The sequence below is a fragment of the Acanthopagrus latus genome, chromosome 8, assembly GCF_904848185.1.
Source record: "Acanthopagrus latus isolate v.2019 chromosome 8, fAcaLat1.1, whole genome shotgun sequence".
Classification (NCBI taxonomy): Eukaryota; Metazoa; Chordata; class Actinopteri; order Spariformes; family Sparidae; genus Acanthopagrus; species Acanthopagrus latus.
The window spans coordinates 17,612,633-17,671,908 of record NC_051046.1 but is presented as its reverse complement, the minus strand read 5'-3'; the positions used below and the strand labels follow the sequence as shown (position 1 = coordinate 17,671,908).

The following is a 59,276-nucleotide window of genomic DNA, read 5'->3' as shown; positions in this document are numbered from 1 at the left end:
TTTGTTTTTTACTTTTTTTCTGACTGGTAGATGCATGCTTGTTTTCAAGACGGCACCGGTCGTTAGTGCTGCCTCATCCTGTCTGTCATCACTTGTCAATGTGCAGAGCAATGTCAGCAATGTGCACTGTGTCATAGAAATTTCTTTTAAAAAAAAAGAGAAAAAAAATCAATAAAAGTTGCACTGTTTACACTTGGAGATTTCATTAAAACAGCAGATTACAGTGTCTTTATTTTTCCGCTCGATTGTTTTCTGAGCCTCACTGTTTTTATAATAGTAAAAAACAAATCAACTTTAAATTAGTTAAGAAAACTATAGTAACTGTTGCTGCTGAAAACAGTGTGGTATAACTCCAGTAATAAGTAAGAACATTTACTAATTGTACATTTTCCTCTTTTATCAGAAGCAAAGGCAAAACATGCTGCTGTTACATTTGGTTTTATTTTATGTGATGCAGCCTGACAAAGCTTGAATGACTAAGTCTGTTCTTTTAGATCCTTTTTATCCACAAAGAAATATATTTTCATACCAGATTTAAAAACGTAATACTTACTGATCTGTTTTTGAAACTTACTGTATCTCTCATAGGACTACACCGCGGTTGCAGCCTTTATTTGTTTAACCACATGAAGAACTAACTGAAGATCCTGTTAGCTGTAAGACAGTTGATTTTTGAGACTCATTCCCAACTTGTGAAAAACTGACGGTTTCAGATGGCAGCAAACCCAACCTACAATCCCACAGCGTCAGTATTTGACAAGTTGGGAAACCAAAGCTTCAATATCACAATCTTACCAACAGGAGCTTTAAAGTCAACATACACCCAACTAGAGCCCAACTGAAAATTGGCTAGGGCGATATATCAGTACAGCTCCTACTCATCATCAGGTGTACTGGTAAGGCATGAAAAAAGGACTGAAAACACTATAATTGAAGGTAATTTTTAAACACTGTCTCTAATACAAAGATTGTCCACTAGAGGGAATCGACAATGTTATTTTGTAACTGTGATAAGTGAAAATTGGCTCCATACGTTAGCATTATCCAGGTTATCCAGGTCTCCGGAAGCCCAGAGATCCCAAACTGGTTTGAAAAGAAATAATTTATATTTAGGCTTATTCACCCACATAAGACAGCATGGCTGAAAATCAAGAGGCTACAGTGAAGGTTTTGGCTTAAAGATAATATCTTTTAAAATCAATCTGGGAAACATCAGACGAGTGGTATGGAGCCATTTTGTAATTTTCTGTTGGTCTTTAAATTGTCTTTTTCCAAGACCTGCTTGACCCAATCTGTATGGAGATAGACTGATAGCTGGAGTTGCCAGTTCACCTCCCCACTGCTGAGGTGCCCTAAAGCAATAAGGCACGTTAATAAAGTTCTTCTTCAATCTTACCAAAGCCAGCTTTAAGTTGACTACAATTTTAAATGTATAATGTGGCACTTTGATTAAACTTAGTAAATACTTTGTGTACAAACACCATATGTATTTCCAGTAAGTACCCTTTTTGTTCAGAATTCCTCAAACTCTTTCAAAATCATCTGCTGTTTTCTGGAGTAATATTAACGGATTCTTCAGGCTGAAAAACTTTTACAATTTACCTTTAATGTGATGCAGAAGACTACCAGTTGTAGTAGGAGACATCTGTACGTTGGGAGCTTTGTGATACAAGCAACAGCAAAAAGAAGGATTTCACTTTTTCCACATAATAAAAGTTGACTGTATTAGGAGGCAATTGCACGTTTTGCAAAAGGCAATCTGAGGAAAGAATATGAACAGAGCTTCAGTTTACATGAGATTGTTTGGCCGCAATAAGAACTGTGGGGAACTGACATCAATTCTGTACATTTTTTGCAATGCACAAAATAAGACAATTAACTTGGTTGTGGGGGAAAAAAACAATGTATTCATGCTGTAGTACCTAGCACCATGTTAGCCTTTCTAGGCAGGATTGTTTTTGTTTTTGTCAGTTAAACAACAACAAAAGCAGACTGGATTCATTTCTTCTCGGCTGAAGAAATGTCCCCTCAGTACTCTGCAGACTCAGTCTCTGACAATGAACCTCAAGAAGATGTTCAAAGTTCATTGTCTAGGTTACAATCTCCACTTCTCTCCCGCCCCCTCTTGTCTGTCTTGTGAGGTGAAACGCTGCTGACGCAAGTGCAGAACCAGCCATGTGTAGTGATGGAGAAGCAGTTCAGGCGTCTCTCAACTCCCCAAAGTCTGGAGACATTTAGTCGACTCAACCAGACAAATCATCAGCCATTATGTTGCTCTGATGAGCTGTTTTTCTCTTCTTGTTTTTTTTTTTTTTCACCTCTGCTGAAGACATACTGGTGACATGATGAAGGCTGCTGTTCATGAACCTCGGGCACATTCAGTAGGCTTGTGTTCAGGGTGCAGGTTGTTTCAGAGAAAAGTCCGAGCAACATATCTGAGATGGCCTCCGTGTCGGAAAAAGATTATGTCCATGTCGGTGTCGAACAGTGCGGTGACGAAGAAGGACCTTCCTTGGCTGGTCTGCGAGACAAGACAGAAACAACTTTTACTGGACTGGTTATCAAAGTGCTTTTGGATTTAAGATATTTTACAGACAGTGAAGGTATCACTCATCATCAGATAATCGCCCAGAAGATCATCTGATGAGGATGATGCAAAATGTTTTTTTTAGTTCTGTACAGCTTCACAGCTTCATGTAAAGGCTGTGTTTATTCTGCCTCTTTTTAATATAGAATTGTTGTTTTGGATGGATTCCTGGGTACAAAACAATGAATAAAACAAGAAACCAAACCCTCTGACTGTTAGTCACAGCTGCCTGTTTCGTACCTTGACAGCTAGCTGCTGCCTCGGGCTCAGGCTGTCGGGCAGCGTGATGGTGAACCTCTCCTTCCCGCTGAGCTCCAGTGAGTCTGCATTCTGGTCGGGCAGGAACTGCAGCGGCATGATGCCCATCCCCACCAGCTGGTTCTTGTGCAGCTTCTCAAAGCTCTCGGCTATGACTGCCCGTACTCCCTGCAGAGAGCCGGGAGAATGGTTAAAAAAGCTGGGCAGGGTAAAATCATTGTGGAAACTTTTTGAGGAACAAATATTTTTCCATATCGGTCAGTGGAAAGTGGTGTGTGCGTAGTGAAATTTACCAGCAGGTATGGTCCTTTAGCGACCCAGTCCCTGGAGTTCCCAGAGCCGTAGTCTTTCCCGGCCAGGATGATGAGGGGAATACCATCTCTCTGATAGCGCTCAGCTGCCTCGAAGACATCCAGCTAATCAGACGGACAATAGGAGGACGTGTTACTAATCACGCATGCTTCAGCTCAAAAGTAACAACTTCACTTCCACTCACCGTCTGGCCTGAAGGAATGTGCAAAGTCTTAGGGCCCGGTTTGCCGATGAATCGGTTTTGGAGCTTGATGCTGGCGAACGTGCCTCTGGTCATCACTGCATCGTTCCCTCTGCGTGCGCCGTACGAGTTAAACTCCCGTGGTGTCAGGCTGGGGAAAAAATATTCAAAGTGAGAGGTAAATGAATTCGACTTAACCAAATTTACTACAGTTAAACAAACCATGACTTTGTTCAGTGACAACACTTGCATCCTTTGTTGACCTACTGAGACCACAGACTGTACAAACTGTATATCTGTGGTCATCTCTCTATATTCATGTCAGTGAAAACTGCAAAAATATTTTGTCATTATTTTGATTTTCAAGAAACATTTTAATGAATTCTGTTTTTGTCATAGAAGAAATTAATTTCACAAATAAATTTCCTAGTTTTCATTCAGGTTATAAGCAACTGCGTGATCACACAACAGACTGCTACAGCTATCATCAATAATCAAAGAGATCGATAGATGGATTGAAGAACTGGACAAATATGCAGGGTCAATAATGGGGATGATATCAACAAAATCTCATCAGTTGTCATCTCTCATTCTTTAGTCTGAACTTCTCGTAGTCCATCATGACTCTCACCTTCATATTATTGGTGTATATTGTGAAAATGTGCTGAGATTGGCTCGTTTAGTGAAATAAAACTTCTTAGGACAGCTAACAGATGGACCTTGTGGTGAGACTGTTTCATCAGTACCACTGAATCAGTATTTCTGGTCTTCATGGTGTCTGACGAGAAACTGACCGTTTGCTCTGCAGGTACTTGGCAGCGGCGCTGACCCTCGCAATGCTGCCTGCCGGTGAGATGTGGTCCGTGGTCACTTTGTCTCCGAGGAACAGCAAGACGTGAGCGTTCTCTATCGACTGTGGAGCTGTGACCTCTTTACTCTGAGATGAAAGACAAGCAGAGACAGAGGAGGCCCTTACTGTCTAATCTGCTGCTGTGCTTACTTCATTACGTGAAATGAGGCAACATGAGCAAAACAATAATTACCCCGGAGGTTGGAAGACTTACCAACTTGCTGAAGAAAGACGGCGAGCGGATATAAGTGGACTTGTGATCCCAGGGGAAGACCACAGAATCTGGACAGTCAACGTTGTTCCAAAATGTGTTCCCTTTCTAGAGAGAGAGCGCAGAGGGAACGAAAAACATTTCTATCATCAAAGCTTCACTTCAGTAAAAGTAACATATATTAGACATAAATAAAGGAAGGAAGAAATTACAGAATGATTATATCCTCACCTCCATCCTTCCCCTGAGATCCTTAAAAATGGAGGAGATGACTGTATCCTCTTCAGTCTGTTGGACCTCCTCCCTGGACGGCCAGATGTCACAGAGATACACCTCCTTCCCCTCTGAGGTCACACCTGCACCAGCGACAAAAAGAAAAGAAAAAAAGAGTCAAATAAAACTAAATGTTTGCGTTAAAGCTTTTTTGTTAAATGGATCACTTGTCACTACGAGACAACACATTGTTCTGAAGCTGCTCACACTGCGCCTTTGTCACCTGTTCCATGGCTGATACATGCCTGCACAAGACACCAAACCACTAATGCTTCAATGTCATCAACCAAATCCACTAATGAGCGTCAGGTTTTAGAGGAGCGGCTCCCCGATGTATGCCTTCCTTACCCAGAGGCTCTTTCTCAAAGTCGATTCCCACAGTGCCCGCGAGAGCATAAGCCACCACCAGGGGAGGGGAGGCCAGGTAGTTGGCACGCACGCAGTCGCACAGGCGGCCTTCAAAGTGCCTGTTGCCAGACAAAACACCGCAGGCCACAAGATCCCCCTAAAACACAGAAGATAATCCAGATTTGATTGTTGTGGGATGCACTTTTTTTAATGACCTACAAAAACAACTTGATGTAGCTTTATGGAGCTCTTACTTGTTTGATAGCATCCACGACAGCCTCTGGTAACGGAGCCGTGTTCCCCACACATGTGGCACAGCCATAACCAATCACCTCAAACCTGTGATGTGAAGGGAAACCATTAAGAATTCATTTGGTATTTACCAATTAGTGCTCATTTCATTTACTTTATACTTATACCACTTTAACACCAAAATTAGCGTATATATGCAGATTTTTAACATTGCTGGGAGACAAGCTTTTTAAATCTTGTTTGTCACAAACCCGCCACATACATCAGACATCTCACTTCTTTATCTCTGTTGAGAGTTGCACATTTGCAGTACCAACCAGACAGCTGATATGCATGAAAGCCACAAACAAGTAGTGGTCGACTGCAATGGCTTTTTCAGGGCTGATACCGATTACTAGAAAAGTAATACAGGTTCTGCTACTTTCTATTTCCTCTCCACTTCATTGACACATTCAGTAGCTAGTTACTTTAAAGATTGTGTTTATTCAGTGTCTGTGAGGTGTAACCCATCAGATAGTGTTTAGGCATGACATTGTGAAAGAGGATGCTGCATCAAAGGTAAAGTACAACATTTTTTAATTTGTTTATTTAATCGCCAATCTGTCAGAAAAATCATCAGTACTCATAATCTGTAAATACTGAATATCTGCCTGATAATCTACCATAATTGGTCTACCCTCTACTGAGATCGGGTACTTTTTAAATATCTTTTACTTCAAGTTTCTCTTTTAATATCGGTGCTGACAGAGCGATGTAAAGGCTGCTTGAACAGCGACAGATTTAAAGTCTTAATAAGCCGGCGGCCTTAACTTCAATGTGCTTAATATCATCATGCCTGAAAAGGAGAGTAAATTAGCGCCTTCATTGTGTTGTGTTTTCATCACAGCCAAACGGAGCTGGGGCCAATAAATACCCGTGACTACCGCAGGCGAGTACATGCTAATTGTACACATTCATATTGAAGACAAAAGCCAGATGTCAGCAGGTGTTAGTGGGGTTTTTGTCCAGCATTAAAGGAGTATTACTGTGTTTACTATGGTTGTTGCACACCAAAATACCAAGACAAGAGTCCTTGTATGTTTAAAATCTCCCTGGCAATGAACCTGCTTTGGATTCTGACACCACTTGCGAACAAATCCTCACAATGATGATACAGGACAGTTAACACATGGTTGACCCTTGTTGTTAGATCCTATATTTTTGACACTTAGTATAAACATATATTCATTTGCCAGTATATAAATCTAGTGAAAAATAATGCAGTCTGGTTCTTTTGGAGGTTGTAGGTCGTTGTGTTGCAGTGTTGACAGGTCTTTATTTTTCATTTGGTCTCTTCCCTTCATATAATTAAGGACAGGATAAAAAACAGAAACTTCTATTATTGCAGGACTGTTTATCAATCACTCCTTCAAAACCAAACATGAGTTATGTCAGCGCTATGGTTAACTTCAGTCAAGGGGAGGTGGGTTCATTCTGGGTCACTGCCTTGGAGTTAAAGGGTTATTTGTGTGTGTGTCGTCACTGCGTACACATGCTTACCCAAGCTGGCTAAAGTAAGGCAGGACTCCACTGGTATTGAGGTAGTGAGTGACCATGCCACTTCCAGGAGCCAGGCTGGTCCGAATATAAGGTTTGACAACAAGGCCCGCCTCCACAGCCTTCTTGGCCAGCAGACCTGTCAATCATAAAAAACAGCTGCATTTCACAAATGTGTCTTTGTTGAGTAACCACAAAGACAAAATGTCACAAAGCAGAGTAAGGAACAGTAAAGACGCGAGAATGCAGCTAGAAATAGATTCTTGCTTGAAGGAAACACTTCACTACTTTCTACTGACTCATACACAGATGACATTTGGGATTATTTTCAGAGGAAATCTGATCACGGCTCCATCTGTTGACTCAGTGGTCTACCTGCAGTCAGCATGACAGACGGGTTGCAGTTGTTGGTGCAGCTGATGACGGCTGCAATGACCACCGAGCCGTGGACCAGCTGATACTCCTGACCGCAGTGCAGGAAAGGAACCCGGATGTCCTGCTTCTCCTTCAAGATGTGGAAGCCTTTGAATCCAACCTGCAGGGAAACCAAGGACAATGAAAGAAATGTTAGATAACACCCAAAACCATGTCAACAATGTGTCACCAGCATCAACCTTGAACCTGAGTCCAAATATCTGACTGAGTCATGCTTGTTAGTCTGAGGACTAGCAGAGTATTTGTTTTATGTTACCTTCTCATTGAGACAACTCTGGAAGTCTTCTTTCATGCTGCTGACTGCCACTCTGTCCTGAGGCCTTTTCGGTCCGCTCACATACGGTACCATAGAACTCAGGTTGATCTCAATCACCTGCCGATTATGGAACAGTTTTAATTTCACTTTACAATAAAAATCTGTTCCAATACTGCTGCATCAAGTATATAGCTGTCGTAAGGGTCTTAGAACCATCATTACACAAAAAAGAGACTTTATCCACCAGTTGTTCTCTACTTACTCATGAGAAGAGTAAGGACAAGAAGAAGAAGATACTTTTGTCTGTACTCTGGTTTAATTTCATCTCTATTTCAGCACATTTCCTCAAAGCTTACAGATATGGACCAACAGAGCAGAACTTCTGCTAGTCGTTGGAAACAGAAGGAAGAAAGTGAAGAAAATATGGAACTTTATGAGGAGAAGTTGTGCAAGTTGTTCCGAAGTTTTTAACAAATATGTGATGTTACTTCACTCAGTTGTTACTACATAAAAACTGGGAGACTGGGAGGGAGAGAGATTGGAGGATGGCAAAGGAAAAGCAGAGGTTCGTGTGAGACCGATTTGACTCTCAGTGGTGCCCTCTTATGGTTGTATGGCTTAACATCCATGCCAATGCGAAGGACGCAAGCACATTTGTGGGCAGTGACGGTTATATCGTTATATCGGTTTCATCCATTTTCATACATAAGTGCTCCAAGCATTTACAGCAAGGTTTGACACATTACCTCAGAATACTGGGGGTCCTCTGAGCGGTCTTCATAGCTTCTGAAAAGTTTTACAGCCTTCATGTAAGACTCCAGCAATTCAAGTTTTTCCTGGGTAAAATCTAGGAGGTAAAATATGACACTTCAGCCAAAATGATGGTGACTTCTTACAGATTCAACTGGAACAAGACAATCTGTTGATAAATATTTCTCTTAATGGCATAACATTACATACATGCTGCCAAATTTATAGCACCATTTAATAACTTTTAATAGTTAAACTGTCCCAAATGCCCACATTTTTAATACCATGGTCGACTAGCCTAAGTTTATAAACCTATTGTTCAATAAAGCATATGAAAAAACAACAGTAATTACCCTGTAAATTCAGACTGAATATGGAATAAAACCAAGAATAACTTAACAGACTGGTTAAACCCGTGTTCCAGTTTGCAGCTGTAAGGTAATAAATGCATAATAAACAGTTTCACTCTCGGCTGACTCACTTGTCTTTTTAAAGTGCTTGAGTGTGACTTGGTCGACGGGGAAGAAGCTGACGGTGGCGTTGTACTCGGGGCACATGTTGGCGATGGTGGTTCGGTCAGGAGCTGACAGCTGAGAGACACCAGGTCCAAAGAACTCCACAAATTTCCCAGCAATCCCAGCTTGTCTTAAGTGCTGGAAAATCCCCACACATAATACGTTAGCTCAGATATAACGGCAAAAGTGAAATGTCAGTTTTTGTACCACGTGATGGATGACATTAAATTCTTGGTAAGTTTGCTTGTTTCCTTGTCTAGTGCCTTTTTTGATGACTCAATTCTTCACAGCTGTGAAATGATTCGTGAGTGCATTTTGAGTTTTTCTATTTTTCTACTGTGTCTCACTGGAACATGTGTGAAGAAATTAAGTCATAATGAGACATGAAGCACAGCAGAGCAGTGTTACCTTTGTGATGCCGAGGACGACGTCTATGGAGGTGGTCAGGGGATTGATAGAGCCCACCAGTTTGCAACCCACCACCTGAGGAAGGGTCAGAGACACTGGCTGGCCCAGCATCACGGCTTCTGACTCGATTCCTCCAACTCCTGGTGGAGAAAAGCACCATGGGGGGAAAAAAAGGAAACTTGAAGACATTTTCAAAGAACAGAGAAAAGTACTTTCCTCACCCCTCATGGGGAAAAACATTGTTGTATATTACAGTTCATGTGCAACTTGACCAAAATGTTAACAAGTTGTAAGAACAGTTTAAAAATGGTTTACCCCAGCCGAGGATGCCCAGGCCATTGATCATGGTGGTGTGTGAATCTGTTCCCACCACACTGTCAGGGTAGATGAAGCCATCGCTGACCTGGATCACGCGGGACAAATACTCCAGATTCACCTGGTGGACCGCACCGACGTCCGGAGGAACCACGTTCACATTCTTAAATGCTTTCGAACACCACTGTTTGGTCGACATACAGGAAAGAGTGATGGTTAGAAAATCGTTACACTATGTCTCTCACTCAAGGTACAAACTCTATTTTCGTTTGGTCCTCTACATATTACTCTCATCAGCCAAAATGTAGCCTTTTACATAAACAATACATTTTTAGGAATTACTGCATTAAATACTCCTTTTTAATATCCACCTTTTTCAAACAACATAAGGAAAATGTTGGGAACACACTTACAAATGAGTAATACCATTCTTCTGTGTCTCTTGTAAAAAATTAAGCCAGCAGCCAACTAACTTTGTTTAGGACTAATTCTTCATCATAACCACTTGGCAGTCAGCAAGGAGAGACTCCAGGAGGTAACATGAAATATCCTGCACAGCCCCTGTAAAATGATTATTTGGGTTTTTTCTACACATGTTTTTTTCCATGGATTAAACATTCAAGAGACAATGTGTTAATAAGGGAGTGATCTACAGAAGTGCTTGTAGGCGGATTTTGTTAACTTTGGATGGAGCCAGGCTAATTGCTTCCAGTCTTTATCTTAAGCTAAGTTAAGCAGGCTGCTGGTGATAGTTATTTTCATTATCGTACAAATATCAGAGTGGTGTCGACATGGCAGAAGTTTGTTTATTTATCATTCCACAACATTGGATTGTATACTGAATGCTAGTTATAGTCCCTTTATGCCGTAAACAAAACAAAGTTATATAATTAACTTAATAACTAATAAGTCAAAAAACAAAAACTTTTATTTTAGGGGAGTGTGGAGGATGAATTAAGGAGTCTCACAGCCTGAGGACAGAAGCTGCTCTGTAGTGTGGTGGTATGGCAGTAGATACCTCTGTATCATTAGCAGCAGGGTGAGCAGACTATGGCTGGTGTCGGTGCTATATTTTAGTATCTTTTGGGTCTGAGCAGAAACCTCACCTCACCGATATCACTGATGCAAGTTAGATAGCTACCAATGTTGTTCTTGGTGGTTTTAATCACCCACTGCAGAGCCTTTCTCTTCTGGGTTGTGCATGAACTATGACAGTTGTGATGTTTCCAGTCAGGATGCTTTCTACTGCTTCTCAGTCAAAGTTATCAGAAACTTAATTATAGTCTAATTATAAATATTTCCCAAAATTTCACATTTTTCCTTTAAGACATTTCTCCCTTCTGGTTGTCTGTTATGACATAATGCAAACAGATTTACTCTTTGCAGTACCTTAAAGAACTGAAGCCTCTCTTTGTTTCTGATAAGTTCCATTTCCTGATTCTTCAAAGCTGTTTCGGGTCTGTGGAAAAAAGAGCAAATTAACAGTAAAACATGCTGAATGGGAACTAAATCAGTGACAATGTACAATTGATTTCCATGTGAGTCATATCTCCATCAGACTTTTCGATATAAAATGTAACTGTGACAAACACAAGTGTAATTTTTATCATTTCATCACAAGTTAATTATTTTATCAGAGTCTTGTGATATAAGCAATGTTGTATGTTACAAACAGCAGCGTTGTAGATGAACAGCCATATATAAAGACTCACTCAGACACAGGCTTCAGGTGGAAAGGGCAGAGGAGAGGTGTATTCTCGATCTGCTGGACAGACGCTGGAGGCTGAGTAGTGGAGGCTGGAGGGTCACTGCAGGTGGCTTTACTACAGGAGCCCCGCTGACCTCCACAATGTGAGCCTCCTCTGGACGGAGGCCTGGAGGGTGTGGATCGGGATGGACCCTGGCTCTGGTTTGGGCCGTCACCTCCACCTGGGTTTGGAGCATTCTGTATGGCACTGTGGAGACAGAAAGAAATGTTGTATTACAAAACATAACATAAATTAGAATAACAGTGTTGTTAACGTAAATACAAACCATCAAAAAGCAAATAACTTCTACTGATTACATTTTTTATGAAAGCACAAAAATATCCAATGATGAGAAGTCAGGTATGTGTCAGTCTTTACTCACTTCAGCTTACTGTCAATGTATAAATAGAAAATATAAACACAAACACACCATTTGCTATAATCAATCTGTAATGAGTGATCTACGATGAGGTCAGTGGGGCATTTAGGGTTGACCAGGCCAGGGTCCATGCCATGTTTGACCACGGCATCCCTCATGGCTGCCAGGTCCACCATGGCAGGAATACCACTGTCAAAGGAAACAGGAGAAGCAAACTAAGAAAACACAACCTTCCTTCCCTTAAAGTCATAACCTCATGTATCATCAAGGAACACAATAAGAGATCGTGATGACACAAGATCTACTATGCAAACTCCTTGTGAATCAGCTGTCTTCCATGCAAGACTCACGTAAAGTCCTGGAGAAGGACTCGTGCTGGAGAGAACGGCACCTCGGCTTTATTCTGCTGCTGCTGCCAATCCAGGATGTTCTGGATGTCTTCCTCTTTTGTGTAGAAGCCATCACAGTTACGTATCGCTGCTTCCAGTAAGACACGGATGGACAGAGGCAGCTGGTCTACACAAAGCAAACAAAAAAAGGTGGGTTTATTACACACAGTAAACAATGTGCGATTAAATCTTACTGTGAAGTGGATGTGGACTAGCAAAAGCAATTTGGGATCCTAAAGGTTAAGTCACAAATTACCTTTATCTACAGGTGTATTTAGCAATGTTCCTTAAGATCTTTCACATGCAATCATGTTCACACTGCTATCCTGGAAATGACCACCTTATTTGTAGCCTGTATAGCACAATGTGCTGATAGATATCCAAGTGCAATGGCCATGAAAGACCTCAAAAGAGGAACATGTGCCTTTAAAATCACTGTGCCCTTTCTTTAAGTCTGAGGGGCTGAACTCACCGTATCTTGGATCGTTTAGTTTCTGTGGATTAAAGAACTTGAACCTGCCATCTTCTAGTGTGTCGATAAGATGGCTATATGAGTGCTCTGCTAAGAGAGAAAAAACATTTATCAAAGATTTTATCACAGATCATGATTACAAAAACACAATTTTCAGTACCATGATAAATGGTGAATATCCTCACATGAATGAATTGAGAAAGCCGTCTAACTCTTTACCACCATTTTTATTTATGCTGGCACACCTTATGATTTATGATGACTTATTACTTAACATTCTTTGAATGTTTTTCACGATTTAGAATATATACATAAGTAAATTAGAGCAAAATGTAAAGTATTATTTTCTGAGTTGTTTTCTAAGTATGTTTGAGGGCCTCAAATGTGATCACCTCAAATCTCTGCCTTCATTTTGTTGTTTTTTTGCCTCAGCATGTCTGCTTGCAGGTAAGCTGGGTTCACTCTATGAGTTGCCCTTACTTTACCTGCTTAACCTTAAAACAAGGCACATCTCTGAGAAACTGGTATACGCTTCCTCTTCCTGTGCACATACTGCTTCTAATACAATTGGCTTATCACATATCAAGCTGTATCATAGTGGTTATGAGTAGCTAAGCATTTAGTCTAAACTCTCAAGAATATCCCAATTTTGAATTACAGATGAAAAAGAAATGAAAGTTATCTTCCTGATTTTATTGATTCCTTTAAGGTCTTTTAAGTGCAGCTTGACCAACAAAGCAAACAGAGATGTCTTTATCCCTGCCAAAGGTTTTGTACTGTATGACTGTCCTGGCTCTGGTTCTGATAATAACACAAGGCCATATCAGATTAGTACTCAATAATGGTACAGACTCAAAAAGTGATTAGTTTGGTTCACAAGACGAATGTTGGTCAAGTCATGTTGTAGCTGTATAATGTTGGTGAAATTCTCCTTTAAGACTTGGAGAAAAAAAATTAAGCTAAGCAAGAGCTGAGCCCCTATGGACAGAGTAATCTTCTGAATCTTGGCACAGCACTACACACTGGTCTGAAAACAAGACATCATGCTGTAAGACTGGCTCTCAGGTTTCTACTAGCTTTGAAAGAAACATTTTTTCTGATTATTATGAATCTGAAACCAAGATTTCCCATGCCCTAAATCCTATATCCTATAAAATGAATAAATACAAAAAGGAATAATGTCTTCAAGAACAATTATATAATCCTGCAGAGCTGGAGGGAAACGATGCAAGTTCACACAACACAACAAGTTTAGTCAGATTCCAACTATTTGACAGTAAACCAACGTGAATGACACACTGGAGGTTTCGTATCTTTTTTGTCTGCAGCATTTCCTGAGTATTCCACTAGTGTGGGGCACTGCTGCAGGAGCATTATCACTGCTGCTGAAGAAGACGACGACAAATAAACACAACACTGTAATTTAGCTCTAATTTACCTAAGCAAGTAAAAGCCAGTTCTGACACAAAGCTTTAATCAAATGATGAGAATGGTGTTTGTGCTGTTGACACCACACCAAAATATTTGAAGCAAAATGAGTGTTAGTGATAAATTAAAAAACAGATTATTTTTAAATTCAGACTTCCTGGGGTCCAAAAGCCAGTGCATCATATTTAGAATGCACTGTGTGAAAAATCAATTGTGTTAATCAAAAACTTATCATAACATTTTGTCCAAATATTCGTTCTGAAACACATTAATTTTCCAGTCTAGTTGAAGTTACACAGGTCCAAGAAAAAGGCACTGCACATCACATTTACATGAGGAATTTGATTGTTTTTTGTCAGATTATTCACGTGCAGCTTGCTGATCACTCCCATGTTTTGCTGCTTTTACCATAAAAACAACTTTAGCTCAAATTGCCCTGCCTCACAGTCACTGAGTTGATTTTGTCAGCCAGTGTGCTGCTCATCTGGTTTAAAAAACTCGATGCAAATACTAAAAGGCACAACCTGATGCAAAGCAGGCAAAATGGAAAACACACAATAACATTATAATACTAGAAACACAACAAAGATACTGATCACCACAAGTGAGATCCTTTGGAGATAAATCCATATGGGAACCTGTTTTTCTGATATGGCAGGCTTGCGGCAATGAACAGCTGGACTAAAATATTACGCAGCGTTGTGTGTCTGCTTTGGCTTTTAAACCCACTTCCTACAGATCCGTCAGGTGCTTAAATAAATGTCAGTCCTCGTCTTGTTGTACAATGTCCCTAAGATTAATATGAATGCAATTACACACTGTTATAACAAGCTTACACGCGAATATTGTACATGTAACGTGGTGATGACAGTGCTGCCTGTGGACATCCTCACGCACTAAATCATCTCGATGTGTCCTCACGACGGGCTTTGAAGACAGCTACAAAGCTAGCTAAGGTTCAAGTTGCTAACAGTGGTCCTTATCGTGAAGCACACTCGCTAAGTACTTATCGTCTTACTGCTGAACGTCTTGAGGAGATAAGAAAGACAATTTACAGTCATTTTGAGCTCAACCACAACGAAGGGTTTGACATTTTCAGCATAGCGAAGACACGTTTAGCTCGCGGTGTTAGCCTATTTAACTGCTCTTGCTTTAGTTGTACAGCAAAGAGTGCCAAGCTAGCTACTGTTAGCTTTCATGTCTCACAGCAGTTTGACGCCGGTGCACTTTATGTAATGTTAACTAAAAGCTACCGTCAGCCATTTTCAGGGGAAGGATGTCTTTCTTAATCGATTCCTGTCATTAAAGGTAAACAACTGAGCGGACGTGGGCTTGCTAGGTAAGGTTAACAGAAGACATCTCTTTACCTTTGGCTGGGGAAGTGAGCGCCATGATGACTTCTGAAATCAACACGACCCTGTTCTCACGGCTGACACTGGCAACACCGAGCCGACCAATCAGAGCGCAGACCTGCACGGCCACGCCCACTCACCAGTCACTGACAAAATAATAATAAAAACATTTTAAAACAGCAAAACACCGAGCCGAAGTCCTTTTAAAGTCATGAACAGCATGTGTTATCATATAAGAAGCCCATACATTGCTTTATTCATGCCGCTACCTACTAATACAACAAAGAGTCCTGATTGATCCAAAGTAGCTCGAGATCTGGAGGAGGTGAGATGACATGGCTCCCTCACTTGTCATAAAAGTTGTCATGTTACTATCAGGTGACCTGAGAGGACCTTAGGTTATTTTGTCTTTTTTTTTTTTTTGTCTTAATCAGTGCTATAATGAAACTAAGTTTAACTGAATTTTGAGGTACATTCACTTTACTTAAGTATATCAATTTTCTGATACTTTGTACTTCCACTTCAGTACATCCTGGAGGCAGATATCACACTTTTTACTCACTAAATTAAAGGTCTAATATGTAAGAATGAGCCAGCTGCCAAAATTCTACTCTAGAGCGCTAGTAGTAGATATCTAGATATAGATATCTCTGCAACAAAATACATACACATCATAATTCACATTCTGTTCATAGTTTATTTTTGAACTTTCGACTTAAAGATTCAACACATATTCAGATAATCAGAAAAATGCTAAACATCGGATCTGGTAATTGGCCAGGCTGATAACATGACTTTAACTTTTACCAAAGTAAGATTTTAACATGGTATCTTTACATTTACTCAAGTATGGCCCTGGGGTACTTTAAATAACACTGGCCATAATAATACAATTATAATAATAACTTCGTTTTTTGTTTGTTTGTTTGTTTTTTTTACAGCAAAAGGTCTTGATTGGCTTCATGTGAATATTAAATGTGAATCCACTTATTATTCAAACAATGATGTTGACATTGTACAAAGCTAGCAAGTAAAAGATAAAGAAAAAGCAGTTTAACAAAACACCACATACATATATACACAACTGATCGTTATTTATTAATTGTTTAGATTGAAAGAATCCTTTATGTTGGTTCTACAAAGACATGAAGAGACATCTGGATTTATATGACAGAAAAATATTTTTACGACATTCATATGAATCAAAAATAAAAACTCTACAAGGTCATACAGTAAATAACTTGTAAATAACCTGATCATTCCGTTAAACATCTGCCATGGTTTGTAAACACAGGGACATGGAGTCAGTGAACATGACCCTACATGTCTACTGCGACTTTAAAAGCTCTGACGTCACAGCACAGATGTGACGCTGTACTCATGTTGCCTTTATGAAACCTCCGACTTCCAAAAACTTTGAACAGCTTCCAACAAACCATGGAACCATGGAATCTGTGTCGCATTCAAGTGCCTATGGTCAGAGATAAAAACTGTACTGTTTCCTGTGAAAAATGTAGTTCATGTAGCTTACAGAGCAAGACTTACAATCTGCAGTATACTGTATGCATCATGTGAAATATTAATTAAATTATTGTTTGGAATTCAGATGCTGGTGCTTGCTGTTTTACATTAACTTCCAAATGTAACAATTTCAAACTACATAATACAAGATAAGATAAGATCTACCTTTTTTGATCTCCCGAAAGAGAAATTTAGTGTGGCACAGCAGCAAAGGGAAACAATCAGTATTCACACAATACACACAGTAGCAGTGTGAGGTGGAGTCAAATAAAGTAGAACTGAAGAAAGATATACTCAATTAAAAAGATAAAGTATATTAGAATAGAAATGCTGTATACACTTGATGGACACTAGATCAGTGTACATGCACCTGTGCAATGTTCAAAAAACATCAATCAACCAATCACTTAGACTTAATTGGTATAGCACTTTACATATAAGGTGGGAAATTATGAGATGTTTTGTTTTTGTGAATATCAAGCCAAAACGTATGAATTACTCAATATGAAAACACACATTTTCTGTCAATTTTTTGAACACAGAAACAAATAAATATTTACATTCACAATGCCAGAGTTAACAGTTTCATGTTACAAGTATATCATACAGATAAAATATCTAGTTTTCTTAACATCAGCTATGGAGGTGTTATATTGTTAAGATCACTAATAAAGTGCAGTTGGATTCTGACATTTCCTTCAAATGAATATGGATTTTTTCCCCCAAAAAATAACAAATTGTTCTACATTATGCAGCATGTTATTTCCAATGTTATCTTGACTAAAATACAACATTACAGCACTCACATTCATCTTAAATTTCATCTCATCTCTCAAATATCATCTCATAAAATTAGCACATAAAATCTGATCATCAATATCAAAAGTTGCCCAATTTGACGCTCTGGTTCCACATACATTTGGTACTCCTACGTTTGCATCGGGCCCAGAACGCACCGTCCTCGTCACATTTAGGTTAGTTAATAAAACTGCGAGTTAAGTACACACAACCGTCACAGCGGTCGCCTGGAAGACAAAAGTATCTTCAGAGTACATTATTTGTCCAGGAAAAGTTTGTCTTATTTGTTGTGTTTGGAACACGCTGCAGTGAATCGCAGCTAATGACCTTTCACCCCTTGACAATGTTTGCTTGCAGCAGTAATGGACGGGAGTCATGACCCACCTTGTGGCAGAACAGGCCGTGTGAGTCCAACCGAGCAGCTCAGTGTTGTAAGAGTGACCGCGGAGGTGGGAGGAGAACCACATGAGCCCCTGGCAGGTGAGTTTGGTCGGTGTGTTCAATCTTGCGTTCAATCTTCCTAACACAGCTAACGTGTGTTGATATGTTGCTAGCTAGCCAACACGCACAGCGCGAGTACACGATGTGACATTGCACGTGCTTCCTCAACCGCTGCGGGACATCAATAAAAAATGGTCGATTAACCGATCGGACGGTCACATGGTGGTGTTGGGGAGCTGCGCCCGGTTGTTAGTGTGCGCAATTAAAGATGCAGATAAGAAACAAGTGAGATGGTTGTGTAGTGTCAGAGTGGCCTTCACTGCTGTCGAAACCAGTTGTACAGTTGCCGTCCTGCCCTGTAATGCAACATACAGTCAAACGTGTCCGCTTTGTCCTTTCTGTTCCTGTTGCATAAGGCAACGTTAGATGCCAGTGGTTGTATATACTGGAATGCAGCATGCTACTTCTAGCCTCTGCATGCTTCTCTGTGAGTGTTTATCCGGTTGTGACTGGTCCCAAATGTTGTTAGAACGGCTGTGCTTGAACATGAATTTGAACATACTTTTTAATTATTCCTCAGTCTCAGTGAAGCAGTGGATCATTGGATCATTTCTGCAGAGATTTATTGAAAGCTTCAATGAGTGAAACATTGAGACAAAGCTGCTTCCCTTCTTTGGTTTGCTCTGAGATTGACAAGTTCCTGATTTAAAATAGGCCCTCTCATGCAATTGTAATTGCATAAGAGACGTAGCTGCCATTTGTCTTATTTTTTTTTTCTCCCCCATTTAAACTTAAAAGGGGCACTATGGAAGTGTACCAGGCTCTGAAGCCAACTCTCATAGTGGCCAAACCATGTAATTACATTGTCAGGCCCAAACATACTTTACCCCATAAGCTTAACATTGTAAAAGAAGCCTCACCAAAACGGTGGATTGAATTTTTTGAGCGTAACAACCCCCTCGAAAAGACAGACTGTCAGAATTTGAGCCATCTGGTACAATTGGATTTAGAGTCTAGAGAGCCACACTGTTAAATAATTTTATGCCCATTCAAGTTAGTTAAACTAGAAGTTACTTGGCTTAGTCTGGATTGCAAAAAAGAGAAATGATTGACATTAGAATTATAGGTACAGTTATCCATCATGTCTGTGTATGTGAGAGGTGTATGTGCGTTGCCAAGGAGGATGTGTTCATTGTTTTGGTTGGTTAATTTGTGTGTCAGCAGGATTACACAAAAAAAAACTTGTGGTGCTTAACTGGATCCAGGAATGTTTTTCACATTTGATCAGAGAGATTCACTGATGCTGATTGTTCTTGTTTGCAGGTGTGAATGCAGTCGGAGGGCTGACGGCTGCAGATATGTGGCTTTAGGGGAGCAGTGCTGCCTTAGCCGGCACCATGCAGCAGAAAGGAGCCATCCAAATTATTGAATGGGAGGACCTGGACAAGAGGAAGTTCTACTCCCTGGGTGTGTTCATGACCCTGACCACCAGGGCCACCGTCTACCCGGCCAGCCTCATCCGCACTCGACTCCAGGTGCAGAAGGGGAAGGCCCTCTATTCCGGCACTTTTGACGCTTTCTGCAAGATCCTGCGAGCTGAGGGCGTGCAAGGCCTCTACCGTGGCTTCATGGTCAATACGTTCACCCTGGTCTCAGGACAGGCTTACATCACCACCTACGAGCTGGTGCGCAAGTACGTGTCCCAGTACTCGCCCAGTAACACGGTGAAGTCGGTGGTGGCAGGAGGGGCAGCATCCCTGGTGGCTCAGACCATCACCGTGCCCATCGACATTGTGTCCCAGCAACTGATGATGCAGGGACAGGGTGAACACCTGACCCGCTTTAAGGTCAAACCCAAAATGATGCTCGCAACTTCTAAACGCAGACTGACTTTCGGGCAAACCCGGGACATTACGGTGCAGATATTAACAGCTGATGGCTTCAGGGGATTTTACAGGGGTTACGTGGCATCGCTACTCACATACATCCCAAACAGTGCACTCTGGTGGCCTTTTTATCATTTTTATGCAGGTAAATCAACACACTGGTAGTAGTTATTTTATAGTAGCTGTTCTTAGAAAACTCCTACTCTATAAATGATGCACAGAGTCAACATTTTAAAAGTATACAGTACCAGCTCTAAAGATGTGGTGAAAAGAGAGATGAAACAGATGCCTTTGAGAGTGTGTTTGTCTGTTACAATTCAGGCAAGTTATAGCTTCACTTATACAAATCTGTGGTGACCTTTGCATATATTGACCATACAATGTTTTTATATCATTTGTGTTCACAGAGCAGCTGTCATTGATGGCACCAACTGAGTGCCCTCATCTGATTCTGCAGGCTTTTGCAGGACCAATGGCAGCAGCCACCGCCTCCACCATCACCAACCCGATGGATGTTGTTCGAGCAAGAGTACAGGTAAACGCTGAAGCAGCCCCCATGGTGCACCAAATGAATATATATTTGAGAAAGTAACTAGGGTTTTTATTGTAAAAAGTAACCCATAAATTAAATATTTACTTGCCAGGAGCATTTTGCTTTTAGGTTAACTAAAGACAATGTTGGACTTTGATACAAGAAGGAAGAATTAACCAAAACACAAGTTTGTCTTAATCCAGGGTGAAGAGTCATATTTATAAGGCAGCAGTTGTTTGGTGCAGAGTCTGTTAGTTAATAAATCTGCAGAACTAATAACTGAGTCTGGCCCTCATTGCAATGATATTTCAGCACCAAATACAGCTGGAGTCAGCTGCTTTTCTCTGCAGATACACTTTTTCTGAACATTGCTCAACAGTTTGTTAACTTGCTTTGTGTTGCAATTGAACAACAGACTGTTTTGACAGCACATGCTGGTAGATCTTTGTGTGTTGCTGATGTTTTTGTACATCCCACATGTTTTATTAGTTTCCTTTTCTTTACATGTCATTTCATTAAATCTGGTTCCTGTTTTTCTGCTTGGTCCACTCTTCCTCAGCAGAGAAGGTCCCCTTTTGTGAAGGAATTGTTGATTGTTGATATTTTTAGTTTGCTTACCAATGGAAAGACTTTTCCTTGCTGTTGCCTTAAGAGTAGAAATTGGAAGTTCTTAATCTTTGGAAGCAGCTGTTGACAAAACAATTTTACCTCAAGGTAGGGGTGCAGCGTTAAATGTGTTAACCACAGTTTATATGTCACTGTTTTGCAACCGCGAAGGTTTGGCTACACAGAGTGTTTCTGTGTGCACTCTTATAACAGCTAAAAGTAAGACTTTCAGGCTAATGTTCTTTCCTCTGCTCTTTGACCAGATTTTTTTCTCCCCACAAATTGTAATTTTTTATTGTTTCTTTGTTGAAAGGCACCACCTATTTAAAAAAGTGAGCTAACACAGACTGCTGTGTGAAATACAATAAGCACTGCAATTAAACACTAATTTATACGTCCAAAATGTTGTGAAATAAATTAATGGATTAAAATTGTTAAACTACAAAACTGGGACTTTTCCTCAGACAGTTATTACACCATCAAAATCTGGAGTTGTTGCATCCCTACATCAGCATCCATTTAGCTGCTGTCTTGGAGCTTTTGATCATATCAATCATACTTATCAAGTAGTTTGCTAGCTGTAGCAATGACCTCCCTTCTTTGCAAATACCAGAAATGGTCTAACACTCTCCTGTCTGTTGAAGGTGGAAGGACGTTCATCCGTCATCGAGACGTTCAAGCAGCTGCTGGCAGAGGACGGCATCTGGGGGATGACCAAGGGGCTGTCAGCCCGCATCATCTCCTCGCTGCCCACATCTGTGCTCATTGTGGTAGGATATGAGACTCTGAAGAGACTGAGCCTGCGGGCTGATTTAATAGAGACGAGACACTGGTGAAAGGCCAGAGGGAACCACACTTCACCTCAACAAAGAGGGGCAGGAACCTTTCACACAGAAAAGGAGAGTGTCTTTGGGAAAAGGCTCCACATGCCTCTTAGATCTGTGTTGTTTTAAATGCAGGTACAAGGCAGCAGAGTGCAGATGGGGGTGTTTGTCTTTGGGTACACTTGGTGTTATTGCTAATTTGCTGCTCTACTTTTTTTTTTCTCCTTTACTGTCACTGTGAAATCCAAAGTTATCACTGAAACTGTTCTGTATTTTTGCCAAAACTGAATGTCCCCATTTAAAAAGAAAGCACAGATAAAGATAGATCAATCCTGCTCTACTATATATTTTAACAATATGGAATCAACTGAACCGGTGTATTTCTTTATGCCTGGATATGTACCAGCTTGGGGTTTGTTTATGTACGGTGTCATATTTTTAAAGATGCAATATGTAAGAATTTTGGTTTAAAAAATTCAAAAATTAACGAAAATATCAGTATGTACTGTGTTGTGGCAATATCCACCATCTAGACCTGGTCTGGCCTGTCCTGAATACCACCTCGATTGCCCACTAACTGCACGGCTAATCGAGCTACCTAGCTAATGGTAGCTACAGTTAGCAGTAAATATGTGCTACATGCTAATCTGTGCCCCTATTATTTGCTTGGAGTGACCTTCAACAGGTGGCCAATTCTTACATATTGCACCTCTTGTCAACACTTTATACACCAGGGAGCTCGGTTTGGCTAGATCCAGTTTTTTAATTAAGGTATTCCACAGTGAATTACAGTATGTATTTTAAGAGAATATTTGACGAGCAGTGTAATGACTTCTCAATGTACCAAAATAGAGACACAAATGCCCTTGTTGTTCTGTTGAGCATGCCAAGTGTAGAAAAGCTTGATATCTGTGTGCATTCCAGTGAAAAGATACTTTTGTGCGGGTGTAAAATTGAGAAATTAGCTCTGATTATAATTCACACTCTGTTGTTAAATTATACAGCAGCAATGAGTATGTCATCCGTCTGTGTGATAATTTAAAACAGACTTCCAAAAGTGTAATTAAACGAGTTAAATTTTCTGTTCACTTACAGGACGAGATAAATTAGATTTATCTCGAGAGGTTTTCGTGAAACCTGGCCCAAGTATCTGCATTTAGACTGAAAGCCTTTCTGTAATACGTAGCTGTATCAAGTGATTCATTTTCCAGCAGTCTGTATAGTCAGTTGTGCAGGAATGATGATGGATTCTACGTAAAGACAAGTTGAATGAGCCAGTCAGGCAGGTGTTTCTACTTCTTTTTGTTCCCGTCTGAGTAAGTTGATTGTAAAAGAACAAAGTGGAGTTTGACAGAAAATGGCAGATACAGCAGAAAATGTGTAAATGTTGTGTTACAGGCCTTCGACCACATCATATGCCACTACTACTTTTAACACATCTGTTGTGCTTTATTAATTGTTTGGGATGACTGAGGATCAAATCTGCAACTTTTTGGTCACAGGGCAGAAAGTTAAACCACTGGGAGGTTCTGCTGTTCAGCTAAAGTGAAAATGCAGAGGGAGGGTAAAGGTAGCAGCAGCACCAGCAGCCTAAACTAAACTCCAAAGTTGCCTTCAGATTCCACCAGTCACTTAATACATTTGAGGTGCAGCAACAAGTTGTCTGAAAAATGACAATTACTGCCAGAAAACATCTCAGTGAGGTTCCTGTTATTACAATCTGTGAAAGGTTTTAGTTTTTCAGCACTTTTTATCTGTACAACACAATGTTCAAGTGAAAAGAATTTTGAATTTCCTCCAGTTTCTGAACTGCTGTCATTAATTTCTGAAAAAAGAAACTTAATGGACCTTTACCTGTATGGAGGAAGTGCTACAACTATGTACATCTACCAACTACGTTACCTGCAGTTAGCAGATATAGATATGTGTGGTAGATGTAGTTTTTGAACTTGTCCATCTTTGATGAAAAGTAATAAAGACTTCAGAATCACTGCAGTGGTTAGTATCTGTTTATATGGTCTGTACATTTAAGAATCTTGTTAGTCTGTTTTAGCAATTACTGTCAATTACACATCAGTTTTATTTACAGTGTAAATAGTTTTCACAGATTTTTATATTTTTCATATAATTTATTTTTAATGTGACATTTTTCATTCTAAAGGGGCCAACACACACCCACTATAGCCCAATTTCTCCCCTCAGGGATAAATAAAGCATCTGAGTCTTAAACACTGAAGATTATGAGGCTGCAGTTCAGCTGCTGGGCCACTGGGAGGAGCACTAGATCATACTGCACACATGCCTCCCTCTAAAGTTGTGTTTCTTAATTGAGTGAGGAATAGATGTAAACTGGAATACCATGAATCATTAGGTCTGTTTCTTTTCTGTTATAGATCTATTTAGTTATTTCTGACTCATCTGATTACTATTAGCCTTTTGTCAGTTCTTAGTTACATGGATTTTATAGCTGACCTAAAAGGAGGAACTAAGAAGAAAAATTAGCTTAAATTTACTTCATAATAAAGGGAAACATGAAAGGAAAAAATCTCATTATATAGCTTTATAGATTTATAGAACACTTTTCATTATTTAATAAGTAACATTTTCACTCTTGTCTGTTCTGGGGCTCCATACCACTTATTTCATATGAACCCTAAAGACATTCTGGTTCTGTAACCAAATGATACCACTGACATAAAAATGATAACTAGTAAAAAAAATAATAATTCAGCTCAAACCAAAGTAAAAAAGCAACCCCTTTATTTGACCAGTGGGCCAGTGCAAAAAAAAAAAAAACATCCATTAAATGTACAGCTCATCTCCTTCCTCCCCTAATTAACAACTTCAAATGCATGATTTGAGTAAACAGCTCTGAAGACTCTCACTCCTGCAGCCTGTTCTGGACGTCATCCATCACATGGGGCAGTCATAGATGTGGATGGCGCGATCGTCTCCAGCTGAGATGATCTTTGAGCCGGTGCTGTTGTATTTCACACTCCACACCTGAAGGTAACAGGAACAGAATGGATGGCAAGAGGATCTGAGTTACACAAACCAGTGTCCACATTTAAGGAAATATTACGCCTACAGTAAAAGTTCATTAAAAATGAAGTTTTCCCAGATGCTATTCCTTGATTGTTTTAAAAATACTCTAAATGTCCCCTCCACACATGTATGAAAGCATACAAAAAATTAATTTTCACAATGAAACAAACAAAACAAGACGCCAGAGTCAACCTCCTCTGATCCCTCTGTGGAGCCGTGCCTCTATCGCAGAAGACAGATCATCCCCCCTACAGGCGTCTGCAACCGGCGATCTAATGACAGCTGAGATTATTGGTTTTACCCGAGCTGAAGCATCAGAGGAGGGTCATTTGAGAGGCCAGTCGGTGACATTGGCTGTATTGATTCCCCCCCCCCAAACCCCAACACATTAGCACCTATTTTCTCGCTTTGAATTTGATTATGACACACTCAGTGCAGAGATAGAGGGTTCTCCATGTCACCTGGTCTTGATGGTCGAAGAAAGTGTTGATGCACGCTCTGGAGCTGGCGTCCCAAACCTTCACACTCTTGTCGGATGAGCTGAGAACAATGGAAACAGAGAGAGAACGTTTGAGAATGTTTTGCATTTCATCTTAGAAACAGAAATTTGTGTTGTTAATGTTGGTCTGTAAAAACAGCCTCAGCTGCTTTGAGTGGTAATGTCTACAGTTTCAGGTCTTAAAATCTAACCTCTGATTTGTGGCAACCTGAAGCTGTTTTGAAGTTTTACCTCGAGACAAAGTGGGTGTTATCCGGGGAGAAGGCGACATTAAGGACCCAGGATCCATGTCCACTCAGTGTGCCGGCCAGGTTGGCATGTTGCCTGTAAAACACACATTATTAGAGTAAACAAAAGCTTCTTTCTTTTTTCTTTCCATATCTGTGTATAGTAACATCCTTAAAAACCTTTCCCTCCCATCTTCTCTGCGTATATATTGTATTTCATTTTGATACACTTCCTTTGGGATGAATTGGGTTCTCAAAAGAGCTAAAAGAACAATTCTGGTGAGTGTATCCGCCGCAAGCTGCCAGATTGAACTCACACGTCATATATTTTGATGTAGCCGTCATCGGATGCTGTGACCAGGAGCTGTGAGTCGGGGGAGAAAGTGAGGGATCTGATGGGCATGGCGTGACCTGAGGGGAGAGAAAACAAGTCAGTTAGCTTCCTCACTGAGTTCTGGTGATCTCTGCCACTCTTCTGATTTAGAAGGGTTTAATATGGCTGACTGGATCCTGAATCAAAGGTTTGGGACTATTTTAAGGAGTATCTTTGATTATTTTCTCACATGTAACCATCAAACTGCTGTTATTTCAAGCTAAAAAAAAAACGTAATAATGTTCCTTTTATATGCGAACCCACCTTCCAGTGTGTGGAGCAGCTTTCCAGTGGCGATGTCAAAGATATTGATGATTCCATCGATAGCTCCGCTGGCCAAATACTTTCCATCAGGGCTCTGAGGTAGCAAAAAAAAAACAAAAAAACAGAAATGTAAAAAAATGTCGAGACACGAAACTGGATGAGCTATAGATAGTTCTAAAAGACTATAAAAACAACCTTTAGACCTAAAGAAGAATGGCTCAGCATTAAAATAGAAGGACACATTGATGTGAATGGGAGGAAACACAAATCAAAATGAGTTGTTTTAAAAGCTATGATGGTGATGTCTCAGGCTTCAGAGACATTACCACCCAGCCAACCAGAGGGTGATTTATGGCGCCTTACGTAAGCTATACTCAGGATGAATTTTCCTCGGGTGTCCAGAGAATATTCCTTCTTGCCGCTTTCCACACCAAAGATGTTGACCTTGCCAAGATGACTTCCTGTGGCAATGTACTTAGAGTCTGGGGAGAAGGCGACCGACCACGCATCGACTGGAGAGGAGAGCAGACAGACAGATGAGGGGACGTCGAACATGTTTGACAATATCTACAGCAAATTAATGCAATGTGCCTTATACATGTGTCTCATCTAACTGCCCCTAAACACAACCCCAAATTATAAGCACATATACTGTGAATAATGCATTATAATGTATGTCTACGAAAAGAAAACAGGTTTTACATAAAGAGGACTCACTTCTGATGAATCCAAATATACCAAAATACAGCAGGTCCACAGAGGGGAGAAAAAAAGGGGTCTTAAATCCACTGACCCAGACCAACCACTGAGTGAAACAGGGCATCACTAATGGAAGGTGACATGGCATTTAGATGAAGTACAGCCTGATACAACACACAGCTCTGGGAGTGGGGTTTCTGAGAGGTGAGAGTGAAAAAAATACCATGTAATGCTGTGCTACACAGCAGAACAGACAAGCTGTCAGCCCCTGCAGGTTCACTTTTATATGAAACCTGGTGACGATTTCCTTTACAGCCACCTTATTCCAGTGTTAGACAGTAAAAGGCAGTGATTGAACACTCAACACAGGAAGACCACAGTAACAAGGATAGGTCAACTGTATTTTTATCAGACAGACATCGTCACTGTTAAAGAGTAGCTCAAAAGTTCAAATTTTCAAAATCAATTACTACGATGATTATTTTCTCAACTGTTCAAACAGTCAAAAGAAATCTTTCGATAAATGTCAGAAAATAGTAGAAACAACTTCCTAAAGATGATATTATTCAGTTTATTATCACACAGGACAAAGAGCTTTTCAAGAACTAAAGCTGGTGCACTTAATGGCATATAAAATAATTTATGGAGATATTCATTTATTTTGGATTTTGGCAGTTTCATAAAGAGCAGCACTAACTTCTCACAAATGAGAGGCAAAAACCATCAAGTGTTTGGGATTTGTGCTTGAAAACTGACTTAAACAATTAATAAATTAATCAAAATAGACTATGCTGACTATGTTCAAGTCAATCAACTGATCAATCAACGGGCTGATTGTTTCAATTCTACATATAAATGAATTAACACTAAAAACACATATGCTGACTGTAAGTGGGGGTGGTGAGTGATCAGGTTTGTTGAATCAGAAAATCAAAAAATGTCAGTGATCCTCTGAGGCCCGGTCTTACCTGGCCCTGCGTCCATGGACTTGATCTGTTTTCCTGACTCCAGGTCCCAGAGACGGATGTGGGCATCGAGGGAGCTGGAGGCAGCGATGGCTCCGTTGTGACTGATGTCCACTGACACCACACCCAGCTGGTGGCCCTCCAGAGTCCACTGCAGCTCCAGCTTCTCGTCTGACCTGCAGGAACAGTGCGACACGGAGATTATTCCGTCACGTCAGGTCAAATAAACTCGACGGATAAGACAACATGGACGAGGGGTTTGTAAAGTGCTCAGAACAAAGAGATTTTAGCTTTGTCATAATGGACTTTCTCTGTAAACATTTTCAGATCAAAATTCATGTACAACAATTTCCCCACTTATTATCACTAGTTAATGGTCTAGTAGTTGTAGAATATGGTCATGCAGAATGAGGCATTCATTAGTGCTGCATAGTGACTAATAAACAGCCAATATGCTTCTGATATGCCTTCTAATAAGTTACTAGTTAATGGTTAATATATGTATGTGTCCCTTACCTAACGGGTATATATACTGTATGTCTATTTCCTTTGTTGAAGTTCTTCTTAAAAATAAGTGTCTAAATACACATTGCCATATTTAGATGCCAGTCTGAACAGAAAACCTTTTTACTCAAGAGCAATGAAACAAACAAGTGTGCTCTTGAAGTCTCCAGCTGTGGTCTCAAACAATCCCCTCACTGCCCCTGCAGCTGAATAACACAGTCAGGCTCAGTTAAGCAGGACTGCTGATGTGGAATGAGACAACAGACACATCATATCTTGTCAGACCACACACTTGAACTCTTCCAGAATGTTTTTCTTATATTTGTCTCTTGTTTTTTGATTTGTCACTCATACTGATCATTTTCATTATTTGTGAATATTTTGATCATAGATCATAGAAAAGACGATGAATAAAATGAAGCAAATATTAAGATAAGAAAAAAGAACACAAGTGCAATATTCATAAACCAAGTGACTGTATAGCCAGCTAATGGCTGTATAAATCATGGTATTGTCACAAGGAGAAATGTTAAAAATGCTCACCATTTCCACACTTTCACCATATCATCTAGTGAACCAGTGACAATCGTTTCTGTCACGTCCGCTTCACTTTTACCCCATGCTGCTGTCCAGATAGCATCATCGTGTGCTGAGAGGAAACAAACACAAGTTGATAATGACAGTGAGAACAAGCAGCGCTTCTCATGGAGCTGATGGGAAAGGCAGTTAAAACACAAGTCTGATGTTTTATTATTTCATTGTAATTGTCAATAAATGCCTGAAAACACAACCAGGAAGTACGACTCTGAATACTTTCTGACCTCCATCCACTGTCTGTGGATCTGAATAAAAGGATTTTTCAGTTGAAAGTAGCTTATTAAGTTAGAAAATGATTAAGAGATTTGTTTGACCCTAAATCTGCTTGAATCAGTTATGATCTGAAAAGTATATAAAAAAAAAAACCTGTTTAAAATGAGCGACATTCCATATGATTTGAGACGAACTTGGATGTTTAAAAAAACAAGTTGTAGGTACCAAAGTAAAAAAAAATATGGTTTATGTATCGGCTGTAGTGATGAATTAAATACGTGTAGCACATTTTTTAAGTTTGAAAAAGATGCTAAAAATTATGTTATTAACAAATATATAAAGCCATGATCAGAGAGCCAAATTAAGGCATCATGTAATCTGTCATTATTATGACAGATTCAAACACAATTTAATCTGTAATCTGTCATTATTATGACAGATTACATAATCTGTCATAATAATGACAGATTACAGAACACCGTAAAGTTCTGTCTTTTTCACTTGACGTTAGCTCTTGACTCAAATAGGATGTGTATAATATGTGTAGAGAAACGGCATAACATGCTTTAGCTTCAGATGACACCTGTTGAATCTCTAGAAATCCTCATATACTGTTATGTATTGTCAGCTGTATCAACAACTAATTGCCTTTATTTCTACTTTAAAGTCTTGCCTTATTGTATTATAATTGATTCCAGATTTCAAATTCATTAAAAAAAAAAATAGCTCTGAGAACAGTTTATCTGCCATGTGACTCACCATGTTCTTGCTTGAAAAGAATGCTGTACTGAAATCAGAGCACAAACTCACAGTTAGTGTTTCATCCAGAAAACAAACAAAGTAAGGAAATGCTGAGGGTAAATATGAAGCTATTTGAATTTGTTGCTTACTTGAGTGCTCATGTTTTGGTCCTGGGAGTTGGACAGCCAGTTAGATTATTTTTACCTGAAAAAATGTTAAAGTGTGTTAGTGTTGACAAAGCAGAAAATCCTAAAAATCTAACTAGTTGCAGTTGTGAAATTGAAGTACTTTTACTCAACTGCTGTGTGCTTGAAGTGCAAATTCAAGGTAAATTATCTGACTGTTATTTTACAAATTAAAGGGTTTGCTGATGAGCCAGTCAAATATAATGATTTGTAAAAGTTAAGTCATCCAACAGATTGATCAATTAGTTGATTGACAAAATTCGCTGGCAACTATTCTGATAATACTTTAATAATTGTCTTTTTAAAATAATAATGTTGAAGTTTGGACTGTTGTTTGGAGAAAATAAGGTTTCACTTTCAGCTCTGGGTGTGTGTGATGACAAAGCAAATAATCGATTGATTAATGAAGAAAATGCAGTATGATCCATTATGAATACAATCATTAGTTGCAATCAAACATAGCTCAATTTAAACTAACTGCCACATTAAAATCTTGCTTCTACATGACAGACTGAAAAATAACAATGTAATGATACAGTAACAGCACAACAGTCAGAGGGGGCATTTACTTGCATCGAGTACATTACGTTGAGAACATTCCCACGACTACACGTAACCTTGCAGTATTTTTAAGGTGTAGTATTACTAATTATTACTCTTTTTTTTCCCTTCAGTACAGGATCTCAAATGTTGCTATGTTGGCTGCCAGGAAACATACACCTTATAGACTAGATATTACGAAAAGACGGCTGAATAACTGATGAAACTAACATATATATGCAGCTAAACAGATTAAAAATCTGCTAAAATACTGGTTTACGGGAGCTAGCTCTGATTAGCAGCGGCTATCACAGCAGGTTAGCGCTGCATCCAGTTGGCAACAAAGTGCAGTGTGCAGTTTTTAAAGGTTACAAGAGTATCAGGTGGTCGCCCAGTTTACCAGGCTAACTATAGTAAAAATACACATATTATATGACTTAATATACGCCAACATACCTTCAAATCTCCTATTAAGATGTTTTATTCAATTTCTGAAGCTCGTTCATTTACATGTGAGACGCCATGACAACATTTGGCGTAAGTTCCGGTTTGCGTCTTCTTCGTTCGTTAAACAAAGTTTGGTGAAGCGCACTACCGCCACCAGCGGCACAGCGGCGGAACAGCGTTTCTACAGCTATGACTGAAGTGGATTAAGATGTTTGAACCAATGAATCCAGCAAATTCAATTAATGATTAAACACAAATGAAATAATTACATACGCGTTTGAATTGATAAAACTGTTAATAACTGATAAAGTTAATGTGCAGAATAAGTCAGTAAGATGGTTGTGAGGGGGCGTCAACATAGGCATGATTAGAAAACAATGACAGTGAAACATCCAATCAGAAAGCAGGGATAATGAAACATCAAGAAATATGACAAACATATATTTGTGAGCAGAATAACGAAAATCAATATTAATCAATTAGTACAGTAAGACAAGTGGAATTATTTGGCTACTGCTCATCCTAGAGACTCTGATTTAGGCTGTGGTGCCCAGACAGCCAAAACTAGACCAATATTGTGAGACTTCAAAATGTTCAGCAGCTCCCTGCCTGTCTAGACTGCAATAATGATGGCTTACAGTAAAGTGAAACCTCTATGCTGAAGAGAGAGAGGCAGGCAAACTTGAGCCTCAAGTGTAAGCAGAAAAATATTCTCACTTTTTGACAGTTGTTGCAGCAGCAGCCTGAGCTCCACACACTCAGAAGACGGCTGTCAAGATAAAATTTCAAGAGAATATTTCCAAGTGGAAGGAAGCAAATACAGCCTGGGTGTTTTTAAATAACTGCTGGAGTAAAGCTGAAATGGGCAGCGGAGTTATAGAGAAATTAAATGAGTGTGAACCTCCTGACAGGCTGAGTGAAGAAGATGAGAGGTGTCCTATTTACAGCGGTGTGTGTGTGTGTGTGTGTGTGTGTGTGTGTGTGTGTGTGTGTGTGTGTGAGAGAGAGAGAGAGAGACAGAGACAGAGACAGAGAGAGAGAGAGAGAGAGAGAGAGAGAGAGAGAGAGAGACTCGTGGGATTTTTTTTAAAGAAATAAAATAATTCTGATATTTGCAACAGTTACTCTTTGCATAATATAATTAAAAAAAACTCAACATGTCACCTGCAGATTAGTTCTTGTTGGGGCTTAAAGTCTTTAACGTAGCAGTGAAACCATCAAAGATGCTAAAGCCCCACTCAGTCCACAAAAATAAGAACTGATTATATTGAGGGTTGGCTGATCTTTGAAAAAGAGTGCATCACTTCTGTTCAACAGGCAGGTTGTGCATGCAGCCACAGTCTGAATTCAATGGAAATATTTTTAGAAATAAATAAATCCCCTTTGTGTTGTTGGGAAGTCTCTGACGATTATAAAAACATTGCCTTCCAGTTTAATCAAGCCCACATCTCTCTGACAATGATTAAGATTCTATACAGTGCCATTTTTTTGTCATCAATATGAGGTATTCAAAATTTTAATCGAAGGATAAAACCTCACTAAAACACACTATAATGTAACTATGCACAGATCTTTACATGAATTTATTACTAACATTGCTAACGATTCTCCCGAAGAATCTGTAACTGATGTCCTCACAGTAACTGACTGTGCATGTTGCTGGAAATACTGTTGTGGTATCAGGAATCTGCTTGTGTAAGGTGCAACTCAACTACTGTGAATGTGAAAGAAAAAATAGTTTGAGGCCTTTTGTGGCTCCAGAGGAAGCTGCATGTAATCTGATAAATTGCCTCCAATGATTTCACTCATTTGCTAAGTTTCATTGTGGGTGATGTAGGCACCAGGTTTGGAAAAGGAATCAGAAGGTTTGGAATGTAATCAGCAATATTTCTGGTTCTGCTGTATTGATTTTTATCATCTATTTCTAAACTGTACATTACCCACGGTACAATTCAGCAGCTGAGTGATATCACAGGAGGGAATTGATCAAATTACATGCAACGTCACAAAAGGCTTTTCACTATTTTTTTCTCATGCACTGTGCTGCTCCCTCAGACCTGTAAACACACTTACATGAGTACATCTGTAAAATTGGCCTCTAAGTAGCTGTTGTGGTTTGAGAAACCTTCAAATTGAACTATAAATATACTATAAATATAAACCAACTGTCCCTCTTTCTATTTCTGTTGACTGCCATGATGAAACTCTTTCGATTTGTGAACACACAAACCACCTGTAGAGCGGCAGACATTAATGAAAAACCAACATTTGACTGATGTATCTCTCAGTTTTTGAACGGCTGCTCCAAAGACTGTCATATCAACATTTATAGCCAACATTATTGTACTTTTTGGAACATATCACCGAGGGACTATAAATCCTTTAAGCACCTATATGAGCCCAGAGAATGTCAAGGTCTGAAATATGCATCTGTTCTTCCCTCCTCGGCAGGAATTCATTTCTTCTCCCAGCATTTTGTCTATTTTTTCTTTTTGTTTATCCTGCAGGCAGAAAACGATCATTGCGCCGTTATTTTCAGCCGAGTGATTCATTCGTATTTTCAGGGCAATATTAATGGCGGGTAATGAAGCTAATGTAATGGCATCAGCTGCAGGATGCTGAAAGCCGAGCAGGACCGCTGTTGTTATTATACTTGATATGACAAAATGAAGCTTTGAGGGCAGAACAACATGAAACACTCGAGTATCCATCTATCTTATTGTGTAATCATCCTGTTTGTGGATCACAGTGAGGTATCACTGGAGAGTGAAGAGCACGTATTATATTATAGTTTGCTTCAAGAGGAGACACAAACCTTAAATGCTTCATTTGACCACTTACAAAGAACATGCTTGGATGGATTTATCCTTATAGATGGCGGCTTTTGCCTTTGCACACTAACTTTTGGAGATTTACACTATTTTTACTGTACCTCTGTCTTTTAAGCACAGCTTGACATGAACATAACTGTAAGAAGTTTTTAAAAGTTTCAGCTCCTTAGTTTTCCTTCCTTTTGGCTTTTAAATGATCAGTCTGGCCTGATTATGGGATTTGGTCTTGGTAGACTGTGTCCACGGAAATAAAAATGATTAATCTCCCCCTAAAAAAGTAAAAACTTTTAAGCTGAGGTGTCTGTTTCTAAGAGGTTTTGAGTCATTTAAATCCCTCTTTTGAAAACTATTTTTGATCCCACAACCTACTTAAAGATTAAATAGTGAAATGTTTGAATTTAGATGAGTGCATTAATACATGTCCAATCAGTAACAGCTGTTTGGTTGTTGGTATTCAGCATACACATCATTGTCATATAAGTTTTATTAATTATCAGCTTCCTCTCAGTTCATCTGGATAATATTCCCTTTCTCTCTGTTTCCTCTGTGGGCGTAGAGATGAATCGAGGACAGTGAAGGTGAAGTCAAAGACACAGACAGAATGAGTGCCTGCATTTAGCAATCCGCTTTTCAAAAAGTCTGTGATGAAAAATGGTCTGGAGAAAATATAATACATTAAAATGCCCATTTACACGAGCGAGGTTCATATTTCTTTAGGTTATTTGACTGGGGCAATTATAATTGATTAACAGACAAAAAACATCCCCTAAAAGACAGCTCCCTCCCCAGCCACAGTCTGTTCACCCCGCTGCCATCTGGCAAAAGATACACAAGTGTCTGCTGACATACCACCAGACTACAAAGCAGCTTCTTTCCCCAGGCTGTGAGTCAATTTATCATTTTACCCTCCAATTCACTCAGCAAAAGTGAATTTGTTGGGTTTTTTTGGTAATGGTTTTTTTTTTTTTTTCAGTAGCACAAAGGAGCTAAAACAAAATTTCATTTGCAGCAAGTTTCGTAAAACATTTAAATAAAGTACATGTCCAAGTGTGTTTGAAGTATACTTCTATTTAGAAATAAAAATAAAAGCAATAAGTTATATACATCATTATTTATTCTAACTCCTTGAAGCTGAACTGCTTTAAGCAGCCTGTGTCTAATATGGCCTGAGGGTGTGACAGTGTTACACCGAGTATGTAACAGTATAATATTGACCATTTAACAGCTCAAGTTGTTATTGTAAATATATGTAAGATAAAATAAATGGGACACTATAAAATAAATAGGACACTATAAAATCAAAAACAACAATCAGTTCATTAATTCATTAGTGTTATGGTAATTATTCGTATGATGTAATGCATAAGATTAAGAGGTTTAATTGCATATTGAAGTGACGTAGAGACAAACAATCACAGTTTCCACACAATGATAGTTATAATCTTCCTTCCACTAACCTGGAGTGTGATCAGAATGGTCTCACATTACCAGACCAGTCGCCAGAACAAAATGCTGTCATTTTACATTTCTGCAAACCATGGAAACCATGGAAACATCAATGATGAATCAACCAGAGCAGGAGCACAGCGTCGTTCTGACAGAAAGATGAAAATTAAACACAAAGAAACGTAAACTTGATTGTAAAGGGTTAACTTTACTTGATGAGATTGGGTTGCGGCCACTTTACAAAATAATGCAGACTAATACATAATTAATACAATGAAAGACAATGCATAACATAATAAATACATAATAAGGCCTGGGGGACATCAACAACAAAACATCCAGTTTGTGGTGTAGCATCGAGTTTTACTGCACATCAGAACAACCACAGGCAAAATCCCCCAAATGATCACACACTCTTTAACAATACATTATTTATACAACACAGTATAGTGTGTATGTAATAAATACACACTTGTTTGTAAATGTCCCAGAGGAATTTGCAAGGAAACATTGAGATGAGTCATTACTGATGCAGTAAAACAACACTTTGTTCTATGCTTGTGCTTCAAGATTAGCTACGGGCCAATTCAATATCTAATCTTATTAAGTCATCAGTGCAGAAGCAAACAGAGGAGAGCCAGAGAAGAACATCCAAAGATAACTGTTAAAGCAGAATATTTAATATTTCAGGGATGTGTTCATCTTGAATAACTTATCAGAGTTTAACAAACTTTATTCCGTGAAAGTAACATAACTGTTTAAAAGAAGGCTTTTTTCTCAACCATATTGTCATACCAGGTCAACAAAACAATGAATATTCATAATCAAGTTCTTGGCAAAGTGAAGCACATTAGAGACGCCCTGAAAGGGTGAATTCAGTAGTTTTACTCCCCAGAGAAAGCAGACATGTCAGTCTCGCTCTCCTGTATTAATGGGACAGAGCTTCCAGGGGGAGGGACCTCCTCTGACTCCCATTAAAGACAGCAGCTATAAAGGAGCTAATGACGAGATTGCCGCCAGCTCACAGAGACACACACACACGCGCGCACACACACACACAGACGAGGCAGAGCACGAGTGTGTGAAGAGAAAACAAATACTAAGGAAGCCCAGAGAAACACTTGGGTGTAACGGGAGGCTGAGCCCAGAGAAGAGGAGACAGGAGCACAGGGAAGGAGGAGGAGGGTGAGAAAGAGTCAGAGAGGAAAGAGAGGAAGAGAGGCATCAGAGCGTGGAACAGGTTCTCTCGGCGGCTCCTTTTGCACTCAGCCTCAGCAGACATGCCTAACTTTGCCGGCACCTGGAAGATGAAGAAGAGTGAGAATTTTGATGATCTCCTCAAAGCCCTGGGTAAGCCCTCTCTTCTCCTCCCTCTCCTCTCCTCTCTTCTCCCCTCCATAGGCATACAGCGCTTCATCCCTGCATGAGGTTGACTATCCATCATGTCCATATAGAAAAAGGCTTTTCTTGTTCCTTTTGAGAGCGGCATGCCTGACTTCCAACAACATCGTATTGTTCAGAGGAGCTCCCTGGGAAAAGAAGGCAGAGATCCAATGGGAGATGCTGCTGGAGGGAAATCCCTCGGCTTTACAGGAGATATGAAGCGCTGGATGCTGAATTCCAGCCTAAACAGACGTGGTATTGTTGCATGAAGAGAGGAGGAGGGGGGGGGGCACAACATTATTCATGTTAAGCATTTAAGTAGGGCATGCATTTGCAATGCCAGGGGAGGTCTCTGGAGCCCACTGCGACTCTCTTGTGTCCTATCTTTTTTCATTCTTTTTCACCCGTCTTCGTCTTTACTGATGACTGTGATGGTTTAGATTTGGAGTAGTTTAACTGGGTCACTCAATTGTGTTGCAGCATTTTTTCTGTCACGCCGGGGCCGCTCAAACAGACGGGACACAGCGAAAGGGCTGTGTGTCTTTAGAATAATGCAGAAATCTTTAGGGAGCGCAGGGAGCAGCTCACACAAGTCTCCCGGAGCTGTTCACACAAAAACTGAACTACAATTAAAACTTTTCAGACCACTGGCTAGTTTAGTTTGTTTGTGCATCGCTGCAGCACCTAACAGTGCACATGAAAGATTTCTGGAGTATCGGAGCGCATAATTGGCTCTGAAAGCTTCTGCTTTGTACAATTGTGCGATCTGTCTTTGAATACCTCCACTTGCTATAATTCGCTGCGATGTCTCCCACTTTAAACAGTGAGGCTGCTGATTTTCTTAATCTTTCCCTTCGTCAGCAAATGCAATGAAAAAAACAAACGTGAATTCATTCAGTAAGTTTTGCATTTGCAGCCTGACATTATTTCACAGTGTTAAAGTGCTTCACGATGAACCTGGGCGCTGCAGTTTATTTTGAATTAACCCCAAAACACACTGTTCTGCTGCTGGCATGAACAAATGTGTACGAATCCGCAGCTGAAAATAGACCCCAGCAAATGAACAGTTTACTTGTGTCTGAGTAACATTTACTAAAAAAAACAAAAAACAAAAAACAAACAACAATCAAACAAACAAAAAGAAGATTAAAAAACATTTTTGGGAAATTAAAGTTTATATTTGTGACCTGTTATTTAAGATTCATGTGTGGGGTATGAATGAATGGACTTGGGGCTGACACAAAGTAGCGCAGACAGACTACAGAAGTTGGAAAGTATTGAGAGACAAGATTTGTTGACAACATGACAAATGTAGATTAATGTCATCCTTCCCCTTTAATCTGCAGTCCCCTTTATGGCTCTGAAATCCTCGTAAAGCAGATTTACTTTAAAAATCTCAAAGTTCATTCAATTTCAATGAACTTTGATGTACGAAAGCATCCAAAACACATCCCTTCCACAAGCCTCTGTAAGGCAGCTATCCCTCCAACTGCACTGGAAGTCCATGGAGAAAACCAGTCCCTCTCCAAGTGTAGCGCTTCATTCATTCATGAACACATTAAAACCACATCTGCCCGAGCTTATCACTCGTCTGCTCTCACACCAGCGCTCAACAGAAAGCTGCGACGGACAACCACTGTGGATTCCAGTGCTGCAGGGCCGCCACTTTCCATCAACATCCTAATAATTATCTGTTGAGCCTGAGGTTTCCCTTCGGTGACATCGAGGGTGCAGATAGCAGAGGAACACGCTGAGTGGACGGGAGAGCTGTACGAAGTGATCAGACTCACACGTTGCTAATTGAGAGCAGGCATGTGTGTCTGCATTTGATCAAAGCATGTAGAAGCACTGCACACTTCAAGTACAATTTTGACACTGAGGAAACAAAAATGTGGATTTTTTATTTTTTAAAGATCTGAGTTCACGTGGGGTCAAGAAACGCAAAAACTTCAACGAACTAGAACTTTAAATATGAACATTCTCACTTTTTGTAACCTTCCTCCACCCAACATGTTCTCCTTCCTGTTGGCTGCTTGTAATCATGGTGGTCCTGTCACCGAAGATTATTGTCTTTTTACGCCTTTGCTTTGGACACACGTGATGCATAATGTCTAATATTTTAGACGTAAGCTAATTGAACTCCTCTGAAGACCATTTCTAAGAAGCGAGGACAGACTGTTTGGCCCGCTGATATTCATGCATATTTAATGCTATAAAACACATGGCGTGATCCCTCAGATCATGGGTGGGGTCCAGTGTAAGCTGTCAAATTCATATGTTTTTATGTCTGGGTGTTGACCAAGTCACCATCCAAGAGGTTTTTTGGGATGAGTAGGATCTCTCAAAAGTAATCAGGGTGGAATGTTTGTTTTGAAAATGCATGAAAACAGAATTGAATCATGTTAGAAAGATTAAAAAAAAAAAAAAAAAAAAGACTCACGACTTTGGCAGGACATGAAGCCAGATGGCCTTGCAGACTCAAACTGGGCGTGCCAAAATTGTTGCCACAAGCCTGGACGCTGCCACGCGCGGGATCACCACCAGACAAAAGGAGAGGCAGCGCTGACAAGCCCCGACATCCCTGATAGTTCACTGTTCCTCTGGACGAGGCCGAATGGTCCGTCATGCAGACCTGGGTGCCAAAATTCCACAGATTTCTCTTTGCCTTTAATAAATTGAGTTGAGGTTTCTGTCAGAGCATTTTTTTTACTCTAATACATCTGCATTTTTGTCATTATCGGTTAAAATTTAGGCTCGGAGACGTTCACCACACAAATATGAGCAGACACGCAAGCGAGCATGTGCCTCTATATTTAAAGTCCAGAGTCTGATAGGAGCTGGCATGAGGGCCTGGAGAGGTCTAAATCTGGGTGGGGTCGGAAGAAAGAAAGACAACAGAACATGCTGGAAGGTGTTTCCATGCAAATTTTAGGACAGACGGAAGGAAAAGAGGGCATTTGGCATCAAGTTATATCAATTAGACAAATGTCTAATTTTTCCCTTATATGTGTCTGTCTTTCACTTTCTCTATCAGACACACATGTACCTCTGACTCTGTCTTTTCTTCCTTCCTCAGCACCAAAGTAGATTGTGTCTGCTTGGCTCATTTTCAGCCACAAACCGGGTTTAAAATAATTAGCAAAGTGCCAGAAAAGTCGGCAGTTTGTATTCACGAATCACAGGAACAACACCAAAACGTCCTGAAGAATCTTTCATAATCATTTTGCGCTAGGAGGCAGTGAGACATCCTGCTATTTACCCCTAACTAAATTAATCTTGTTAAGATGGTGAAACTGACCCGTGTTTCTTGTTGCTCTGGGCTGTCTTGTTACGGTCAGGAGTGAACACCATGCTGAGGAAGGTGGCAGTGGCAGCGGCCGCCAACCCTCACGTGGAGATCCGCCAGGACGGGGAGCAGTTCTACATCAAAACATCCACCACCGTGCGCACCACCGAGATCAACTTCCACATCGGTGAAGAATTCAATGAAGAGACGGTGGACGGACGAAAGTGCAAGGTAGATTTGAAAGATGACACCCTCATGCTATATACGAGTTGGTTATGTGTAGAATGGGATAGAATACTATGAATGTTTTTCGATTTTATCTCTTTCCTGCAGTTCTGGCAACCGTTGGTGCTTCAATTATTTCTGTTACCCCACAGTTTGAAACTCAGCCCAGTTGCCAGAATTACATTTTGCAAGTTAACTTTTCTGCAAACCACAGATACATTCACATTTGTTCGATCATAGGCTACGTACTATATTGACATTTCTACAAAATGTGTCATATCACGTTAACATTACATGTTTACTGCCCGACTTGCATGTCGAGACGTGAAGGGGATGATGGTGGTGTTAAGACGCCATGCCAGTGACCACTGTTCAAGACTATGTTTCACTATTTGTAAGTGTGAAACCACTGGACATTTTTTGGCGACCTCAGGACAACAACCAGCTGTGTTTGTGGCAACCAATTTAATTGTTTCATAAAGAAACGTACATTACCAAAAATTATTCTGCTGATTGGGTTGCACATTTCTGAATGGTTCCACATGCTCAACCACTAAATTCTAGGGTTATATTCTAATGAAGATAAAGACTACGTTTGGGGTTAAGATTTTTGAGTGTGTGTGTGTGTGTGGGTGTGTGTGTGTGTGTGTGTGTGGACCTGTACAGACATGGTTTGAATCAGTCAAAATCTCCTTTGTATATTGTAAACTTTAAACGTTTTCTTTTCATGAAGATGAAATATATAGCTTCCTTCCCAAGAGAGACACATTAGTTTCACTGTGATATCTGTTTGATGTCGAAGTGATTAAATGTTGTTAACAAAGGAAACAGCACTTCCTAAGTAGATCCTAACATCTATGGACACCTTATTGAAAGTGTCTTCTAAACTTGGATTTGCAGGGATTCTCTATGTTTGCATGAGTGTATTCAAGGTCTATAAAGCTTCCTCTGCGCTGCTGCTGTTGAGGGTTGGTTTAAAAATTAATACCTGCGTGCACTTTCATCCTTTGGTATCACCCTCACGTCCGTGCCGCAGGATTAAGGGCTGCTTGAGTTTGGATGAGATGAGAGTTTCTCTCTGAACCTCTTCGGTCCCCGAGGGGGAGTTCTCACATCCTGATAAACCGTCAGAGCTCCTGCACAGGTTTGGAAAGGAGGCACAGACATGCAGACTTTTCATTTTTTATTTTCAGGAACATCAAAGTCTTCTTAACTCCTGGAGCCCAGACTACATTTAAAGTGTTCATCTGAAAGTTTCCGAGTTGGGAAGCTGTTCTTTTGACTCAGGTGTTTGTGTGAGCCTATAGTTCTAATTATGAAACAATATGGACGCTACAAAGATAAGTTGTAAATAAATGTTTTAACTAATCTCGTCTTTAGTCTCCGTCTAGATGGATAGCAATGGTTCAAACCTTATACTGGCTGTAGGTGCAATTATTGTTATCTCAAAGTTTTCTGAAGGTAAAGAGATAAATTAACCTTTTATTTAAAAAAAAATATTGCACCTACATCTTTTTTTTAGCATTGTAGATGTGCCAAAGTTGAATTGATAAAAGAAGTTACTTACCATGAAGTAGATGTTTGCTTTTGTCTGCTATGATTCTGCACATAATACATCTAACTCAGAAAGTCACATACAAACATTTTCCCAGAATTTCTGAATCTTTCTGATTCGATGGTTAGCAACTCATCTTTCCAATTATTTTGACAATATGTGAATGCACTCACTACAAATTCTGCTGAAAAAGTAGGAATTTTGAAATTGGAAAAGGTGTTCTTGATCTCCACACTGTTACAGTTACATCATCGGTGGAATGAATATGTGGGGTTTTATAATTAGATTAAGTGGTTGAGGCAGCATGATTGTGGAGGCTGATAATATGGAAAACACATTATGGCCACAGTCCCAAAGCTGACACCCATCTCTGTTTTCAATTTGTGTCAAAGCACAAAATTCCCCTACGACTTATTCTTCTGTCATTATCGTCCAAATTTCATTAGAAATAATGTCTTTGTATATCTGCCATCTCTTCATACAGCACACTGTAAAATATTCTTGGGTCTTGGGAGAAGAAGTTCATGATGAGTATCAGTGGACGTGTTTTATGTTTAAATTTGAAAAATCACTCCCCAGCAACACTGTAGTCCTATATCTTCCCATGTGTCGTGTGTTTTTGTTGATTTCGAGTTTTGGAACAAGAAACCCAGTTCACTTCACAATTGAATTTTAGCATCACAATGAAGGGAGTCAGTGATCCAAATCTGGGCAAGTTAGAGACGAGAAGTCACAGCAAAAAACACACTGCCACTGAGTCACATAAGGTAACGAGTATCTTGCATTAACGGTCGAGAGGCTGACGTGTGTTTATCACCCTCGGCTTGGCAACATAAGCATCTTCTGGAAATCACAATGTCCTTCTTGGTAGGAACAGAATTTATTAAGGATTGAATCTGTGTACTTCTGCTTTAAGTGTGGACATAATGCTTGTAAATACTAAATGATTTTAAATTAATACTAAAAAACAGCTAAAATCTGAAGCACCAATATTTTTATTTATTTATTTTTTTTAAGCTTTTGTTTTATAAGAACTACATGTTGCAGTCAGGGAGAGCAGACATGACCTATTTCAGTCTCAGGAGACAGTGTCACTCCTTCTGTCTGTGCCCTGAGGCATGCTGGGTACTGGGCAGGGCTAGACAGCTCTCAGTGTGGCTTTTGGCCACAAGACACCTCTCTGCTACGAGGCTGACAAGTCGAGTTGTCGTCACACATTTGCCACATCAACTTGTTTGGGTTTGAGGAGCAGCATTAAAGCACTCACCCACAGAAACCAGTTTTTTGAATAGTGAAGTGCTTTATGTTTTTCAGTGTTTTGTCTCCAAAATGCAGCACACTGGATTTAGTTTTTTAAAATTAGCACTAGGATTTAGGGATACCTAGCTATTAAGTTGTTTGCATCCATACTAGGTGGATATTTTCATGCACCGGCACTTTTACAACAGTATGTCATTTTTCATTATGATGTAAGATTGCCTAATCTGCATCTCACCCATCAATTAATAAATGCACAAGCCTGAAAAGACTGAATTAAATTTAAAAATGTTTCAGCAAGTGGCTCTGCAGGCAAAGAATAAAATAAAATCAAATAAAAACTCATTGCAAATCTGCGATAAAGCATTTAGGCTTTATTCAGACTGCCGACCCAAATCTATCATTTTGCCATATCCAGATTCAGTCCAGACTGATCTTAATAAGTCTGGACATGAAAGGGCATCTCATGAAATGTGATTATTGCAAATCGTGCCCAAACCACATTTGGAGGTTTAAAACGTGATTCAAATCAGATTTCTATGGAGGCATCTCAGATGTGACGCTCTGGCCCCTCATATCGGATATCGGATGAATTGTGTGTCACTCTTAGTGTGACATACAATGATGACGTTACATCCAGAGAGACCCATGCAGATGTGTTGGTGGGGAAAAAAAAATGGGTCTGATCTTTTGCAAATAAAAGTGCGGACAAATCAGATGACTAAATGACTAAAACACATAAAACAAGAAAGACAAACTAAACATATATTGCAGGTTTAAATGAAAACAAGCAAAACAATGAGCTGAAAGAAGCTAAAATATGACACAGAGCATATGGGGAAATGGGAAAATGGGAAAAATCTCCATTCTCATGACATGATGATAAATTTAGTTTTTTAGTTTAGTTTTTTTTTTTTTTTACCAAGATAAACATGAAAGAAGCATCTCTCACCATCTGGCAACAAGCGCATCGTGCTTCTGTGTGGCAAGTACACAAAAGAGTGGAGCTCGACCTGCAGGAGGCAGCGCCCACTGATGCTGGCACATGTGCCGGAGGGGCGAGGGTGGCAGCGTCGGGTGTTGGCGGGCTCTCAGGTGGTGGTTGGCAGGAGAGCCCAAAGTGGGTTTTGGCTGAGGCCGGCTGCCCCTGTGGTTAAACGGATTACATGCTGAACTGCGGCTGGCGAAGAGCAGAGGGCTGATTAACACCGCCACAAGGTTAAAAAGCTCCGGTTAATCTGCATGAGTGCGGCGGGATCAGAAGGCCTCTTCTCTCTTAGAGGAGGTGAAAGTGATAAGGCTCTTCCTGTCTGTCTCAGAGGAAACAGTGACATAGACACCAGACTGACAGAGTGGAAGTCATGATGACGTGATTTACACACCGAGTCTGATGGATGAAGGTGTTGCAATGAAAAATATAAACATGGGCACAAGATTTTTAGCTGCCTCATGCAGCTGTGGTTGAGTTTTGCTGAGTAATAAGTGGAGTTTTGAGAAGTGAAACAGCACGCGAGCAAAATTTCCTTGTGAGGTCTTTTAACACATCTGGTTGTTATAGAGACAGACTTTTAGTATCAGTAGCAAATGATGTTTGCTACTGATACTTGCTCATACACTGAAACAAGGAAGAGATCGCACATGTATTTCCGAGTAATGACAGTTGATGGAGGTCATTGTTATCTGTGAAGCTCAGCGGCCCTGCAGAGTTTCGGGGTAAATGGATAAAACCAGGGATGTTTTTCCAGGAAAGATCGAACCTCATGCGGCTGAGACTTGACGTGATTTCTTCGCTCTTGACAGCATGTCATTTGGTATTGAGAGGCAGGAACACACCCGCTGCAAAATGACAGGCAAAGCAAAACAGTGTTGAAAGAGAAGCAAGAGGGGAGACTGAGGGCAAAATATTAAGTTTGGTATATTCAGCCCCATCTGTAGACTCTGTCTCATTACCCTCAAGACAGGGCTGAAAAAAAAATGTTGTTTTAATGTCCATTCACATTGATCTGGTATAAACATCTCAAAATCGTAAGAAGAAAGGAGACACTTCCAGAGAGAGTTGATTATTGCGTCTCATTCCCAGATCATCAGATACCTTGGGAGGAGACTTAATATTGCTCTAGAATTGTCTACCTCACCTTTATTGAAGAGATAACGAAAAAAAAAAGAGTAAGACACAAAGTGTTGGAAGTGGAAAATCAATTAGGAACACAGCTTCTTACAGAAACCAATCGTTAAAGAAGTTGGGACTTTTTGAATGGAGAACTTTACTGTAATATTTTTTTCTTGCAGTCAGTGTTAAAGGAGCAATTAAGTGAGTGTAAGTGTATTAGTTATATCAAGAGTGTGAAGAAACAACATGTTCAACGTGTCAATGACGTATTAACAACATGTTGCAGATAGTCTACTGAAGTTAGCATTCCGAGCCCTGCTTGCCTTGGTCCGTCCTGTCTCGTAAAATCCACTTTAGTATTGCTGCACGCCTCTCATGTCTCTGTCATTGTCTTGTTGAGAGCTCCTGTAAATCACCTCCATACTGTATCTCTTGTTGTCAGGTTGACAGTCCTGGAGGCTTTGGTCAGTCCCAGTTCAGTGCTTAGCCGTCTTAACCGTAACATAAATTTGTCGGATCCAGTTGAGTTGGGCCCCGGTCTAGACATACTTGGGCCACTGGCTCAACGGTTAACTGAGTCATGAGCTAATTAGCTAGCAAAGAGCAGCAGTTGTAATAGGCTGCCTCCTATGTTTTTAGAGCTACTTTCGCATTTGGGCCATATTTTAGAGCAACTGCGCATCACATTTGTTGTCATAAGGCTAAGGAATGAGTTGTTGAGAGCGGGAAAAGTGATGACCAAACATTGACAAGAGATACTGTGATCAAACTGTGAGAAGAGAGGAGCTAAGAGGGAGTGAGGGTGTTATTTCAGGCTTTGAAATCCAACATAAAAATTTTAACCAAGTAGTGAATTAGATATCCTCCGACTTCCTGACACACCAGCGCTGTCTGATAAGCAATAGAGACGCTAAATCCAAGCCAGTGGTGGCAGAAGTTCTTATAAGTTAAAGCCTGAAAGCAAAGGCAGGATGAATTTGTCTTGGTCTCAAGTGTGTGGGCCCAAGCTCTCAAGTATTATTTCGAAGAGAAAGACTATGTGTGAGAATTTGTCTGTGAGTTAATGTGTGAGAGAGAGAATGAGAGAAAATCAATCCAAGTCAGAGGCTGAGACTGATGCTAACGTTAAAATGGAGCCGTAGCTAATCGACTCTCTGCATTCTGGCTTTATTAGATGAAAAAAAAAAATCAGAGGGAGAGCAGCAGAGAGCTGTAGAAAAACCCTGCTGTTGTTCAGCTTGGATCAGCCTGTGGACGGCAGGCCGCAGGGAACAAATGATGGCTTTCCTTACCTTTGATATGGTGATTAACATTTGCCTCTGAGAAACCGAGGCTGCTGCTGCTGCTGCTTCATCCAACCCTGAGCAGTGCCTCTTAAGAAAAAAGTAAATTGTACAAATTGACAGACAAATTGTCTTTGAGCATCTGTACAAACATCCCACCCTGCAAGAAGAAACATGGTTTTCATAACGTGCACCTCCAGATTTTGAATTTGTTGGATCTAGATGTTGTGCTGAAGAGTTGGATGAAGCACTGGCAGCTTTGATCAGTTCCAGGCTTTGGAGCGGGATCATTAGATTTAGATGCTATGTTGAAAAGGAAAATGCAGCTGGCTTTATTGAGGGGAAAAACTAATTTCAACAGTGTGGGAAATTATAATCAGAGTCAAAGACCGCAAACATGAAGCCGACACTAAAGAGAAAATGATCCTTGTAATCTCTGGATTAAAGACTTTTAGCACTTAAATGGTCACTAGAGTAGTTTTTGCTCAGAAGATCTTCATACTGAAATGAAGCTACATTCTGGTGAGTTAGCATAGCTTAGCATACAGATTTGAAAATGGAGGACAAAAATTGTTGCAGGGATGCTGTATTTTTGTAGGGTATTCCGTAAATTAGCATCACCCTGGTTCCCTTTGCAAAAAGCTCTTCAAATTCAAATTTTGGAATTGGATTTTTGTGTATGATACTTACACATTTTGTTCAACAAGATGATCGTCACAGATGAACACCACTTTTATTGAGTACTGAAGCCTAAACTAAATCATTCATGTCTGCTTAAATGGAGAAAAGCCAATGTTTTAAATATCTATCTAGCTATCTGTTTCCCCCCTTTTCTTGGCAGCTAACCATCTCTCCATTACAGTTTTATATTAAATGGACAAGCACAAGAGCGGTCATTTTTTATAACTTTTGGCAAGAAGGCAAATAAATACATCGCCTAAAAGGTTAAATTAACCCTTGAAGCTGCAGCTTGGTTTGCTGTCTTTACATAAACACTGGAAACAGAGAAAACAGCTGGCTCGACCTCATCCAACAATATCAGCACCTTTAAAGCTCACTAATTCATTTTGTTTGATTAACTTGGGTTGTGATATGGATTATGTAAACAGGATAATGTGGTAGCCTTACGAGTGGTGGGCAAAGCTTATCCCCCCCATTACTGCTCTTTATGCTAAGCTGGTCTCCTGGTTTTGGTTTCACAGTTATCACACAAATTGTATCAATGTCGTCTAACTTTTTAGTGAGAAATGTAATAATTTCCCAAAATGTTGAACTGTTGATTTAAGAGAACAGTGAACAGTTTAGGTAATGAAATACAAGTGCAGTTAATGGACCCTAAGCTGACGAGAAAGATAAATTCTCTCCATTACCACAAATTAACACCACAGGGTCACCTTGGTCCTGATCTTTTATGAATACTGAACTCTCTGATAGGCAATCTGAGCCAATTACTTCAGGAGAAATTAGACCAGAAGTCAAAGACTGACTAATCCTGTTGAAGTCATTTGAAATATGATTGGAGTGAATTAGCAGACGGGGACCCTGACTGACCAAAGAGGTTTTTTCTTTTTTTCAAAACTCACGCTAATGGCTCAGGACACTGATTTATAATATCATATGCTCACCGAGGTCTGGCTATGGGTGAATTAGCACAGGACAGATGTTATATTAAGTAGGCTGTGAAAAATATGGCCAAGTGTATGTGCACATTGCACACAACTATGATTGTTGAACATCTCAATCCAAAACATCAAGGAACATTAATTTGCTGCTGTAACATCCTACATTCATCTGGGAGGGTTTTCTACCAGAGTTTAGATTCTGAATGCAGAAATGTTTTTTTCCCATTTAGCAACAAGAGCATTCCCTTCCAGGCAGGAAGAAAATGGGGAAGGGTAATTCCTGGATCAAATGACTATGGCGCATTTAAGTTAAATTTTTGGCACATTAATACTTTTTCATCTGTGTCCATTTAAAACGTATAAAAAAGAATAACTCTCCCTGTTTTTCGGCATGTTCATGACATCAAATGTGACAGAAAGACCTGCATTTAAACGATAGTTTGGTGTAGAACTAATATTAGAGAAGTTGGGATGTTGCGTAAGAAGGTTTGGCTGACAGAAGATGTTCCAGTTACTCATACAAATGTTGGAAATCATGTTTTTTTTTTCCCCCCCCGAAAATGATCCTGACGCTAATGAAATTACACTGCGAACTGGTGCCTTTCTCAAAAGAAAACGAGGGACGAATTCTGTCAAATCACACTCTGACATGTGCTCTTTCATCAACTGGAGGCAGTTCTCCATCAGAAGTCATATGATGTGCTTATGCTGGACTTTAGTGTGTTCCTCCATGTAGCTGACAGCACAGTCTGGCACCAAAGATTCAGTGATGAACCAGGAAGTAAGCTAGAAAGCGTTTTGGGCATATGTGCCTAGCAAGCAATTTACATTGGACTGTAGTTGTATTTTAAATCTGTAGTTTGAGGAACATTAGTTCCTGGACCTCACCTCAGTTGAAACAAGAACAGACATTCCTCAAATTAATCTCACAAAGATGAAAGCTGTGTTGGTTATGAGTGCAACAGCGAACATTTTTCACTACACTGATGATCAGTAATGCTGGTATTGGGACTGGTATCAAGTGACCCTTAAACTATACATCTTACTAATGTGTTCTGCCACCATACTGACCTTCCCATCTTGTGTCCGCCCCCCCGCAGAGCCTCGCCACCTGGGAGTCGGAGAACAAGATCCACTGTAAGCAAACTCTGGTGGATGGCGATGGCCCTAAAACCTACTGGACCCGAGAGCTGAACGGCGATGAGCTCACACTGGTGAGCGCACAGCATTGACTCATCATCTCAGTGAAATCCTCTTAATGGATAGCTGCTTAGGAAAAGCGAAAAAAAAAATTCCCCTTTAAAAAGACAAAAGCTCTGAAGTTTAGTGGATTGATGAACTCTTATTTCAGCCCGAGGTCTTTACTTAGCTCGACAAAGAGAAGACAAAAAATAATTTACAGAACGATTTCTCAGTACAGACAGAATAGGATCCGATGAGTAGATAAACTGTTGGTTTGTCTGTTTCGTGGCTGGTTCTCATGGAGACCTCGAAAGACGTCAGATGCATTAAGATGGGATGTTTTGTCAAGCAGCTGGTGTACTCTGTTTGAGAAATGGTTAATGAAATGAGGCAGGCAGTGTATGAAGTCACCCCGGAGATTCATCCGTAAAGGAAATGAGAGAGGCCGTTTCCCAAGGAGCTGAGCTTTCATCCACCCCGTGGAGAGATGTGAAAGGAGAACAAGGGGAGCTGCTAGGCTGACATTGCAGTAATACCCATGTATTTAACCAGATTAATATGGGCAGAAGTCAATGGGTCCAAAGCCCCCTCGAAAGATGTGCAGGGGAACAGTCCAAGACCAATGGACTGTGCGAACAGTTCTCAAGGAATCAACAGCTTTGCTCCGTCAACGCTCCCACGCTCTGCTTTGTTGTTCCTCGAGTGCTTGTTAGATGAATGTCCAAAATGCAAAAGCTTGAAACAACAATGTAGAAAGATTAGATGTTGAACAAAATAATCTCAAGATGTTTGCACAGCTTTCTATTACCAGCCACAAGCAAATACTGGGAAGAACAGGTTCAAAGATGCCTTCAATGGTAATACAGAATCTCAGTATTCCCACTAGAAGCTGCTCTTTGTTCAGACCGAGAAGAAGGTGAAATCTTTTGCAGTGTTTTTCGGTGATAAAAGCAGAATGTGTTACAGCGCCTGCCCCTCTGGTGCCACTTTGGCCCAGCTGCCCTGGAGGAGCTGGAGCACTCATGTACTAATGGAGATTGATCTGGCCGAGCTGTGACAACAGCCGAGTCTCTGCGCCCCTCTGCTGCTCTTCTCACCTCCGTCCTCCCTGCTGTCACACCATCACACAACCTGCAAACAGACCATGTTTACAGCCCCGGTTTGGACATTTTCTAACCAGCATCAGCAGCAAAAAGCTACCTGGAGCCATGTTGGTCCATCGTGAAGTGTAGTTTACAGATAGGTGAATGGCAATATAACTGGTTCTCAGTGCATCTAGGTTGTATATGTTGCCATGACAACATTAAAAAGTCAGTCCTGCCATCGTTCACCTGAGACAACTGTCCTAGTTTTGGTGCCCCAGCAGCAGATCCTGATGTGAGCATGACTCTCTGTCCTCATTGGCAACAAATGAAAAAAAGATGCTGGCACTCTGAAAACAAAAATCCTATATGAACACAGACCCTAGAGGACACTAAAGTCAGCTCTGCTTATCCAATCTGTTATGGGCCACATTTTGGGCATTGTCATGGAGGTGTATCTTAAACCAATGACATCCAAAAACAAAGGTTGAGGTTGGCTGAAGTCATGAGATGCCACTGCGGCCCGCTTGGAGGTGTGGTGGCTGCGGCTTGGCCCTACTCCAGAGCAGATCCATCGCCGGCGTGACTATGCCTGACTATGTTTATGCTTCAATCAGGTTAGCGCACTATAAGTGGTGATGGAAAAGCAAATCAGCGCGGCTTGGTTTGACTTTGCATGGCCAGAAGTGCTAGTGGTAAAAGGGCACAAGTGTTTTTTTCTGAATGATAATTGGTTTGACTTTCTCCAGCACACACTCCAGAGTGTGTGGAGATACATGAATATCCAACCACAACACATAAAATGTTTTTGGTCAATATTTGTCTGCGAAACGAACTGTTATACACTTATATGAAGGGGGTAGATAGATAATCAGGCCCTGATCACTTATTAGGGCCGATATTCAGCATTTTCCAATAATTGGTATTGGTAATTTTTCCGTCAGATGAATTGAATTGTTGATAAAATTGATTTATAAATGAATCTGCAAAGTAACTTTTAACTAAATCCTTCAAATTAATGTAGTGGACAGGAAGTATAAAAGTACACATAGATTTGATTTTTTACTGCGATGAGTATCACTCTCAGTTATCCGTTTTCAGTTTCTTCTTATAATCTGTGTCGACTCTGAAAAAGCCATATCGGTCAACCCCTAATTCTGTACGAAACTGAATTAAACACACTGCTAGGTGTTCAAACTAACCAGTCAACAAATTATCTTAAATATGTGAATGCCTATTAGTGTGAAGAGTGTGAAAATTAGCAAATGCAAAACATCTTTTTCGAATACTTCAGTTTGTGTAAATAAATCCCATATCACTAGAGAATGACGCATGAGTCATCTGTGCACCCAGACAACCTTTTTCTTTTAGGACAAGCAACCAACAAAAAAACAAAACCCGAACAATCTGACTAATATCTGTTTCCAAAAAAGCCTGCAGACACAGAGACCACCAAACAATTGCAGAGCTTTGGCTGGGGACTCAAAGGAGCAGTAGAGATCATAAAGCGATGGTCTGATTGTCTGTGGCAGTTCACACTGTAAGTGGGGCACATTTCCATACGATTTGCATGATCCGTTTAATTGGTTTAGTCTGAAAGCATTTTAAGGGCAGAGTCGTGTGGATTTTCTGCAGCTTTATCAGCCTGAAATAAAATCTAAAAATGATGCCACATCAGAGGATTGGACTCAATCATTTGAGCTCATGCATTCAAAAGATGCTTAAATCAGCTACTGAGCGGTTTCCTTTGGTTTCATCAGCAGCAGATGATGCGTCATGGTCGAGAATGATGAGCATCGTTTTGATTGTGATGTTGTGACCCTGTGCATCATGGTTTAATAGGATTTCCTTGATATTTTGAGATTTAGCTGTAGGCCTACTAATTTTGCTTTCCTCATATTGCAAACAATATGGTTATACTATCATAAATCAACAATCTGCAAGCAAGTTGCGCCCTTGGATTCCAAAACTGAATGCAAACACTACTTGAAGAAAAGTTTTGTGGGGAACAGAAAAGAGTAGACTAACTAATTGAACACTGTAGAGGTAAGAGGGGGGTGCTTTCAGACACTGTAAGCAAGCGGTCAGACTGAAATGGAGGTAAGTGTTGTTTCTGGTACTGGTGAGACATGAAATACAATAAAGGAAGTCCAGTGTGGACCCAGATTTGTTTTTGCGTCTTGCGTTATCATCCCCACTGTGTAAAAGCATACTGCGGCCAAGGGGGCTCGCTGTCACTAGTGTTTGTTAAAGTTAAAGAACAAACAGCTTTAAAATGTGAAGCTAATGTAATATTGTTCACCCAGCAGACTAAAACACTTGTTATCTTTTTGTTTCCTCCAGATTTTTGGAGCAGATGACGTAGTGTGCACGCGAATTTACTGCCGGGAATGAAGCTCTGCGACCTCCATCACAACAAGGCAGAAACCCAGTTGGACCACAATGTAAACCCAACAACACTCCACATGCTAACACGCTAACACATTTGCGAAGTATCCTGTGTAATCTCTCAGCATCAATCTGCATAGTTGCCACAAACAGTAGCAATGTTTCTGTAATGATCTGTAGTGAGTGTTGTGCCTGCAGTTATAGTAGCTGGATATCTCAGTGTCCATATCTGCAACCCTGGTGTCAGCTGTTAATGTAGGATTTAGTAATCACTTGCATTTATTCAGTATCCATATCCAATAACAGGAAACAATAAAAACAATAGAACAAACGGTAACAGAGCCTCTTTCTTGATGACATTCATTTTCTTATATACATATAAATTGGAACTTCCATCAGCTTGTGGTCTTCTTCTTTGCCACGTTTTGTTGCTACTATCTGTGAAAAACTGTTGCTTGCATGCACCAGACATTCGCATTACTGTGCTGCAGGTATTTGTATGAACCTCACCCAAGATCCCAAATCCAAGCTGCTCCATGTTGCCACGACTGGCCATAAACACCACAGAGCCTGTTTCAGTGAACATTAAATGGGTATTGAGATAAAGAAAAAAAAAAGGTAATTCATTACCCTTGAAGCAAATGTTGGTAAAATAAAGCAATGGAACCTTTGATCTAATTCCTCAGCACATAAGGTTTCCCCAGTTGTCATGGAAAAGATGTTCCATGTTTCAAAGCACTTTTACTCCACCCAGTCTAATAACCTGGTTTGCTCTGACAACTGGTAGTGACAATATGCTTCTTTCACATCCTGCGCAGGGCGCAGTCACTATACAACTGATTGCACCTGACACATACCAAGCGGTCACAGAACTAACCCTCATTTCCACGTGGTATGGCTCAGCTCGACCCTACTTTAGTCACTTTTGCTTACAGGCACTGTTGTCGATATCATCGTCCACTCACTGTAGGCTGAATTCTTAGTCGATGGTCACTGTGACTCTGCAATGACATCATTGTCATGACAACGCAGCACAACATTGTTTCAGGAAGAGCTGCAGGAAAAAAAATACCAGGAGTGTTCAGGGAAAGTGATGAGGATGAGATGACTGGTTGTGTCATGTCATACAAGAGATGATTCCAGAGGCAGCTCTGATCAGTCACTGGCTCTGCGGTCCTTTCACTTTTTTGTCTCAAGTTACTTGGAACTCAACTGAGGTGGATACCGAATATGTACCAGGGACTCTTCACAACTTTTTGCCAGTGGGAGACCAAAAGGAGAAAGTTAGTCAAGTCAAGCAGTGCCATGTAGTGGAAGTGAGTCATAATACCTTTCAGCCTTTAGGTTGAATCATCAGATATCAAATTCATGTTATGTAAAATAACATAGTTGATTTTCAAACTATTTGACATTAAAATGTAGATGCAGAATCAATCAAATATGACCAATTCCTTCTTAAGTGATGGGTCTTTGTGTCCAAAGAAGTCTTGGGCTCTTCACAGGTTTCGGGAGCTTTGGGAACAAAAATGTAATCAATTATAGATCAGGCCCTAGGCAGTTATGTTTGTGGGCATAGACCAATCTGTCAAAACGTTTAAAGAACAGGTGAAGTGAATAACATGGATCATTTTCTTACAGTGCAATGCTCTTCTGGAAAACCTTGGGTCCTGGTATTCAGGTGGATGCCATTTTACATGTACTACCCATTCGAACACCGTTGCAGAATGTACACCACCTCATGGCTGTGGCCACACCCAGCAGGACAATGTGCCTTAACACAGAGGCACAACTGCTCAGAAATGGCCCTGAGAATGAGATGAAGAGCTCAACCTGACCTGACCAAACTGTACAAATCCCAATCTAATCGAGCATCTGTGGGATGTGCCAGAAAGAGTCTTATCTATAGAGGCCCCTCCATGAATCAGACTTGGCGCTGACCCGCCAAGGCTTGAAAATAGGACCCCTGGGTTTGTCCTGTGGCCTCTGGCACCAGAGCATTGAATCCTGTGGTTTGCGGGTCGGAGCCTCGCTGGCCGCTCAATTTGGGGGGATTCGTAAGCCATGAGGTCTTTGTTACATTCCTCAAGCCATTCCTGAGCAGTTTTTAAGTGTGCCTGAGCAAACTGCTAGCTGCCATTTGGGACCGACATCTGCATTTGTGTTTGGGTGGGTAGTTCGTGTCAAGTGGCATCCAGATTTTCCAGAAGAACATTGCATTATAACAAAATGATCAATGTTATTCACTGTTAGCTCTTTGTCACATTCCCTGGGCACTCTATTAGTGACTTATGTGTTGTCGCAGGGTGCACAGTCTTGCTGGTGTGGTCCCTATTCTGGAGTGACGCTGCCACAAGAGGCTGTACTTGGTCGGCAGCAAGGTTTTGGTACATGCCAAATGGCATCCACATGAACGCCAGGACCTAAGGTGTCCTAGCAGAATATTGCACTGTAACTGGATGATCCATGTTATTCAATTTACCTGTCAGTCCTTTTAAAGTTGTGGCTGATGGGTGTACATGAAGTCATAAACTGTATTTTTAAAAATCCTAAACTGCCCCTTTAAAAGAGCCTTGGGTTGAAAACCCCACATCCCGTCGTGCTCCAGCCTCCCCCTCCCTGCTGCCATTCGTCACTGGCTCTGCTTCTTCCCAGACACTCCCGAGACACACGTCTTTGTGTCTGATGCAGTTCTGAAGCAACACGATTAAAGTCGCAGGGCGGCAAGATTAGACCAGACAGACTGGAGCAAATACAGTCAAAAGCTTCCAAGCAGGGCCCTGTCGCTGCAGTGTGACTACTGCCATGGCTGCACAATAACATGAGTCGTCTCTTCAGGGTGACAGACAACATAAGAGCCTTCATCCTTTGCAGCGGGCTTTAAATTCAGAATAACACGAGGAGATGTTTGTTATTTTTGTGTGTGTATTTTGTGTATTTTCGAATTTGTACAGAAGCAGACGTGAGAAATGCATAAAGTTGTCCTCATGTGGCTTTCCCGTCAGGGCCTGTTGTGTGGGGGCAGCATTTTTGGGACGAGCAGACACAGTAGAGTTGTGGTCAGTTCATTTATCTGACCTCTTTTGCTTCACTGGCCTTTCTACCCTGATTGCCCAATAATATATGCTGCCACTTTTTTTTTTTTTAAATCAAGGTGGTCAGGTAGATTAGAACTTGAAAGTCCAGTGGACAGGAATGCAGTGAATCAACAATGAAAGCAGATTCATTTCAAGAGAGAATCAGAGAACAATAGCTGAGACAGTGTTACAACATACGACACCTGAACCAATCACAGTGTGAGCCTAACCCAGCTGACTGTAGAGAATGATATGAAACGGGGAATGGGGGAAGCGATGGGGGACATCATGTGAGAGAAATCTTAAAGTGACACATGGTAATGTATGTGCACCTGTAATCTAAGGTAGGTGTTGGACTCCATACAAGATATTCATGCTTTGTAGCATAAAGTAGATTTTTCAAATGACCAAACTGGTCAGCCGCTTTGTCGGTACAGTAAACATCCACACTGGGAAGATTTCAGTCAACCTTAATGACCTTCGTGCGAAGCTTGTCTTTTGTGAAGCCAGTTGAACAGATTCAGGCACCTGGTAAAGATGCAACACATGTGCCCGCCATCTGAAGGTGGTCTGTGTATGATAAGGCCCCAGGGCTCATGATGCAAACTGACCTGGAAGTGCGAGGGAACCCTCTCGGGGAGAGCTGAAGGTATTCGTTGGAGGGAAGGTTGTAGACTGTGATGCTCATTGAGGAGAGGCTCTGTTAATATTGTTATACATTACAGCCAAACTGTTCTCTGCATTTGCTTGTAAGAGTACCTGCCCTCTGTCTTAATCTTTTGCCAGGATGATTTCTTTCTTCGTCTTCCAAGAGAATTGGCAGACTGAGAAAATGAACCCATTCACAAAGGTTAAGTCCATGGTCCAAATGTTTCAATTGGATGACTAAATCTATTTTGAAGTATGAAGTACAATTAAGTGATTGTATTCCGTTTTCTTACAATTTTGGGTTTTGACTTTTTCTGTCATGGCAAATAATTTAGCTTTTTCTCTGACTAAAACAGTGTTTCAGTGCTGCCCAGGAGATAATTTACTGTTTTGGTGTGTGAGCCAGCCAGTGCACTGCTGCCATACAAATCTTTCAATTGGAAAACCATCGGGGAACTTATTCGAGACACTTCCCCAGAGCAGGTGCACAACACATGAGTCTATGATCTGGGCCAACACGGCCTCATTGCAGCCACACCAGTGGTCAGAAGCCTTGGCGTGCAGTCCTGTCCTCGGGGTGGATGTGGCGAGAAAATGGCACCACATCAAAAACAAAAAGCAAATCTGTCTCTGTCTTTCACGGCTGCCAGGGATTAAAAGGTTGTCCTTTCAACACTTGGTCTTGCGAGGACTAACACAGTGGCACAGCGACTGTTCCCATTCCTCAATGCCAAGGCTGCTGGGACGAGTCTATACCACCCCTGCTTTTTGACCTGATATCCCCTGAAAGAATGAGTTTCCTCCTCAGTGCACCACAATGCTACGGGAAGCAAGGGCCAGGGCGCGCGCCTGCTGTGATGTTAATTTAATGACAAGCCGCTGTTCAGATGGCAGGTCCAAACAGCCGAATAAAGGGATTGTTGTGTTTTTGCTCCACTTTGTAGGGAAGGGGCCCCTGTGCCTGTCTTACTCCTCTCTTCTGGTTACCAAACAGTGGCGCGTCTGTGGGGACAGTGGAGTTTAACGCCACTTCCTAATGAATAAAACAAACAAAAGTTTCCCTCCTCTTCTCCACTCGTTGTGCCAGTTAGATCCTACCAAAGCTTGAGTGGGTTTTGGAGTTTGGGACGCTGCATATAAAGGCCAACTGGGTTTCCAGCACAATAACAACTTTAACTAATTAGTTCAAATCTGAGGGTAGTTCCATTTTATAGGCAAACAGAATTTACTTAGTTTGGCCGGCATCCCTGTGGGTAATTATATGCACCAAGTTTGGTGCTGAGGTGTGGGAACTAATCAACAACACTAAAGGAGGTCAAATGGGGAGAGACTACTACCCAAACTTCAGTTTACTGTTAATCCTTGATTAAACTTTGACCTACTGTAATTAAGCATAGTCAAGAGCTCACACATTTGGCTTGCAAATAAGTTGTACTAACCTGTAAATTTCCCAGTTCCCTCCTCTCAAAGTCTAAGACTATTTTTTGTTGTTGAATGACTGAAACAAGGTCTGTAGCTACCACAGGCTTAACATCTTTACAAGTTTAATTCTACAACAAAAAATACACCATTAAGTGTCCCAATAATAATTGGCTTATGTGAAAAAGTTATACAAAATTCACATCTACACAGTAATCCATCCTTACAGACCGACTTTGATTGCAAATTATTCTACCTTTAACTTTACAACTAGATTAATCAATTTATAGATAATGTGTATAGTAATTATGTAGTAAGATGCTTAGTGGTGGTGACAGTTGGGTCATGCAACCACAGTGTAGCCTGTTTATAGCCTAATTCTGATATGTTTGTTTTTGTCATGAATTTAATTTTTTAGCAGTCATGTGACACGGCTCATTGTGAAATGCAACTTCAGTGGTGAACTCCTTCTCCTTCACTGATTCTGCTAACCATCTTCATGGTATACAAACAGCAGTGATCTGTGAGCAAGTTTGCATTTTGATGTTGAAAATGGTTGAAAAGCCTGTAACAGTATAATACAAATTAGTACAACAGTGTCATTAACAAAATTTAACTTTATGGCTGCAAGTGCGCTTTAACTGTGTGCGTTATATAGCGCTCTGTTTTGTGGCTTTATGGCTAAGCTTGGTAGACTACTACTGTCTGTCTGTTACTGTAGGGTATATTTAACATACTACGCAGTAATGATTATAATAATAATGATAATAATAACAATCACAATCATAATCATAATCATAATCATAATAGTACATTAAGCTTATATAGTGCTTATCAAGATACTCAGAAGCTGTACAAAAAGGTAGTAGGACTGTGTTCACTCAAGCCATTAAAAAAAAAAAAAAAACACGCTTGTCCCTCCCAAGGGCAAATGTCAAACTATACTATCTGAAAACCATTTGTATATGCTTTATTGGACATTAATCCATTAGCTGCTTCTAAATCAATTGAAAAGAATGCCTTATCAGAGAGAGGTAACAAAATGGTGATAGCAACTTTGGCCTGCCATGATGCTGTTAAACTTAAACTACAGCACAGGTGTGAAAACTGTCTGAAAATGCTAATCTGTGCGCTTGTATTCAACCCTGGCAGATGGTGCTGACTAACCCTGTTGAAGGTGCAACATGCAGCACATTAACTGACATGTACTGGATATGAACACCAAGGGAAGATGGAAAAGGTCAAGTTCAGCCGTGTGTGTGTGTGTGTTGCTGTCACATTAAATTACCCAGCATGCTTTGTGCCTCTGACGTCCCCAGTGAC

The 59,276-nt window shown here is 40.4% G+C and overlaps 4 protein-coding genes across 5 annotated transcripts; 2 read left to right on the top strand and 2 right to left on the bottom strand.

Moving 5' to 3' along the window:
* Positions 1-1,586: 1,586 nt before the first annotated feature.
* ireb2 (iron-responsive element binding protein 2) lies at positions 1,587-18,097 on the bottom strand. 2 transcript variants are annotated; one of them, XM_037107170.1, is made up of 23 exons: positions 17,959-18,097; positions 15,271-15,401; positions 12,476-12,565; positions 11,965-12,130; positions 11,666-11,803; positions 11,200-11,442; positions 10,877-10,946; positions 9,488-9,671; positions 9,173-9,312; positions 8,731-8,902; positions 8,246-8,346; positions 7,500-7,616; positions 7,184-7,343; positions 6,812-6,947; positions 5,275-5,359; positions 5,021-5,177; positions 4,631-4,755; positions 4,403-4,507; positions 4,133-4,275; positions 3,342-3,489; positions 3,139-3,261; positions 2,828-3,013; positions 1,587-2,521 (listed from the first exon to the last, which is right to left on the bottom strand). In XM_037107170.1, the coding sequence occupies exons 2-23, from the start codon at positions 15,293-15,295 to the stop codon at positions 2,411-2,413; spliced, it is 2,925 nt and encodes a 974-aa protein (XP_036963065.1). In that variant the 5' UTR covers positions 15,296-15,401; positions 17,959-18,097; the 3' UTR covers positions 1,587-2,410. The 2 variants fall into 2 exon arrangements, with proteins under 2 accessions (XP_036963065.1, XP_036963066.1); XM_037107171.1 differs by having other exon boundaries at positions 2,379-2,521; positions 12,476-12,562.
* On the top strand, positions 17,932-23,858 carry slc25a44a (solute carrier family 25 member 44a). Its single transcript, XM_037107179.1, has 4 exons — positions 17,932-18,054; positions 19,339-20,046; positions 20,309-20,436; positions 21,684-23,858. Exons 2-4 carry the CDS (start codon positions 19,413-19,415, stop codon positions 21,873-21,875), a joined length of 954 nt encoding a protein of 317 aa, XP_036963074.1. The 5' UTR covers positions 17,932-18,054; positions 19,339-19,412; the 3' UTR covers positions 21,876-23,858.
* A 743-nt stretch (positions 23,859-24,601) lies between these two features.
* On the bottom strand, positions 24,602-31,281 carry wdr61 (WD repeat domain 61). The gene is made up of 11 exons (XM_037107180.1): positions 31,172-31,281; positions 30,140-30,194; positions 30,009-30,036; positions 28,983-29,088; positions 27,939-28,111; positions 26,635-26,783; positions 26,272-26,365; positions 25,952-26,045; positions 25,639-25,731; positions 25,370-25,448; positions 24,602-24,866 (listed from the first exon to the last, which is right to left on the bottom strand). Exons 2-11 carry the CDS (start codon positions 30,149-30,151, stop codon positions 24,777-24,779), a joined length of 918 nt encoding a protein of 305 aa, XP_036963075.1. The 5' UTR covers positions 30,152-30,194; positions 31,172-31,281; the 3' UTR covers positions 24,602-24,776.
* Positions 31,282-36,355: 5,074 nt separating this feature from the next.
* Positions 36,356-53,149, top strand: crabp1a (cellular retinoic acid binding protein 1a). The gene is made up of 4 exons (XM_037107513.1): positions 36,356-36,789; positions 40,161-40,339; positions 49,261-49,374; positions 52,768-53,149. Exons 1-4 carry the CDS (start codon positions 36,720-36,722, stop codon positions 52,816-52,818), a joined length of 414 nt encoding a protein of 137 aa, XP_036963408.1. The 5' UTR covers positions 36,356-36,719; the 3' UTR covers positions 52,819-53,149.
* Positions 53,150-59,276: the final 6,127 nt, after the last annotated feature.

Bases quoted from the DNA above. Each gene is read 5' to 3' on its own strand.
- slc25a44a (XM_037107179.1), top strand. From the start codon at position 19,413: ATGCAGCAGAAAGGAGCCATCCAAATTATTGAATGGGAGGACCTGGAC. The intron at 20,047-20,308 runs GTAAATCAACAC...TTGTGTTCACAG, and splicing joins TTTTTATCATTTTTATGCAG to AGCAGCTGTCATTGATGGCA. The intron at 20,437-21,683 runs GTAAACGCTGAA...TGTCTGTTGAAG, and splicing joins TTGTTCGAGCAAGAGTACAG to GTGGAAGGACGTTCATCCGT.
- wdr61 (XM_037107180.1), bottom strand. The intron at 29,089-30,008 runs GTGAGTCACATG...GTTTCCTCTCAG, and splicing joins TCTTTTCAAGCAAGAACATG to CACACGATGATGCTATCTGG. The intron at 28,112-28,982 runs GTGAGCATTTTT...CTGTTCCTGCAG, and splicing joins ATGGTGAAAGTGTGGAAATG to GTCAGACGAGAAGCTGGAGC.
- ireb2 (XM_037107170.1), bottom strand. From the start codon at position 15,295: ATGGCGCTCACTTCCCCAGCCAAAG. The intron at 11,804-11,964 runs GTGAGTCTTGCA...TTCCTTTGACAG, and splicing joins GTCCTTCTCCAGGACTTTAC to TGGTATTCCTGCCATGGTGG. The intron at 6,948-7,183 runs GTAGACCACTGA...TATGATTGACAG, and splicing joins GTCTGTCATGCTGACTGCAG to GTCTGCTGGCCAAGAAGGCT.
- crabp1a (XM_037107513.1), top strand. From the start codon at position 36,720: ATGCCTAACTTTGCCGGCACCTGGAAGATGAAGAAGAGTGAGAATTTT. The intron at 40,340-49,260 runs GTAGATTTGAAA...GCCCCCCCGCAG, and splicing joins TGGACGGACGAAAGTGCAAG to AGCCTCGCCACCTGGGAGTC. The intron at 49,375-52,767 runs GTGAGCGCACAG...TGTTTCCTCCAG, and splicing joins ACGGCGATGAGCTCACACTG to ATTTTTGGAGCAGATGACGT.